This window comes from Euleptes europaea, chromosome 9 (assembly GCF_029931775.1).
Source record: "Euleptes europaea isolate rEulEur1 chromosome 9, rEulEur1.hap1, whole genome shotgun sequence".
NCBI lineage: Eukaryota > Metazoa > Chordata > Lepidosauria > Squamata > Sphaerodactylidae > Euleptes > Euleptes europaea.
In genome coordinates, this window is record NC_079320.1 from 5,037,201 (window position 1) to 5,108,437 (window position 71,237).

General features: G+C 48.4%; 1 protein-coding gene across 1 annotated transcript; it reads left to right on the forward strand.

Moving 5' to 3' along the window:
* The first annotated feature begins 1,650 nt into the window (after positions 1-1,650).
* DDRGK1 (DDRGK domain containing 1) lies at positions 1,651-32,856 on the forward strand. The gene is made up of 9 exons (XM_056855607.1): positions 1,651-1,745; positions 7,149-7,307; positions 13,696-13,802; positions 15,862-15,963; positions 18,713-18,835; positions 19,590-19,628; positions 29,383-29,439; positions 29,587-29,635; positions 32,684-32,856. The coding sequence occupies exons 1-9, from the start codon at positions 1,658-1,660 to the stop codon at positions 32,854-32,856; spliced, it is 897 nt and encodes a 298-aa protein (XP_056711585.1). The 5' UTR covers positions 1,651-1,657.
* Positions 32,857-71,237: the final 38,381 nt, after the last annotated feature.

Sequence of the window (71,237 nt, forward strand, 5' to 3'; positions counted from 1 at the left end):
TTTTGACCAGGGACCACTAGGACTTTTTTGTTCGGTGCAGGGACCCCAAGGTTCAAAATAAAAATTCAGAGAATCTGAAAATAAACTTTAATCATAACTGTCAGTTAAACATTAAACTTAGAATAATCTTTGAATGTATATTTTTATAATAGAGAACTTTTAATTGAAAATATTAATTTATTATGGGTTTATAACTTTGTTTCGCGGACCTTAATTTAGTTCTCGCGGACCCCTGGGGGTCCACGGACCCCTGGTTGGGAACCAGTGGCCTAGACTAATACTTGCTTAGAGTGTTATTGTTAGTGCACCTGGTATTTTATCTAGCTGCCCTCCCTAGCAGTTCCCAGACATCTCGTCTGCTTTGAGTAACTTTTCTGTTTTTCACCTTGGGGAGCTGAATAACAACTTTCTTTCTATCTCTGAATTAAATATATCTTTTTGCCCCCCGCCTCCTTTGGAGTCCAGTAATTTTCCAAAAGGCCTATGTCCTAAAAGCCTGCCACTTCAGTATTATTAAAGATTTGATGTGAATCATAATTAAAATAATAAGTTGCCATTATAAAAGAAGCCACCGAGGAGGCGGGGTCATGCGATCAATAGGTGGGGCTCGGTGGGCCGCCTTTTAGGAGCAGAGGAGCGGCATTCTTAGCAAGCGGAAATGCAAAGCTACGACTTGGATGTGCTCAGGCGCCATTTCCCCCTGCGGGTCCAGGGGGCAAGGTGACCAGGGGCGGCCCCTTGAGATGGGTGGGCTACAATCCGCCAGCACAGAAGAAAACCTCCAGATCCCTAGACATGAACGCCTATGCACATGCAGTTTAAACTTGTTAGATACAATTGACCACATCCTTTTAGATTGCCCCTTCTATGTGACTCTGCGGGATAAACTGCTATCTACTTTGCTCCAGTACAAGACATACAGGGGTAATGAAGTGAAATGCAAATTTCTTTTGAGTGACCATGATCCCAAAATTACTGCTACCGTGGCTGAATTTCTTACAGGAGTTCTTAAAGAACAAGAAAAGTTTTATTAACCCGACTGTAACTTATATGTATTGCCCTTTGGAGGTATTTTGTTGTTGTTTTTTCTATCTCTGTCTTTGGTATGCCGATAAAGGTTAATGAAATGAAATGAAATGAAGAAAACGCGTTTCTTTTTCTCGCATGCAGGTCTGAACAGCGCCTCGTTCTTTCAGGCAACAATGTAGCCACCTCAATTCCCCCCCCCTACACAGTCTCTTTTCTACAGTTACTGGAGAAAGGACCCCCGCACCTTTTTTTAACCAAACGCTCTCAACGTTTCCCCATCAAATCGCTGAGCAACCAACAGCATCCTCTTTATCTGTCAAGCTCCTAATGCCGTTTCGAGGCTGAGGGTGGGAACCACGCAGCTAATCAGTCACTCGCTTAGACAGCTACATCATGCGGAGAAGGGTCCTCGTCGGTTGCTAGGCTACGAGGCAGCGGACCTATCAAGGCTTCCCTTTCTTCTCCCTCGGCGCGGTCAGCCCCAAACGGCCGCTCGCCTTGAGGGAGGGGGTGGGCGGAGGAGTGGGCGTGGCTCGGCTAGGGCTCGGCTCAGGATTGGGTGGGCGCCTCGGAGAGGGGCGTGGCTGAGAGAGGGGACCAATCGGGAGGGGGTCACGTGGGGAGGAAAATGGACCCGGCGCTTTACGTCTTGGCGGCGGCGCTGCTGGCGGCGCTGATCGTCTTCGTCACCCGCCTGAGGGGACCGGCGCGCGCGGGTACGAGTCTTCAGCGCGGTCCGTCCCTCTTGCCCACGGGGCTCAGGGGCCCTAGTTTGAGGGGAGGGGGCCTCGGGCAGGGGGCGTGGCCTGTGGGGCGGCAAGCCTACCTTGCAGGGCTGCTGTGAGGATTGCTGTTTAGGTGAAGTGCCTGGAAAAGCGGGATGGACGGATGGGACTAGTGGTCCAGGAGGTGGCTCTGCCTCCTGGAATAGTCTTTGGGGAGGGGCCGTGGCTCAGTGGCAGAGCCTCTGCTTGGCATGCAGAAGGTCCCAGGTTCAATCCCCGGCATCTCCAGTTAAAGGGACTAGGCAAGTAGGTGATGTGAAAGACCCTTTTCTGCCTGATCTAAGTAGACAATGCTGACTTTGATGGGTCAGTATAAGGCAGCTTTATGTGTTCAAGACTAGATTAATTCATGCCATCGTATTCCCTATTACTATGTATGGGTGTGAAAGCTGGACAGTGAAGAAAGCGGATAGGAAGAAAGTAGATTCCTTTGAAATGTGGTGTTGGAGGAGAGAGTTACGGATACCGTGGACTGCCAAAAAAAACAAATCAGTGGGTTCTAGATCAAATCAAGCCTGAACTGACCCTAGAAGCTAAAATGACTAAACTGAGGCTGTCGTATTTTGGTCATGTCATGAGACGACAAGAGTCACTGGAAAAGACCGTCATGATAGGAAAAGTTGAGGGCAGCAGGAAAAGAGGAAGACCCGACAAGAGATAGATGGACTCGATAAAGGAAGCCACTGCCCTCAATTTGCAAGATCTGAGCAAGGCTGTCAAAGATAGGACATTTTGGAGGACTTTCATTCATAGGGTCGCCACGAGTTGGAAGCGACTTGACGGCACTTAACACACATGCACATGAGAAGACAAGAGTCACTGGAAAAGACAATCATGCTAGGAAAAGTTGAGGGCAGCAGGGAAAGAGGAAGACCCAACAAGAGATGGATGGACTCAATAATGGAAGCCACAGCCTTCAATTTGCAAGATCTGAGCAAGGCTGTCAAAGATAGGACATTTTGGAGGACTTTCATTCATAGGTCGCCATGAGTCGGAAGCGACTTGACGGCACTTAACACACACATGTGTTCAAGGAGACCTTGGAAAGAATAAGGGGGGCTTTTCCAATATCTTGAGTATCATGCCTCCAGAGAACACATAAAATGAGTTCCCCTGAGTGTATGCAGAGTGTATTCGACTTCTAACTCCAGGCTGAGGTGGAATCAGTCTTCTCCCTCCCCAGCCTGTGACAAGGGTAGGATTGCCAACTCTGGGTTAGGAAATTCCTGGAGATTTGGGGGGTGGAGGTTGGGAAGGGGTGGGACCTCAGCATGCAGAATGCCATAGAGCAGGGGTGTCGAATCCATTTGTTAGGAGGGCCGAGTATGACATAAATGTCACTTGGTCGGGCCATGTGTGTGTAAACAAACAAACAACTAATTAATTAAATAAATGGAGGGGAGGAAGGGAGGGAGGGAGAGAAAAAAAGAAACGGAGGCAGAGGGACAGGAGAAAAGAGAAAAAGAGGGAGCGAAAGTGAGAAGAGAGAAAGAAAAAGAGAATGCAAGAGAAGAAGAGGGGCGGCTTACCGGCTGGTGCGTGGGGCCATGGAGAGCGGCCTGCACGCCCTGCCAAAGGACATAGGCGGCTTCGTGGGGCTGCGCTCCCCGCGGAGGACAGGGGTGGCTTCCCGGTTGGGCCTGTGCGCCCCACCAAGGGACGGGGGCTGTTTCCTGGCTGGTGTGCGGGGCTTCGTAGAGCGGCCAGTGCGCCCCGCCAAGGGACGGGGGCGGCTTCCCGCCTGGCGCGCAGGGCTGCAGCAGCTCTGGGAAGCTCACAAAAGTTCAGGGAAGGGGGGAAAGGTCTTCAGGTGCCAGATCCAGCCAGCGGGCTGCATGTTTGACATCCCTGCCATAGAGTCTGAGAGCCGGTGTGATGTAGTGGTTAAAAGTGGCAGACTCTAATCCGGAGAACTAGGTTGGTTTCCCCGCTCCTCCACATGAAGCCAGCTGGGTGACCTTGGGCTAGTCATAGTTCTCTCCGAACTCTCTCAGCCTCACCTACCTCACAAGGTGTCTGTTGTGGGGAGAGGAAGGGAAGAAGATTGTAAGCCCGTTTGATTCTCCTTAAAAGGTAAAGAAAATTGGCATATAAAAACCCAACTCTTCGTCAAAGCAGCCATTTTCTCTAGGGGAACTGATCTCTGTCGTCTGGAGATCTGGTGTAATTCTAGGAAATCTCCAGGCCCCACCTGAAGGTTGGCAGCCCTGAGTGACAGGCATTCTGCATGCGGTTGGGGCACTCTTTTTGTGTGTTTTCAGAGGGGAAGGTGCCTGAGGCTTGCAAGAGAATAAAGTGTGACTCAGGTGGTGGGTTGTACATCCCCATGTCAGCTTCATGCGGCTCACGGTTTGGAACACTCCCCTCTGTTTAAAATTCCCTGCAGCTAGAAAGCTAGCATGGCAAGCAATGAGTGATGATAGAACCTTCCTGCCTGCGTTGCTGGCTTTCTGCCTGTAAGGTGCTTTTGATGTGATGAGGTATTCAAAGGTGATCCATTCAGATCAAAGCAGTGCATTCTGCTCTACCAACCCATGCTCCGGCCTGAATGGAGGTAGACGAGGTCTCTTGGGGTCTATGCATGCAGTGGCACACTTAGGCTGTTCCTTATCAGACTGCAGGTGGTGGGACCTTTGCAGTCTTCAAATATTAAAAGAAAGAAACAACACATTGGGGCGAAACGTTCTAGTGTAGCCCTTTGTGAGTCATGCAAATGTTAGAGGGAAGCAGCTGCTTTATGTTTTCAAGGTCAGTATTGTCCACTCAGACTGGCAGCTGCTCTCCAGGGTCCCAGGCCATGGTCTTTCACTTGCCTACTGCCTGGTCCTTTCAACTGGAGATGCTGGGGGTTGAACCAGAGACCTTTTGCATACAACCCAGAAGCTCATCTGCTGATGGGCTGTGGCTCAATGGTAGAGCATCTGCTTGGCATGCAGAAGGTTCCAGGTTCAATCTTGGCCATCCTGCAGCTCACGCACATACACGCCTGTCCTTGGTGTGTTTCACTGCATCTGTTTTCCCAACCATCCTTTTTCTCAGGTTTTAGATTTCACAAGCTGCGAACGACTAGGCTAGGTGAGCTTTTGCATTTGAGTCCCTGCAGACATGCAACTGTGCAGTGGCTGCTCAATGCAGTCTGTGTGCCTCTCAAAAGTTATGTATCCCCTGCTTCTATACTCAAGATCTTTTGCCCGCAACCCTGCCTCACACCTTTGTAGAGTCTCCCCTTTTTGAAATGCTCTCAAAGATCTTAAGAACATATGAACATAAGAGAGGCCCTGCTGGATCAGACCAAGACCCATCAAGTCCAGCAGTCTGTTCACATAGTAGCCAACCAGGTGCCTCTAGGAAGCCCCCAAACAAGATAAGTGCAGCAGCACCATCCTGCCTGTGCTCCACAGCACCTAATAGAATAGGCCTGCTCATCTGACCCTGGAGAGAATAGGCATGCATCATGACCAATATCCATTTTGACTAGTAGCCATGGATAGCCCTCCATGAACATTTCCACTCCCCTCTTAAAGCCTTCCAGGATTGTATATGATTCCCCCTCCTTTTCCAAAACTTTGAGTCCGAGGAAGAGATTTGTGAAACTCAAAAGCTAGTTCATAGCATTGCAATTCATGTATTTTGTGTCCTAAATAGGGAACTATGGTGTATCCATTTGGGTTTTGTTTTTTTTACTAGTGGCCCAATGTAGCTACATGCATTAATTTTATTAATTGCAGAGAATGCTACTTTTTATTGTCCAGGAGTGGGAGCCCTAAAACTGGATGATGATTATCTCAGGGGTGGGGAATGTACTGCAGTCTGACAGGAATATTGACAAGATCTCCCAGAATTACAATTGGTCTCCAGGTTACAGAGACCCGTTATCCTGGAGAAAATGGCTGCTTTAGGGGGTGGGCTCTATGGCATTATATCCACTGATATCCTGCCCTCTCCAAATCCCGCCCTCCCCAGGCTCCACATCTAAAGTCTCCAGGAATTTCCCAACCCAGAGCTGGCAACCCTACCTTTGGACCGGAGAGGAAGAAAGGCCTGGTTCTCAGAGTGGCAGCACACCTATTGTGCATCTTAGCCTGCAGAGGCCTCCTACGATTGCTCGGTGCTCTGCACGAGAGAGTTCACTCCACGTTGAAAACTAAGGGGAGGAATACCACCCTCAGCCTTCTCCCCAACTGGCTAGTGAGGTGGTGGAGGAATGCATTGCCCATGAATGTGTGAACGCACACCTGAAGCGATACAGTCTAGGTACAGTTTCACTGCATTTATTTATTATTTTGGATTTCTAACCCGCCCTCCCCAGCCAAAGCCGGGCTCGCGGCGAGTGACAACATTAAAATCAACATATACACTACAATACATCCCAAAAGTATTTTTAAAATTTGTAAAACATTTGTAAACCATGCCAGCTCTAGTGGACTGGTATCGTTTGCTTCTCAATCACGCTTAATTCCCTTAACAATGTTGGTGCTAAGAAATATTCAGCAAATTCCTAGCTGTCCAGCGCCAACATTTTTAAAGGAAGGGGAAGCGAATTTCAAATATTTCTCCTAGCTGCTCTTTGTTTATTGTTGGAAGAGATGCTGCTAGAGGGGGAAACGTGGCCCTTGCAGTCTTCCCCACGCTGAATTCGGTTCAGGGTACGCAACAACATTGTCAATTCTGGGTTAGGCAAGGTAGATTAGGCTGAGAGATGGGGGCAGGCCCAAGATCAACCCCCCCACACACACACACACGAGCTTCATGGCAAAGTGGGGTTTTGAACCCGACTCTCACAGGTACAGATGAAGTTGCCTTTTACTGCATCAGATCGTTGGGCCGTCAGAGTCAGTATTGTCTCAGGTTGCTGATGGTTCTCCAGGGTTTCAGGCAAAGGTCTTTCCCACCACCTACTGCCTGGTCCTTTAACTGGAGATGCTGGGGATTGAACTAGGTACCTTGAGCATGCCAAGCAGATGCTCGGCCACTGAGCCACAGTTTCTCTGCCTTTCTTAGGGCATACAAACAATTCCAAGTGGGAACACCTGTTTGCTTTTCAACGCTTTCAGTAATCCAAAGCATTCTCACTTCCCACGTTCGCATCTTAGGTTCCACCGACAGAAGCAGGGAACAATCGGTTGGCAGAGTGAACCATGGCCAAGATGCTCTAAAGCAAGGGTGTCCAACATAAGACCCCTTGAGAACTCTTACCCAGCCAAGGCAGCCACCCTCCCCACCTCCCCAATCTGGGCCGGCATGGCCCAGCCCTACCAAGTGACATGTCATGTCCGGCCCTCGTAACAAATGAGCTTGACACCCCTGTTCTAAAGTCTTTTTTCTTTCCTGCAGCTGATGAGGAGCACCAGCAGAATGTGGCGCCAGCTGCAGTGGGGAGACCTCAGCCCCTCGCCCCTGAGCGGGGGGAAGGGATGCCCAGGCGCCGGCGGAACATGGGGAGCCGAATTCTGGCTCAGAGGCGGTTGCAGCAGGCCGAGGATGCGGCAGAAGGTAATGGAAGGGAATGGATTCTCCTTGTTGGGTTCATTTTGCTTTGCAATCGCCTAAGTTTGTGCCAGCATCATGTAGTGGTAAAGAGCGGTGGACTCTAATCTGGAGAACCAGGTTCAATCCCTCACACCTCCACATGAGGGGTGGACTCTAATCTGGAGAACCGGGTTTGATTCCTCATTTCTCCACATGAGCAGCAGACTCTGACCTGGAAAACTGGGTTTGATTCTTCTCTTCTACACATGAAGCCAGCTGGGTGACCTTGGGGCTAGCCACAGTTCTCTTAGAGTTCTCTCAGCCCCACCTACCTCACAAGGTGTCTGTTGTGGGGAGAGGAAGGGAAGGCGATCATAAGCTGGTTTGATTCTCCTTAAAAGGCAGAGAAAATCGGCATATAAAAACCAACTCTTTTTCTTCTTTTGCACAAACGTAAAGGTTGGTAGTGTTATCCGGTTTGGCTCCATCTGTCGCCCATAAGCTCTGCAGTGTTTTGCAGGTGGGAAAGGAAGTTAGGGTCTGGAAAGGCTGAAATACATCGGAGTAGAGCAGGGGTCTTCAAGCTTTTTGACCTGTGGGCACCTTTAAATTTCTGACACGGGGAGGTGGGTGCTACCACAAAATGGCTGCTATAAAATGGCTGCCCCAAGAGGTGGAGCCAACCAAAAATATCAGGAGTATAGTCATGCTGAACTGTAATAGTAACTCTTCATCATTTCAGGCAGAACCTCTGTTTAATAGGATGCCTTTAAAATGCAGGTATTGTTAAAAATATTTCTTGCTTACACTCTGCATACGTTTGGTCATACAGTGAAAACATAAACACCTGAAGCTGCCTTCTACTGAATCAGACCCTTGGTCCATCAAAGTCAGTATAGTCTACTCAGACTGGCAGCGACTCTCCAGGGTCTCAGGCAGAGGTCTTTCACATCACCTACTTGCCTAGTCCCTTTAACTGGAGATGCCGGGGACTGAACCTGGGACCTTCTGCATGCCAAGCAGAGGCTCTACCACTGAGCTATGGCCTCTTCCCCTTGTGATGTGGTGGTGGCAGCTGACGAAACAACTTTTGAAAAATATGCACAGCCAATCAGTTTTCCAATGGCAAAAGCCCCACTCGGCCCCAGTCACACTTGGCGGGCATCAGCAAAGGTGTTGGCGAGCGCTTGGCATCCACAGTCACTATGTTGGGGAACCCTAGAGTAGACAGTACTGGGGTAAACAGGCCAGTGTTCCAACACAGGTTCACCAGTAGTCTTCTGTATCTGGCTGCTGTCGCTCTAGCCATGATGGCCCACATTTGTGGCATGGATGCAGCATCCTGCAGAGATGGAAAACACCGTAGGAATGCTCTTATGCTGAATAACACTAGATAAGCCCTCAGGCAGTCAGCAGCCCCAGGGGTAGTTTCAGAGGACAGCCAGGTCGGTCTGCAGTAGAAGAGTTTGATCCGAGTCCAGTAGCACCTTAGAGACCGTCCAAATTTTCGGGTATGAGCTTTCAAGAGTCAAAGCTCCCTTTGTCAGCTATAAGCCACAGAGAGGGATGCATCAAAGTCCCCTTCCACGAATGAGTTGGTTATACTACAAGATGCTTTGGCTCTCTCCTTTAGATGTATGTACAGTGGTTTAGAAGCGTGACCATTCCGTCTGAGAAAATATTTCATAGTGTTTTTTTTTTTAATGTTTCCTCCAATTTCCAATGTTTTTAACTTGGAAAGGACTTAGTTAAGGGGAGACATGATAAAAGTCTATAAAATTATGCCTGGTATGGAGAGGGTGGAAAGGGAGAAGCTTTTCTCACTCTCTCAGACTACCAGAACATGAAGTTATCTGTTGATGCTGGAGGTTAAGAGATTCAAAACAGCTTCAATTAATTATTTCTTCATACAATGTATAGTTAAATGGTGGAACTCCCTGCGCCATGATGTGGTGACGGCTGCCAACTTGGAAGGCTATCAGAGGGGAGTGGACATGTTCATGGAGGAGAGGGCTAACCATAGCTACTAGTCATGATGCATATCTATTCTCTCCAGGATCAGAAGAGCCTGCCCATTATATAAGGTGCTGTGGAACACAGGCAGGATAATGCTACTGCAGTCATCTTGTTTGTGGGCTTCCTGGAGGCCCCTGGTTGGCCACTGTGTGAACAGACTGCTGGACTTGATGGGCCTTGGCCAGATCCAGCAGGGCTTTTCTTATGTTCTTATGTGAATAGGTCTATCCATGGCGACTACTAGTCAAAATGGATGTTAGTCATGATGCATAACTATTCTCTTCAGGATCAGAGGAGCATGCCTATTATTTTGGGTGCGGTGGAACACAGGCAGGATGGTGCTGCTGCAGTTTTCTTGTTTGTGGCTTCCTAGAGGCCCCTGGTTTGCCACTGTGTGAACAGACTGCTGGACTTGATGGACCTTGATCTGATCCAGCAGGGCCTTTCTTATGTTCTTATGTTCCATTTAAAACATTGGTGGGGGGGAATCCCCAATGTTTTCTCCAATATTTCCACTCCCCCCCCAGAGTTGCCATCTGCAGGCTGTGAAATTCCTGAAGATTTGGGGGGGGGCAGGTTGGGGAAGGAAAGGAACCTCAGCAGGGCATTTTACAGTAGAGTCCACCCTTCAAGCAGCCATCTTCTCTAAGGAAGCAGATCTCTGATGTCAGGAGGTCAGTTCTAATTCTAGGGGGGTGCCCAGGCCTCACCTGGAGGTTGGCAACCCTACCTGGGCTCTTTGCTTTACTTTCTGCATGCAAAGTGTGTGCTATATCGGTGAGCAAAGCACACACACGTATGCTCACTTACACACTCACACACTGCTTGCTGCTGCTGCAGAACTTTCATCCTATCTGGCACCTTGGAACCCAGATACATTTTTCAACCCTTCCCGTCAGTCAGAATTTTTGTAAGCGCAAAAGCTAAAAATGGCACATGGGGAAGCATGACGCCCCCGATGCCTTCCTTTTTTATGGGGGTGGGGGGTTGTGGCTGTGCTTTTCCACTCTGAATCTTCCTTCTGATTTCCACCCAGGCGCTGCCTTTGTTCTGCCCGGCTGTGCGCCCGCTGAATTCCTGAGCATGTCGAGCAGTGCGCAGATGGCACATTGACAGCTCTGAACTTTTCAACTCTGGGTGTCTCTCTTTGAAGTGTGAAGGCATTTCAAAAAGAATGAAGTCTCGGGCTGGGGGCGAAGGCTTTTGATGTTTCCAAGCTAGGCTGCTCGTAATTTCTGTCGAATTACCGAACTCCCTTGAAGTCATCTCAAAGGCCTGGCCCTGATGGCGTTTAATCTTCCTTTTCGGCAAAGGAGCATGCTGCGGACGCGTGAGATGGGGGCTGCGTTCGGCTTGGGATGATGGTCCGTTGCCCGGTAGCGTTTTACCCATTGCTCACCAATGGTTTGACCCTGTCAAAGAGGGTCAGATTTTCCATGTCTCTAAGTAAGTAGGATCATAGAGTTTGAAGGGGCCATACGGACCATCGAGTCCAACCTCCTTCTTAATGCAGGATCCAGCCTAGAGCATCCCTGACAAGTGTTCCTCCAGCTACTGCTTGAAGTCTGCTAGAGAGGGGGAGCTCACCACCTCCCTAGGCAGAATAACTCTTACTGTAAAAACTTTTTCCCTACCATCTAGCCGGTACCTTTCTGCCTGCAATTTACATCCATTCTTGCGAGTCCTATCCTCTACTGCCAACAGGAGCAGCTCCCTGCCCTCTTGGTGACAACCCTTCAAACACTTAAAGAGAGAACAAGAAGAAGAATTAGAATTGTTTTTTATGTGCTGACTTTCTCTACCAGTTAAGGAAGACTCAAACTGGCTTAAAATCACCTTCCCCTCCCCACAACAGACACCCTGTGAGGTAGGTGGGGCTGAGAGAGCTCTAAGAGAGCTGTGACTAGCCCAAGGTCACCCAGCTGGCTTCATGTGGAGGAGTGGGGAATCAAACCCAGTTCTCCAGATCAGACTCCACCAATCCAAACCACCGCTCTTAACCACTACCCCACGCTGGCTCTCACCCCACGCTGGCCCTCCTGTCCCTCCTCAACTTCCTCTCCTCCAGACTGAACATTCCCAAGTCCCTCAGCCTTTCCTTGCAGGGCTTGCTCTCCAGGCCCCTGGTCATCCTCAGCCTGTCTTTTCAGTTGCATCATGGGGAAATGCGATAGCAACAGCAGGAGTTAGGACCTTGGCTCACTGGCCATGCAACTTACTGGGTGGCTCTGAGCCCACCGTTCTCTTTCAACCTAATCTACCACAACAGTAGTAGTACTGTTTTCTGCCCCCTTTTCTGCCCAGCCGGAACCCTAAGTACCTTACATTGTTCTCCTGGCCTCCATTTTATCCTTACAACAACTGTGTGAGGTAGGTTAGGCTGAGAGCACGTGACTGGCCCAAGGTCACCCAGTGAACTTCCATGGTAGAGTGGGGATTTGAACCTGGGTCTCCCAGATCCTAGTCCAACACTCTAACCACTACACTACGCTGGATAATATGGAAGTGGGGGGGCTGAGCTCCTTAGCAGAAGGGAGAGATCAGAATTGCCTGAGATAAACAGTGGAAGTTCCCAGGGGTGAACAGGTGTAGGATATAATCACACAGTGCATAGTTAAATTGTGGAACTTCCTGCCCCAGGATGTGGGGATGGCTGCCAACTTGTAAGGCTTTAAGAGGGGACCAGACATGTTCACGGAGGATAGGGCTATCCATGGCTTCTAGTCAAAATGGATACTAGTCATGACGCATACCTATTCTCTCCAGGATCATAGTAGCATGCCTATTTTATTAGGTGCCGTGGAACACTGGCAGGATAAGTGCTGCTGCAGTCATCTTTTCTGTGGGCTTCCTAGAGGCACCTGATTGGCCACTGTGTCAACAGACTGGACTTGATGGGCCTTGGTCTGATCCAGCAGGGCCTTTCTTATGTTCTTAGATTCAGACCTGTGAGTATCAGCCCAGTAAAAAAAAAATCTTGTGTGGTTGGGTTTCTCATGTTACTTGTTACAGAGTTGCAGATATTGGGTTTCTGGGCTGCCTACTTCCACTGTGAATCTTCTCTGAAGCAAGTTTCTCATCCTCTTACCTGCACGCTTGATTATTACCAGATAACCCAAAAGGCTCTCGCCTCTGCTTAAAAGCACACAACTTTAAAAATGCAAAGTGCATGAACATCTGTGAACGATGAATAACCATCTTACAAGTATCAGTCTAAAAGCAGATCGGCAGAGTTCGCTTTAACAGCCCCAGGTTCATTTTGATTTAAAAGTTATTCATTATTGATAATATTTTTATCTCTGTTGTTTTTTCCAAATACGGTGGAGTTAATTACAAGCTGAATTATTGCAAAGTAATATTAGTTAATTGATCCTACAGTAGAAATAGAATGTATTATTATATCACAATTATTTACTTAAACCACCTGAGAAGTCATCTACAGGTAGGGATGAACAGAAATAGTCTGGCGACTTGTACAGCTTATTCACTTATTTCATCATATATTGTTTATTCTTGTATTTACCTCTGAATTTCTTAATTTGCACCAAGTAATGGTATGTTTCCTATTATATATTATGTTCACTACGTTACCTTCAAAATAGTATTTAGGCATGAGTCCTTCTATTTCATCTGTAGTTATCTCAGTTCTGTTTATCTTTCATGGTCTGTTTTTATCAATAATAAAAATACATTTTTTAAAAAACAGCCCCAGATTCCACTAGAGCAAGGAGGCTTATCAAACTCCCGAAAAGTTTCCTAAAAGCCATGGGGGTTTCGGCCAGATGGGCCTCCCATGGGGTGATCCCTGTGATAATGGACTCTCACACTTTTCTTTTTTCATCTGCAGGTGCAACGGCCCTATGAGGACCGGTTAAAACTCTTAGGGCTGTTTAGCTTGGAAAGAAGGCGGTTTAAGGGGAGACATGATAGAGGTCTCTAAAATTATGCCTGTTATGGAGAGAGGGGACAGGGAGGAGCTTTTCTCCCTCTCCCATAATACCAGAAAGCGGGGACATCTGCTGAAGCTGGAGGCCAAGAGATTCAAAACAGATAAAGGAAGTATTTCTTCACACAACGCATAGTTAAATTGTGGAACTCCCAGCCATGTGGTGATGGCTGCCAACATGGAAGGCTTTAAGAGGGGAGTGGACATGTTCATGGAGGAGAGTGCTATCCTTGGCTACTAGTCAAAATGGATACTAGTTGTGATGTATCCCTGTTCTCTCCAGATGAGCATGCCTATTCTATTAGGTGCTATGGAACACGGGCAGGATGCTGCTGCAGTTGTCTTGTTTGTGGGCTTCCTAGTGGCCCCTGTGTGAACAGACTGCTGGATTTGATGGACCTTGGTCTGATCCAGCTGGGCTTTTCTTATGTTCTTAATAACCAGATGCAGACGAGAACGATGGAGTTGAAGCTGCCGAGCCCCTCGTTTCTGGGAAGATCGGAGCGAAGAAACAAAGGAAGTTAGAGGAGAAGCAAGCCAGGAAAGCTCAGCGAGAGGTGAGTGTTCCCTGCAGTTTGTGAAGTGTGAAGGCAGAAGAGCCAAAATAATGAAAAGGCAGGAAGTGCCTTTAATTTTTTTAACAAAGTTCACTTATAGCAGAAACAGTTTTAGGAGTAAGATTGAAGAAGAACAATTGGTTTTTACAAGCCGACTTTCTCCACCGCTTAAGGAAGACTCAAACCGGCTTACAGTCACCTTCCCACAACAGATATTCTGTGAGGTAAATGGGGCTAAGAGAGTGTGACTAGCCCAAGGTCACCCAGCAGGCTTCATGTGGAGGAGTGGAAAAACCAACCTGGTTCTCCAGATCAGAGTCCACCTCTCCAAACCACCGCTCTTAACCATTACACCACGCTGGCAGAAGAGCCAAAACAAGGAAAAGGCAGGTAGTTCATTTATTTTATTTTTAAAAAACACAGTTCACTTATAGCAGAAACGGTTTAGGAGTGCGATTGAGAATTAACTGCCCACACAGCAGCCCACCCTCAGGGTTTCTGCATGAGTCACTATGGGATTGCAAGCCCAGAACAGTGACTCATGCAGAGGCACACAGATCAGCTCCCCTGCCAGTGGTTTTGGGACATCTCTGCACGATATGGTTATACTCGATAGAAATTTGTTGGTTGTGACTTGGCAGTGGCTTTTCATGGCGCAGTGATGTGGTGGAGCCTCCCTGATGCGTGGGTCATTTGGTCTGCATCTGCTAGGAAACTTTGGTGATTTAATTGAATGATTTTCACATGGCACACATTTCAAGAATTACAGGATTCTTTAATGTAAAATGGTGGTGTAGACTTGGTGAACTGGGTTTAACTCCCCACTCCTCCTCATGAAGACCTCGGGCTAGTCACAATTCTCTCTGAACTCTCTCAGTCCCACCGACCAAGCAAGATGTCTGTTGTGGGAAGAGGAAGGGAAGGTGACTGTAAGCTGGTTTGAGACTCCTTGTGTGTGTGTTAAGTGCAGTCAAGTTGCTTCTGACTCATGGCGACCCTATGAATCAGTGTCCTCCAAATCGTCCTATCCTTAACAGCCTTGCTTGAGACTCCTTAAAGGTAGAGAAAATCAGGGTATAAAAACCAACCCTTCTTCTTCTTCCCCCGGCACTGTTATCCAGGATCCCCTTTTAACTGGCATTCCAAGGAATCAAACCTGGAACCTTAGTTGTGCGAAGATTGCCCCCTTCTTCTTTGCTATGGGCTCTCTTCTGAGCATGAGGGATTAACGCCAGTTCTCTGTCCTCCTGGGGGAAGTTGAGAAATTGAATATGTATTCTTTCCAGTATCCTCCAATTCTATGAAAAAAGGGAACTAGGACACTTTTACTAGTTGGTGTAAATCCATGAATTGTATCTTGTACTTTATATATCTGTGTGCACAATCATTGTTTTCTAATGGCATAGTTTGGGTTTTTGCTCGTATATTAAAATGTTGTGTGCGTGTATGTGCGCATGTTAGTTAAAGTTACACACATGAACACACATGAAGCTGCCTTGTACTGAATCAGACCATCGGTCCATCAGAGTCAGCGTTGTCTACTCAGACTGTCAGCAGCTCTCCAGGATCTCTGGCTTAGATCTTTCACATCATCTACTGCCTGGTCCTTTTAACTGGAGATGCCGGGGATTGAACCTGGAATCTTCTGCATGCCAAATAGATGCTCTACCTATGAGCCACAGCCCCTCCCCTATAATACATAAACACATGAAGCTGCCTTATACTGAATCAGACCATCAATCCATCAAGGTCAGTGTTGTCTACTCAGACTGGCAGCTGCTCTCCAGGATCTCAGGCTGAGGCCTTTCATGTCACCTACTGCCAGATCCTTTTTAACTGAAGATGCTCCCGATTGAACCTGGGACTTTCTGCATGCCAAGCAGTTGCTCTACCATTGAGCCCTGGACCCTGCAATGGTAGTTAGCAACTTCATGTCTGCTATGAGTGTTGATAAGTTAAACCCACTGGTGTGAGTGATTGGTTTCTTTTCTTTAAAATTATGCTAAAGAATAAAATGTTGGCTTCTGTCCTCTCCACACACACCCCCAAATCCTGAAAGGTTGAGGAAGCCGAACGTGAGGAGCGAAGGAAGCTCGAGCAGAAACGGGAGGAGGATCGGCGCAAAGAGGAAGAGCGTCTTCGCCAGGAAGAGGAACAGAAGGTGGGTGCTTTGGCTTGGGGGGGGTGGTTCGGGCACCATCTGCATTTAGAAACATCCCGGACTTCCAGTGGGGCAGGCAGCTTATTAAGGGGAGGGGATTATTGAACCCTTTTAAAACCCCGTCCTGCTTCAAAAACCTTGAGGCAGCCTGCGTGCCTCTCACACACACCTGTGCTTCTGTCCTCATAATAGCCAGACACATGTACACTTGAAGCTGCCTTATACTGAACCAGACCCTTGGTCCATCAAAGTCAGTATTGTCTGCTCAGACCAGCAGCGGCTCTCCAGGGTCTCAGGCAGAGGTCTACGAGAAACGTAAAATCATGGGTACATAAAGAAATGTTTTGTGCTTCTCGTATCGTCGTGAACATAAATGTCGACTTTCCTTGGAAGGATGGAGCACAGCTCACGCTCTTTCTCACACTCAAAAACACACTCTTCAAAGCACCTCTTCGGCTAATGGGATTTGAAACCCGAAAATACATTTTTAAGAGAGCCGATTTCCTCTGAAAAGCCCCAACAGCCTGATAGACTCTGTTCTGTAAGACGTCTGCGCCCTGCTCATGGCTCTTGGCTTCGGCTTTGCACAGCCCTGGAAATTTCCCTTCTGCCGGTGGAGTTTTTTTTCAGCGGAGGAAGTGGCTTACCGCGGATACCTATCAGCTCAAGCAAACGTTTCATGTTGCAGAGCTGCCGACGTCTTGCTGGCACCCTGGGAGACTGCTGTTTTAAAAAAACACAACAACCTGCCTTTCTTTGCTTGGTATTTCTCAATGTTGCAAAGATTCTTCGTTACAAGCAAACCTGATTTTAAATGGATGCAATTCTGACATTCCAGAATCAAAAGGTGGGGGGCTTTGATTGAAAAGTTCAGGCTCTTACAAATTCAGGTTACAAAATTCTCAGGCATGAGTTACGGCTCCGAGCTTAAGAACGTAGGAGCCATGCTGGATCAGACCCAGGCCCATCAAGTCCAGCAGTCAGTTCGTACAGTGGCGCACCAGCTGCCTCTAGGAAGTCCACAAGCAAGACGACTGCAGCAGCACTGTCCTGCCTGTGTTCCACAGCACTTCATATAATATGCATGCTCCTCTGATCCCAGAGAGAATAGGTATGCATCATGACTAGTATTCATTTTGGCTAGTAGCCACAGATAGCCCTCTCCTCCGTGAACATGTCCACTCCCCTCTTAAAGCCTTCCAAGTTGGCAGCCATCACCACATCATGGGGCAGGGAGTTCCACAGAATAACAGCTCACTTCTTCAGAGCTGTGCCTCATGAAAGCTCACACCCTGCCAGAAAGTTTGTTAGTCTTTAAGGTGCTACTGGATTCTTGCTCTTTTCCACTGCTACAGACAGACTAACCAGGCTACCCATTGTGATCTATCTTGATACAATGTGTTTGCTTGGATTAGGAATCTAATGGAAAATAACATAAGATAACATAAAGGCCAGGCTGGATCAGACCCAGGTCCATCAAGTCCAGCAGTCTGTTCACACAGCGGCCAACCAAGTGCCTCTAGGAAGGCCACAAACAAGAAGACTGCAGCAGCATTATCCTGCCTGTGTTCCACGGCACCTCATAAAATAGGCACGTCACAGAATAGGCATATTCCTCTGATCCTGGAGAGAATAGGCATGCATCATGACCAGTGTTAATTCATTCAGCCTGACCTACCTCACAGGGTTCTTGTGAGGATTAAGTGGAGGAGAGAAGAATGATGTAATCTGCTTTGGATCCCCATTGGAGAGAAATGCAGGGTATAAATGAAGTAAATAAATAAATAACCCCCCCCCCCAAAAAAAAAACTAGAACTCTAAAAACTACAGTAACATCAATAGCTTTAATGGACAAGCACTTGTCGGGGATGCTCTAGGCTGACCCTGCGTTAAGCAGGGGGTTGGACTAGATGGCCTATGTGGCCCCTTCCAACTCTGTGATTCTATGAACATGTGGGCCCCTATCAGTACAGCAGCGGCCACCTTCTGTACAAGCTGAAGTTTCTGAGCTTTTCCCAAAACCGATCACCTTGCAGAGAGCGTGACGCAGCCAGCTTGCTGTGGGTGTAACTCGGCACGAGCGGCTGTGGCCAGATCAAGGCTGGTTGTGCAGCAACGTGAATAGCGCGACCTGTGCAGTTGAGAAATTAGCTCTTGATCTGGCACCCGTCCCTGGTCAGACCCGATAGCTGAGAAAGGATATGCCTGCCGGGATGGGGGAGGAACTTCCTGTTCTCTGCAGAGTGATAAAAACCAGTGTGTGCAAATGGACAAAAAAAAAAAAAAAAATAAGACCATCAGCCTCCGTCATTGCAGGAGGTAGCACAGGCATGTGGTTCAGAGCTTCAGCTTCTGTTCTTGAGTGGGGGAGGATCGCTGAAGATGCAGCTCGCGAAATGAGCAGAGCAAATCAGAATTGCGTCCCCCAGTATTGTCTCCTTGTTTGCGTGAATTTGAACCCCGTTCCTATGGCAAGGTAAACTGAGATTTAGTTGCTGTGAAATAAAAAGCCTGGTTTGCGAGTGAATAAGTTGATGTCTGGATCCTCGTTTTTATTTGTGAACAAATCCTGGCTTTTTAGCGGCCCCCCCTCAGCCGCTGATCAAATTAAAAATGTGCCACTTTTTGAAAATAGCACGTGCACTAATTTTGACCATTTTTGGTGGCAAATTTCGCTTTTGTTTTATTGTGTCCCTGTGGAGCAAGGTAAAATTTAGTAATTTTAAAAAATATACAATTTTGCTTCTAGGAAGAAGAGAAGAAGAAGGCTAAAGAGGAGGAGGAGCAGCGGGAGCACGAGGAATATCTCAAGTTGAAGGAGAGCTTTGTCGTGGAAGAAGAAGGGGTGGATGAAGCCATGTCAGAGGAGGAGGTGAGTTACTCTGGACTGGCTCGTGGGCCAATTGTTCTCGATCGCCTCGGTAGCGTCACTGGAATCCCCCCCCCCAACCAGGGAGGCACCTCAAACTGTGCTTCTGGCTATCAGATAAGTCATTCCCATTGGGCTCTCGGCACCGCCGTTTCCCTTCCAGCTCATCCCGGGGGCAGTTCCCCATTCTACCTCCCTTCTGGCTCGTCCGAGCCTCTGTTGAAGTACACTGGCTCTGCCACAACGCCACCACAGCTTTATAAACTTTGCAGTTGTTCTGGACAACATCAGGTCTGGAAGCTGCCAGTTGTGGCCCTTTAAGGGCCAGGCATCCATAAATGGAAGCAGCGGCGAACCCGGCAGCCTCAAGTGGCAGATTTTAGGGGGTGCCATCCTGGGTCGCAACCCCACCCAGGCGCCAGTAACGACTTACGTTCCTTCTGTCCTTCCCCAGGTGAGCTCAGTTGCAAGAGTTTGGGAACTACCAGCCCGGCAGGGCTTACCAAACTCTCCCAGTTGAACATTCGCAGGGAAGGACGGAGGCTGCCCTGGGTGGAGGTGTGTGGGGTACGAAGTAGGGGTGCCGGTTGCTGCAGGTGGACCTCGGGCCGGAGCCCTTCTCACAGTTGTCTCTTTTGTATCAATTTGCAACTATAATCAGACTTTTGTAACCTGTTACTTTTCATGATCGCGTGGGTTTTGTTTCTCATGTTTCCTACACATCTGAATTAATAACTGTTTTCCTTTCTGTGCTCAGTCCCGTAGCTTCCTCTCAGAACTTCTCAACTACATTAAGGTAAGTGACTGCTCCTCTCTCCCCTCTCCTCTCTTTTCTTTCCTCTCTCCTCCTTCTCTCCTCTTTCCTCTTTCTTCTGTAGGGAGCCAGCGTGGTGTAGTGGTTAATAATGGTGGTTTGGTGCGGTGGACTCTGATCTGGAGAGCAGGGTTTGATTCCCCACATAAGTGGTGGAGGCTAATCTGATGAACTGGATTTGTTCCCCCACTCCTCCACTTGAAGCCAGCTGAGTGACCTTGGGCTAGTCACAGCTCTCTCAGCCCCACCTACCTCACAGGGTGTCTGTTGTGGGGAGGGGAAGGGAAGGCGATTGTAAGTTAGTTTGATTCTTCCCAAAGTGGTAGAGAAAGTCGGCATATAAAAACCAACTCTTCTTCCTTCTTTTTTCTTCTGTTCTTTTCTCTTTTCTCTGTTATTTTGTTTAAATAAACAATCCTCTGCTAGAACAGATCTATGTGGCTTTGACAATCAAACACTATCTAAAGACAGGTGTTGTGCATCGGCTGATACCCGCCATGCATCTGTGCCACAGCTAGCTGATACGCACTGGGGTGCAGTAGTTTTGCTTGAGGGGCCAGGCTTTCACTCCTCCCCTTCTCATGCAACAGGAGAACCAGGATCGAGGCCTGCGGATTGCCCTTCCCTCTGAGCCCAATTTGCATCGAGTGCATTGTGCATCGTGCCTTCTGGCTGCGAAACCTTGCACATAACTGACTAAACAAGCTCTCGCGACTTCATGTACAGACGCGTGCTTGAGTGTAAAGGGGAGGGCGAGAAGGAACAGAGATAGCAGGTCTTTGCAGTCATGGGCCAGGGATAATAGCATTGGGGTAGGTCATATATCAAGACTTGCGGGGGGGGGGGATTGTGGGTGCATCCAGACATACATAATATAGGCAGTGAACCCGCTGTGAAACAGCCCTGCATTTGGTCAGACGTAGAACCTAAGGCATGGAGCTCAGGGAAACCCAGACTTGCTGTCTGCTGATGAGATGTCCAACTTATTGAATTTTTGGCGCCAGGGAAGAGTGGTTTCTTTCCTCAGTTCATTGGCTGTATCCCATTGTTTCATGAACTTCTACATTATTTTGGAATGTATTCTGTTGCTGTTTGATTTGTAAATGTATAAATTTTAATACGGTGCACAGTAAAGTTAAAAACATAAGGCCTTCATTAGGATTGGTCCTTATTTGGTCCTATTTTTGGTCTTTATTTGGTTCTACTTTGGTCATTGTACGACTTCACATCAACTATGTAGGAGTTTCATGTATTTATCGATTGTGAATGATTCGCCTATAATATAGGCCTTATGTTTTTAACTACTGTGCACCATATTAAAATTTATATATTTGTAATTTTAGTGTTTTTTAGCTCAACCTCTTTGGTTTGGATTCAACTTTTTGGTTGAGTTTACTGTCCCCCCCCCTTTTGTTGCTGTTTGATTTGTGCCAGCTGTTCGTTGCCTTTGTTAGTGCCTTGCTGCATTAATTTTGTGACGCTGCCTCTTTCGAATTTTTATTGCTCTTTCGTCTTTGACGCTGCTCCACTGGTATTTATGTATTTTTTAATTCTGCAGTTAAGTCATAGAATCAGAGTTGGAAGGGACCACCAGGGTCATCTAGTCCAACCCCCTGCACAATGCAGGAAATTCACCACTACCTCCCACCCCCACTCCCAGTGACCCCTACTCCATGCCCCGAAGATGGCCAAGATGCCCTCCCTCTCATGATCTGCCTAAGGTCTCAGAATCAGCATTGCTGAGAGATGGCCATGTAACCTCTGCTTAAAAACCTCCAGAGAAGGAGAGCTCACCACCTCCCGAGGAAGCCTGTTCCACTGAGGAATTGCTCCAACTGTTAGAAACTGTTAGTCCAAGAGTAACTAATCGGTCATTTGAGATCAGTAACTGAATTTGGTTTGCGATTATATTATATTATTTATTTATTTATATTTTTATTTATAACCTGCCCTCAAAGCCCTGCCAAAGCTGGGCTTCAGGCAGCTAACGTCATCTGGTAATGTACAATATAATAAAAGCATACATACTTTAAAGTTTGTTAAAACTAATTTCAGCTAAAAATCCATCAGATAATTATACTGTAGGATGAGTAAAACAGATGGCGCCCATCGTAAAAGCATAAGGCCGTCGTGGCCTGAAGAAGCAATTAGGGCCCCCAAATATAAATTAATAATAGCATAAAAAGGGGGGGTAGGGAGGCCAGCTGTGATGATAAACCATTGCTGTCCTCAACTATATTAGGCTGTTATCCCTCCCCATCCCCATGAGCCCACACTGAGAGGCTGTGGGCTGAAAGGCAGGACAGAAATATTTAAAATAAAGTTTATCATAAATAAATAAGGCCACTGTTGCCTCCGCCCATCCCATGAATTCCTGGAGTCTCTAACATTGGCGCATGTGTAGGGTGGTCCCACTGGCTGGGGCAGATTTTTAAAAAGCCGCTTTGGCAGCCGCCGCCATCACCGCACCAAGATCTTCACTGTGTGACTGAAAGCAAGCTGCGTGTGTATGAGAGCATCCTGTTAAACAAAGCTTCTGCTTGAAATGCTGAAGAGCTGCCGGTAAGAGTTATTATGCACGACCTCACTCCCTGACATTCTGTGTTTGGCTCCTCCTCCTGTGGCTGCCATTTTATAGTTGGTTCCGACTCTGGCGGCAGCCATTATGCGGCTGCGCCTGCCACCTTGCGTCAGAATCCCAAAGGTGCCCGCAGGCTCTGAAAGGTTGGGGATTCCTGGACTAGACAGAGAGAGACATTCCAGTTGTGTGGAAATACGCACATTTTATTCTTTGCACATTTGGAAAAAAAAAATCAGGAGATACTACCCTGCCTTAAAATAAAGTAGAACGGAGGTGAACTGCCAGTTTGCAGAATTTGCGGCTCTTCAAACGCGTCCTCTTACCCAAGGCTGAGTTCTGCCGTATGTGGCCAGAATGTAAATCTATTAAACAATAGCGGAGATTAGAAAAAAGAAAGAATAATTCACATAATGACAAGGCAGAGACCAGCATGATACCTTAATTCTTTTTGGTACCCAGGAATTCTCTTAAAAGCACCCAAGAGAGATCTATTGTAGCAAATCTTTGAATGGCTGCTGGTGTTGTGATTGTAGAAACGCGGAACTCTGCTAAACTCCCCAGAGCAGCTTGAAAGTCCCTGGAAAGAGCTGAAAAAGGGAAGAAATTAGCGGCTGGCTGCCAGTTGTATAGCTGCTGGTTTAAGGTTGTTTTAAACTTTTGATTGTTGTATGTTAATATTTTGTAAGCTTTTGCGAAAGCCTTTTTCCCCCCTCCCGGCTGCGCACATGGGACATAAATTTAATAACAGTAATAAATTAGGGAGGGCATCAGACCGAGAAGGCGACTGCTCAGATACGTGGTCTCCGTTTTTCTTAATTATGGGAGTAATTTTTGCCGCCGGATTCCCGTTGAACGTAGCAATTATTTTCTCTGTGCTGCGAATTTCCAGTGGTTAAATATGAATATTTACAATGGGCCAGTGGGATGACCTGCGGTGTGCCCCAGCAGACGGATTATTGCCCTCGATCTGAAAAGTTAGTTTGAAATCCACGCTCAGCTGCAATCTCAGGGTTACCGTGAACAAAACTATGCAGTCCCAGCCTTTGCCACTACTATGTAAACCAGGGGTCCCCAACATGGTTAGACCATCACGAGACAGGTTAGTTTTACCTTACTGATAATGTGTTGTTGCCATAGTAATCCCGCTCAGTACGAGAGGAACCATAGGTTCATATATTAGGTGTATGTGCTTGGCTGAGGAGTCAATGGGACGAAGCTACCATCTGTGGGATTATGACTGAACGCCTCTAAGTCAGAATCCCCCCTAAGCGTAACGATACCGCAGCGCCAAGGAGCCTCGGTTGGCCTTGGACAGCCGGGCCGCATAGCGCACTGCACATTTGTGGGGAACCATCATTCGTAGACCTGATTCTAGGTCGGGGTTTCATACATAGCAGAGCATCTTCCTCGCTGCGATCTGTTGAAAGTCAGCCCTCAACACAAGCTTTTGCTGAGGGGCTGTGGCTCAGTGGTAGAGCATCTGCTTGGCATGCAGAAGGTCCCAGGTTCAATCCCTAGTATTGTTGCGCCTGGAAACCAGTTAAAGGGAATAGGCAAGTAGGTGATGTGAAAGACCCCTTCCTGAGACCCTGGAGAGCCATGGGAAGGGGCAGTGGCTCAGTGGTAGGGCATCTGCTTGGCATGCAGAAGGTCCCAGGTTTAATCCCCGGCATCTCCAGTTAAAGGGATTAGGCAAGTAGGTGATGTGAGACCCCTGCCTGAGACCCTGGAGAGCCACTGCCTGTCTGAGTAGACAGTACTGACCTTGATGGACCACTGGGGAGGGGCTGTGGCTCAGTGGTAGAGCGTCTGCTTGGCATGCAGAAGGTCCCAGGTTCAATCCCCGGCATCTCCAATTAAAAGGACTAGGCAGGTGATGTGAAAGACCTCGGCCTGAGACCCTGGAGAGCCGCTGCCAGTCTGAGTAGACAATACTGACTTTGATGGACCGAGGGTCTGAGTCAGTATAAGGCAGCTTCATGTGTTCATGTGGTGCCTGTGGGCGCCATGGCCCCCTCTGACACCTTTCCTGGCGCCCGTCAAGTGTTTTTAGAAAGCGGGCAGGGCCAGGTGGGGCTTTTTGCCCAGCAAAGCTTCCGATGGGCCATTGGTGATTAGATTGACCATGCGGACTTTTTAAAAAATGTCGTTGTGGCGGCTGCTGCCACCACAGCACGAAGATCTTCCCTGTGTGACTGAAGGTAAGCTCTGTTGGCCATTTTGTGGCTGGCTCTGCCTCCCCCGGCCGCCATTTTGTGGCTGCGCCCACCACGCTGTGTCAGAACTCCAAAGTTGCCTGCAGGTTCAAAAAGGTTGGCTTCATCTTGCTGGCACTTTCCACCACCACCACCACCACCACCACCAAGCCCAGATGCTTTCAACTGGAAGATTAACCGGGGACCGTCTCCATTGGGTTGTTTTCCCCTGTGGGGAGAACCTTTATCTCAGCAAATGTGTGGGTAGGGGTGAATGAATGGGCCACAGAGAAAGGGGTGCTTCCACCTCTTCGTAGTACTTTGTAAACTGTGATTTAAGTAATTTATTGTTACGGCCATTGGCCAGCATAAAATAACAAAGCAGTACAAGTACCTATATAACGTTAATTAAAAAGAAAAAGAAAAATGGAAAGCAAAGCCACATGGCCTAAAATAAACTAATTAAACACATTATCAGCATAATAGAGTACCAAATAAACATTGCACGTTATACATTATACATTACTTCACCGTCACTCATCATCTGATGTATCACTAATAATATAACCCTTTTTATTTTGAACATTCCTTTTAGTAATGGCCTTCCAGCAAAATTTGGCTACACTGTAGGAAATAGCGAGGTTTTTTATCTTCAAGCAGAAATTGGATAATTGAGCTTTCTTCAATTATAGATTGATGCAAATGACCAAATCGTTGTAACCAAGGATCAGTAAACTGTGATTTTAATTTGTGGCTTTTCATGTATCTTCCTGTGTGGGGTTTTTTTTTTTTTATTTGCTCTGTTTTTATTGCTTCGAGTTCTGTAAGGTAGAAAGGTGGCTAGCCAATACTTTAAATAAATAAAAATCAGAACGCCCTTTTGAAAAGAAGATGTGCAGAACCCTGGCAGTTCCAGGCTCTGAGAACTGGTTTTCATGGACTGGTTCTAGTTCCCTACGTTCAGTCCATAATACTCAGTTCTCTAGCTTGGCTGTATCTGACTTCATAACTAGGGGGCTTGTAAGGCTGGGGTTTTATGTAATGTATGATCTTATTTCCTTGTACTGTCTTTTTTTTCCCTTTTTTAAAACTACTATTCCCCCCCCCCCGCCCCCGCCGCTATAGAAGCCAGAAATAGAATATTAGGGATAAATATTTTATAAGTCAGAATTTGAGCCAAGAATTCAGGATGATTGGTCGGGTGTTCCCGCCTGCCTCCCCACAGATATATAAGAATAATAATCACAAAAGCTGAAATAAAAAGCACAGGGTTAATTTGTGGAGCTCCCTGTCACGGGGTGGAATGAATAGGTGTTAGCTTAGATAACTTTAACAAAGAACCAAACTAATTCATGGAGGATGAGTACATCAGGGTCCTGTGTTTGCAAAATAAAACCTCTTTATGCATATTAGAAGAAGAAGAGTTGCTTTTTATATGCAGACTTTCTCTACCATTTAAGTATCAAACCAGCTTACAATCTCCTTCCCTTCCCCTCCCCACAACAGACACTCTGTGAGGAAGGGGGGCTGAGAAAGCTGTGACTAGCCCAAGGTCACGCAGCAGGCTTCATGTGTAGGAGTGGGGAAACAAATCCAGTTCACCAGATTAGCCTCCGCCGCTCGTGTGGAGTGGGGAATCAAGCCCGGTTCTCCAGATCAGACTCCACCACTCCAAACCACCACTCTTAACCACTACAACATGCTGGCTCTCAGCGTATAGGCATAAATAATAGGGTTGCAGAGTAGGCAAGGACTTTGTGTCTTGCTTTCCCAAAGCATCCGCTTGGCCCCTGGTGGAAACCGAATACTGGGTTAGGTGGGACTTCGGTGTTCTTACATTCTTAGAAAACTATCTGCTCTTTCAGGCAATATTAAAACGTGAGAATGTCACTCTGTGCTGTGCCAATACAAAGAGGCTAAAGTCTCAAACTACTTAGAAGGAATAGCTGAGAAAATGAGCTGAGGACCTTTGTCTGCAGCTTTACCTCTCGAGCATCCCTGAATGTCCGAGGTGTCTCCGATCTTCTGCCTCGTGTTTTACACTTGCAACGCCTCCAGAGCTTTGTATGAGCCAGGGCTGAGTTCCCTTATCCCATCTTGAGCGGCAGGCCCTCAGCCGTAGGAAATGTGTAGTAGTAATCAGCTTCTGAGCATGACAAGCATTTTTCTTATGCTTATGTCCCCCCACCCCACCCCCAGATATAAGGGCAGGACTCTTAAGTGCGAGAACAATACAGGTTGAGTATTCCTTATCCGGACAGCTTGGGACCAGAAGCGGTCCGTATTTCAGATCTTTCTGCATTTTGGAATATTTTGGAATTTTGCATATACATGATGGGGATGGAACCCAAATTCATTTATGTTTTATATATGTTTTATGTACACTTTTGCCCTGACCTGGATAGTCCAGGCTAGCCTGATCTCATCAGATCTCAGAAACTAAGCAGGGTCAGCCCTGGTTAGTATTTGGATGAGAGACCACCAAGGAAGACCAGGGTTGCTGTGCAGAGGAAGGCACTGGCAAACCACCTCTGTTAGTCTCTTGCCATGAAAACCCCAAAGGGGGTTGCCATAAGTCGGCTGCGACTTGACGGCACTTTACACACACATATATACACTTTTTAAAAAAGGGGGGGAGAGAAAAAGAAAGGGGAGAAACCTCTGATAGGAGACAGAAAAAAAATGTGCAAAGCACCAGAGGTTACAAGGTGTTTATCTAATAACTTGTAGCTACTCCAAAATTTTACAAAATAGTAGTAACAACAAAAGTTCAAAAAAAATTGCCAAACATGTATTACAGTATATAAATAATGAGCAAATGCAATAAGCAAAAGTGTTTTGGTTCTGTGTTATATTATCAACACTTTTGCTTATTGCATTTGCTCATTATTTATATACTGTAATACATGTTTTGCTATTTATTTAAACGGGATACTAGCCAGCAGACCAGTCACTGTTTTGGTTCTGTGTTATCAACACTTCTGTTTTTTGCGTTTGCTCATCATTTGTATGTTGTAATGTATGTTTTGCAATTTATTTGAACCTTTGTTGTTACTCCTATTTTGTAACATTTTGGAGTAGCTACAAGTTATTAGATAAATGCCTTACATACATTTTATACGCATAGCCTGAATGTGATTTTAAACAATATTTTTAATAATTGTGTGTACGTGGAACCACCGATGGCGCGGCTGAGGGCCTGTGAACTGCCTGCATGCCAGCTCAAAAGGTCCGGTTTTCGAATCAGTCCGGATATTGGATGTCCGGATAAGGGATCCTCAACCTGTAGTAGTATCTCTGTAGCACATGCGCAAACTGATCAAAGTGATTACCGAGGATCCACACATCAGCCCTGCAAGGCAGGTGTGGTATTATTATCCCCATATTTCAGAAGTGGGACTAAGGCTGAGGTAGGGCGGCCTTGACGAAAGGAACTTGTTGGGAATTAGACAGCGAGTTTTTGTCTATGTCAGCGCAACAAAGATAGTTAACTGTATATATTTGTTTGCATCTTATTGTGGAACAGTGCTGGCCACTTCGCCTGTGTTAATTGGTCAGTTAAGCTGGCACCCTCTCTATAATATTGTAGACATTTCTTTTGTTAAAAGAAAGCTACATGTTCAGAGTCCTTTGTTTGTGTGTGTGAACCATAATCCACAAGATCACGATCTTTTCGCATTTAAAGTCAACAAAACTCCTGGTATATGGGTGGCGGAAGTCCAGTTTGACTTGGGGCCCTTCCCAGCTCATTTTTTACCCCAGTTCTCCGGCATCGTGAGTCGCCTTCCTGAAGCTGTTGGGTTTCCAGGTGGTGTGAATTAGATGCCCACTTACAGCACATTTGAGAAATCCCACACAGATATGCCAGCGTGGTGTAGTGGTTAACAGCAGTGGTTAGGAGTGGTGGACGCTAATCTGGAGAACCGGGTTTGAATCCTCACTCCTCCACATGAACGGCAGACTCTATGGAACCAGGTTTGATTCCCCACTCCTACACATGAAGCCAGCTGGGTGACCTTGGGCTAGTCGCAGTGCTCTCCGAACTCTCTCAGCCCCACCTACCTCACAAGGTATGTGTTGTGGGGAGAGGAAGGGAAGGAGATTGTAAGCCGCTTTGCAACTCCTTAAGATAGAGAAAAGTGGGGTAGAAAAACCAACTCTTCTTATTATTCAGTATGGTGTAGTGTAAGGATGTGTCACTGGCCACCAAGATTAGGTTAATTCATGCCATCGTATTCCCTATTACTATGTATGGGTGTAAAAGCTGGACAATGAAGAAAGCTGACAGGAAGAAAGTAGACTCCTTTGAAATGTGGTGTTGGAAGAGAGTGTTATAGATTAAATCAAGCCTGAACTGACCCTAGAAGCTAAAATGACTAAACTGAGGCCATTGTATTTTGAAAAGGCAAGAGTCACTACAAAAGACAGTCATGCTAGGAAACGTTGAGGGCAGCAGGAAAAGAGGAAGACCCAACAAGAGATGGATTGACTCAATAAAGGAAGCCACAGCCCTCAATTTGCAAGACTTGAGCAAGGCTGTCAAAGACAGGACATTTTGGAGGACATTGATTCCTAGGGTCGCCATGAGTTGGAAGCGACTTGACGGCACTTAACACACATACACATGGTGTAGTGGTTAATGTGTCAGACTAGGATCTGAGAGATTCATGTTCTACTCTGCTATGGAAGCTCACTGGTGACCTTTGGCCAGTGACTCACTCTCAGGCTAATCTACCTCGCAGGGTTGTTTTGAGGATAAAACCAAGGCAAGGAGAGCGATGTAAGTTGCTTTGGGGTCCCCATTGGGAAGAAAGGCGGGGTATAAAGTAAGTAAAATAAAATACCAATGCACTTTAGGGACGGACAGTTGTATTGATAATTTCGACATGTCAGGGTGTTTCAGCGCAGCAAAATCCGACATTTTTGGCTAGCTGATTTCAGATCCTGTCTCTTTCTACAGAGCATGAAAGTGGTTCTTCTGGAAGACTTGGCTTCTCATATGGGATTAAGGACACAGGTATGCGTTTGCATGAGAGACTATAGCAGAATTACACACTTTGTAAGCAGTACAAGGATGCCACCAAAAATGGCTCCATTGTCAAAGCATTCTGGTGCACCCGCAAGCGTGAGACATGCCACTTACAGGATTGTTTTCTCTCAACAGGAAGCGATTAGTAGAGTACAAGATCTGATGGCAGATGGAACGCTGACAGGTACCAGTAAAAACATTCTGGGGGGTTGGGGTGTCTGGTTTGGCGGAAGCAGATGTCTGCCTCACCAATGCTGCACACCTGAACGTCTTCTGTCGATTTAGTCTCCAGTTTTATTTAGCTGCCTTTCCAGCTTGCAGCCTTCTAGGGCTGAAATTTCAGCTGTTCACATTTTAAAAATATGTATCTTTCTGAATGGAATGAAAATAACAAATGGGAAGGGGAAGAGCCGCTTTTGAGAAGACTCAAACGTCGTTGGCCACTGGCTGGTAAAAGTTGCAAACCTCAGAAAGATTAAGAGGGATGGTCAGGGCATGGTGGGAAACATTGGTCGTTTAAGCATGGGAGTTTTACCTGAGGTTCGTTGCTCACTGGACCCACACTTTCCTGTTGGGAGTCTCTGCACCAGCAGTCTCCAAGCTCCAATCAAGAAGCATTTGAGTCTCTGCCCCCTTAAATGCTGCTTCGTAGAGCTTACTGTGAGAGAAATCCCCCCCAAAACCCAATTGCTGCATAAAAAAGCGTTTTAAGAACAAAAAACAAAAAGCAGAGCAATCTGGAAGGAGGGGGGGAGGAATCCAAGCCTCGGTTTTAAAAAACCTTTCTTCTGCTCTGAAAGAGCTCCCAGGAAGCATTTGAAACTCCACCTCTTTATGTGGTGCTTTGTAATTGGCTGGGAGAAAAACCAAGCTTGCGTGTCCCGCGCTTTGCCTTATGCATGGGGATTTCACCTTGGACTGAGCTCAGTGGAGAGGGAAGAATTGGGTTAACAGAGGAACGGGAAGTCCCCGGATTTGTGAGGGCTGGCAGCAAGGTCATCTCTAATGAACGGAAAACTCATGCATAATAACTGCAAGGAACAACCGAGACAGACTGGGGGCGAACGTGAGTGAAAAGAGTGCCCATGCATAAATGACCAACGAAGTGTGGCAGAAGGCAACGGGAACAAAGAGGGTTCTGATATTGTTATCAACATGGCCAGTGGGGACAACTGGTCCTTTTGCCAATTTACCCAGGAAGCAGATGGAGCTGGAAAAGGAAGAAAATATGCTTCGGACATCAGTCGCTGGTGGTCAGACCGCAATGGGAGGTCACGCCTACAAGAAAGGCTGACTAGGAATGAAGTAAATAAATAATTCAATGTCCTGCCGGGCACTGGGCCTGATGGGTGGATTTTCAGCCGATCCAGCAGTGCTGCTCTTGTGGGCCTTTTATGCCTGGCTGTTTCCCTCGCGGTCACCCCTCCAATGACTTCGGGTCTTCGTTCTGATTATGCATGCCATTTCCGACCATCAGAGGCTGCCTCGCTCTACCCCCCCCGCTCCAGCTTGTCTGCACAATTTGCCCGTGTTTTCAGATTTGTGATAAAACATGTCCCTGTTTTAAAAACGCGGAAATGAGCGGGGAGAGCGAGGCGACCTCTGACAGTTGGAAATGGCATGCATAATCAACGCAAAGACCCAAAGTCATCAGAGGGCTGACTGCGAGGGAAACAGCCAGGCATAAGAGGCCATGTTCTTATAGAGTGCTTCGTTTCCTGGCTTCCCCTATGGGCATGCCTGTGGATATTTGCACATCTGGGTTAACCAGCTTTCCAGATGAATTGTAGTCACACTCCTTACAACTGATAGATATGTGGAGCTAGATTTGAGCCGGTAACACCTTAAAAGGAGCCCTTTGGCGCAGTGTGGTAAGCTGCAGTACTGCAGTCAAAGTTTGGCTCATGACCTGAGTTCCATCCCGTCAGAAGTCAGTTTCAGGTCGCCGGCTCAATGTTGACAGCCTTCCGTCCTTCCAAGGTCAGTAAAATGAGGACCCAGTTTGCTTGGGATAAAGCATAGACGACTGGGGAAGGCAGTGGCAAACCACCCCATAAACAGTCTGCCTATTAAACGTTGGGATGTGACGTCACCCCAAGGGTCAGGATTGGCCCAGTGCTTGCACGGGGGGTGGGGGGGCTACCTTTACCTAACACCTTAAAGACCACCAAGATTTCCAGGATATAAGCTTTTGAGAGCTGAAGCTCCCTTTGTCAGATACCATTTGTGTAGCAGAATCTTGGTGCTGATATTTTAAAAAGACTGTATAGTTCCGGTTCGAAATGGAAGCAGTCATATTTGCTCCCCCTTCCCCAACAGACTGCCATGTGCATAAGACCCAGGTTATTTAGGTTCTGGGACATGGGGTCTGTTTTTGTTTTAAACCATGGTGAACACTGGAACACACAAAGCTGCCTTGTACTGAATCAGACCATCGGTCCATCAAGGTCAGTATTGCCTACTCAGACTGGCAGTGGCTCTCCAGGGTCTCAGCAGGAGAGGTTTTTCACATCACCTACTACTTGGTCCTTTTCACTGGAGATACTGGGGATAGAACCTAGGCCCTTCTGCATGCCAAGCTCATGCTCTGCCACTGAGCCAAAGCCCCTCCCAAAATAAAGTTGCCTTATACTGAATCAGACCCTTGGTCCATCAAGGTCAGTCTTGTCTACCCAGACTGGCAGCGGCTCTCCAGGGTCTCAGCAGGAGAGGTTTTTCACATCACCTACTGCCTGGTCCTTTTCAGTGGAGATGCCAGGGATTGAACCGAGGACCTTCTACATGCTAAGCAAATGCTCTGCCACTGAGCCATGGCCGCTCCCCTAAACATTCATCGCAATCTCATCCTGGAAATGCCTGTCTTATGATTCTGCCACACGCGTCGTTCAGTTTTTTAATTAATTAGCTTACATTTGGGGGTCCGTTAGCTCTCCCCCTGGGCATTCTTTGAACAGTGCCTTACAAACATGTGCCAGAAAGTATCCTGACCCACAGTGATAGAGTGATACGGGGAAACCTGCAAGGTAAGATCCTCATCAATTAATTTAGTAGACTTCTCAAATACCTTTTCACACCTTAATGGTGCCAGTTAATCAACCAAAGGTTGCAACCCAGGAATTTATATTTTGTAAACTTACCCCAGACTTTAGGGAGGCCAATGCGAAGGCCCGGTTCACTAATTAAAACAAACACAGACTGTGCCATTTAATCCCGTGTCTGGCCTTATCTGTAGGCGTCATCGACGACCGCGGCAAGTTCATCTACATCACGCCAGAGGAGATGACGGCAGTGGCCGAATTCATCCGCCGGAGGGGCCGCGTCTCCATTACCGAACTCGCTCAGCAAAGCAATTCTCTCATCAACCTGGAGCCCGAGGCCAGAGCGATCACTAAGGGCATGGCCTGAAAAACCCGGCGTGCAAAAATAAACCGTGATCAGAAACACCGTGAAGTCCCCATGTGGTTTTTTATAGCTTTCCAAAACATTTGGATTTTTATTTTATTTTTAGTTGCAAGGGACCGTTCACTGTTAGAAAATCTTTTTAGTGGATATTTATTCATCCATTTATTTATGCATATACAAAATTTATGTCTCTCCTTTCTGCCCTCATGAGGGTCACCAAAGTGGTTAAGAAAATTAATGATAAAATTTTAAAACCGACCCAAAATAACCCCCATTAAAATCAGAGCTAAAATACATTTAAAAACATAAAACAATTAAAAAATTGAGCAGGAAGGAGGGATCACTGAGGGAACACCAAATGGAACAAAAAAACTCTTTGCCTTCTGGCAGACGATGACCAATGGCAGCTGAAAATGGTGCATTCTGTTTTAGCCCAATTAGGCCTACCCCATTCTTATTACATTTATATCCTGCTTTTCATCCAGCGTGGAATTCAAAATGGCATACAGGAAAGGGGGGAGTTAGTTTCAGAGTCTACAGTACGCACAAACACATGGAGCTGCCGTATACTGAATCAAACCCTTGGTCCATCAGTCAGTACTGTCTACTCAGACCGGCAGTGGCTCTCCAGGGTCTCAGGCAGAGGTCTTTTCACATCCCCCACTTGCCTAGTCCCTTTAACTGGAGATTCTGGGGATTGAACCTGGGACCTTCTGCACGCTAAGCAGATGCTCTGCCACTGAGCCACGACCCCTCTGCAGGAGAGGAGCTTGATTAGAGTCTAGCAACACCTTTGCAACAAGATTTTCAGGGTATGAGCTTTCAAGAGTCAAAGCTCCCTTTGTCAGATTCAAGTCAGAATGGAGTTCTCTGAGTCTTTATAGCCCAGTCATAAGTTGGAGGGGGGAACGTTGTAAAGAATGTTTGTAAAGGATGCAACGGTACAATTCATATAATAATCAGCTTGATTAGAGCATGGGAGAAGAAGAAGAGTTGGTTTTTATATGCCAATTTTCTCTACCTTTTTAAGGAGAATCAAACCGCTTGCACCTACCTCACAAGGGGAGGGGAAGGTGATTGTAAATGGGAGACCCCCCCCCCAGGAATACCAGGGTTGTGCTGCAGAGGCAGGCAATGGCAAACCACCTCTGAACATCCCTTGCCTTCTCAAAAACCTATGGGTGTCGCCATAAGTCGTTACAGCTTGACAGCACTTTCCACCACCAGAAGCACATCTAACTGACCCGCGCATGTAATCGCATGAGCCATCCTCAGTTCCCCTCTCTCCAGGGGAAAGAGTGATTCCTATTTAGCACCCAGCCAGGTGTTTCTGCTCGTGGATAGCCAGATTCTGTGCCTCTGGGAAGATCACTATAAAGGGTATGTCAGGGTGCCACCAAAGACATCTCTAACTGAGACAGTCTTTGAATTCTGCACTCGGAGAACTTCAAGGGTGTTGTTTCTTTCACGGATGTTTGATCTCTTGTGTTCTGCTTCTGGTTTGAGAGCTCAAAATAATCTAATTGTAGTCTTCGTTCTAAAGCTGCGCTGCCATCTAATAGAGCGCTGGCTGTTTAATTCAGAGGGGCACAACAGCCCTGTCTGGTTTTCATTATGAAAAATGGGACAACCCAACCTTCCTCATGTTAAAACTACTAAAACTCAGCTTGTTCTTTTGGTTTTGGGGGTTTTCCGCTTAAAATTGGAACTGGAGTTCATACACCCAAGTCTGAATGTGTGGACTTGGGTCTGTGGATGGCAACCCTTCAGGCGAACTTGCTTTGGACTTGTGTCATTCGACAAGTCGACAACAGGAGGGATTTTCATTCACTATCTAGGGTTGCCCAGGCTGCCTTAGCAAATGCCAGAAGATTTTGAGTGTGAAGTTTGGGGAGGATTTTCGGGGTATGAGCTTTCTTTTTAAAAAATTTTTATTATTATTTTTTCATACATTCCATACAATCAATTAACATTGCCCTTCAATCTTTTCTAATTCTAAGTTAAATCTAACACATATATAACAATCATCTTCCCCTACTTTAACTTCCCCTCTTCCTTCTTCTATCTCTAACTTATCTTCGTAATCCTCTTAGCAATTATTTTCTAATTCTTTATAAAAAATTTTTTTATAAAACCTTCTACAGTTATTAAAAAAGGAAAAGGGGTATGAGCTTTCGAGGGTCAAAGCTCCCTTCATCAAATAGGGATGAAGGGAGTGTTGACTTTTGAAAGCTCATAACCTGAAAATCTTGTTGGTCTCGAAGGTCTACTGGACTCCAGTCGAGCTGTTCTACTGCCGACCAACGTAGCTACCTTCAGAAACTATCCTTAAGTCCCGGCCACACGGAACGATGTACACCAATCCGCACCACATTCCTTAATTGCCACTTCTACCTCCAAATGCCTCAACAAGATGGCCTGGTGCACAGTATCAAAGGCAGAAGAAGAAGAAGAGTTGGTTTTTATATGCTGACTTTCTCTACCACATAAGGAAGAATCAAATCGGTTTACAATCACCTTCCCTTCCCCTCCCCACAACAGACACCCTGTGAGGTAGGTGGGGCTGAGAGACTGTGACTGGCCCAAGGTCACCCAGCTGGCTTCATGTGGAAGAGTGGGGAAACCAACCCGGTTCACCAGATTAGCATCCGCCATTCATGTGGAGGAGTGGGGAATAAAACCCCATTCTCCAGATTAAGAGTCCACCTCTCCAAACCAACCTCTCTTAACCATGCTCTTAACCATGCTGGCTGATGTTACATCCCATTAAAGTAACAAATTCAAATGGAAATAATTAGCTTGATCATTAGCAATGCAGCCTGTTCTATAGCAGGGACAGAAGCTTTGAAAAATATCCAAATGCCCCCTTGTATGACACATCTGGGAATAGATCATGATGGGTAGCCGTGTTCTTCTGTCTGTAGCTGTACAAAAGAGCAAGAGTCCAGTCATTAAGGTGCTACTGGACTCTGCAGTTTTCGACTGCATCTGGGAATGGTTTCCAGACCACCATGTGAGCTAACTACAAGCCCCGTGGCACAGAGTGGTAAGCTGCAGTACTGCAGTCCAAGCTCTGCTGAGTTCGATCCCGACAGAAGTCGGTTTCAGGTTGCCGGCTCAAGGTTGACTCAGCCTTCCGTCCTTCCAAGGTTTCCAGCTTGCTCGGAGGAAAGTGTAGATGACTGGTGAAGGCACTGGCAAACCACCCCGTAAACATAGTCTGCCTAGTAAACGTCGGGATGTGACGTCACCCCATGGGTCAGTAATGACCTGGTGCTTGCACAGGGGACAGCCTTTACTTTTAGGAGCCCCGTGGCACAGAGTGTTAAGCTGCACTACTGCAGTCAAAAGTTCTGCTCACGACCTGAGTTTGATCCCGACGGAAGTCGGTTTCAGGTCGCCGGCTCAAGGTTGACTCAGCCTTCCATCCTTCCGAGGTTGGTAAAATGAGGACCCAGCTTGCTTGGGGTAAAGCATAAATGACTGGGGAAGGTAGTGGCAAACCACCCCATAAACAGAGTCTGCCTAGTAAGCGTCATGACGTGACGTCACCTCCATGGAGCGCCAGCGTCGTGTAGTGGTTAAGAGCAATAGTTTGGAGCTGTGGACTCTGATCTGGAGAACCAGGTTTGATTCCCCACTCCTCCACATGAGCAGAGGCCACTAATCTGCTGAACCGGGTTGGTTTCCCCACTCCCACACATGAAGCCAGCTGGGTGACCTTGGGCTAGTCACAGCTTTCTCAGCCCCACCTACCTCTCTTGTGGGGATGGGAAGATGATTGTAAGCTGGTTTGATTCTTCCTTAAATGGTCGGCATATAAAAACAAACCTTCTTCTTCTCATGACCTGGTGCTTGCACAGGGGACTACCTTTGCCTTTATGTGAGCAAAAGCAGGGATTGCCAATCTAAGGGGAGCTGCCCTGGGTTCCCTTGACCGCAGGGTCCAAAGGGCAATCCATGGCTTGCCCTGCAGATGGCAGTAGCGTCCGTCGAATTCCTGTGTGACATCCCTATTGGCAACCGGACACAATCAGAACCGAGAACGCCGAGTCAGCAAAAATCAAGGCCGAAAGGAGATCCACGCGTGGTTTGCTCTCCTGCAGTTGCCCGGCTTACCAGTTTTCATTACATATTCGTCTCTACTAAATCTTTCTTTTTCCTTTTATTTACGAGCATACCAGCCTCCGGCAAGGCTCCACAGGTCTGAGTGCTCCGGTGGACTCGGTAGCCATTAAAGGTTATTCATTCACTTTTAGGGGTTGTCGTTTTCATGCCAAGCAAACAGTTCCCATGAATAGAAGCATTGTGTGATGGGAAAGCGAGGCCCGGCTCCGAACAAAGAACCACGGGAAAGCTGTAAAGTGGAAAGACGAGATATTGAACAAGAGCTTCTGCCAAGAATTCTGCCACTACTAAGTGGAGTAAATGGCATACTCAGTTCCTAGCCTCTGGAATCACATGTAACTGATTCACAATGCTCATAAGATCATCAGAAAACCCCTGCTGGATCAGACCAAGGCCCTTCAAGTCCACAGTCTCTTCACACAGTGGCCAACCAGGTGCCTCTAGGAAGCCCACAAGCAAGACGACTGCAGCAGCATTATCCTGCCCATGTTCCACAGCACCTAATATAACACACATGTCCCTCTGATCCTGGAGAGAAGAGGTATGCATCATGACTAGCATCCATTTTGACTAATATCCATGGATAGCCCTCTCCTCCATGAACATGTCCACTCCCCTCTTCAAGCCTTCCAAGTTGGCAGCCATCACCACATCCTGGGGCAGGAAGGTCCACAATTTAACTATTGTGTTGTGTGAAAAATTTCTTCCTTTTGTCTGTTTTGAACATAAGGAAAGCCATGCTGGATAGAGTTGCCAACCTCCAGGTACTAGCTGGAGATCTACTATTACAGCTTATATCCAGCTGATAGAGATCAGTTCACCTGGAGAAAATGGCCGCTTTGGCAATTGGAGTCTATGGCATTGAAGTCCCTCCTCTCCCCAAACCCCACCCGCCCCAAAAACCTCCCGCTGGTGGCAAAGAGCAACTTGGCAACCCTAATGCTGGATCATACCAAGACCCATCAAGCCAAGTCATCTGTTCACACAGTGGCCAACCAGGTGCCCCTAGGAAGCCCACAAGGCGGCTGCAGCAGCATTATCCTGCCTGTGTTCCACCGCACCTAATATAATAGGCATGCTCCTCTGATACTGGAGGGAATAGGTATGCATCATTACTAGTAGCCATGGATAGCCCTGTCCTCCATGAACATGTCCCCTCTTAAAGCCTTCCAAGTTGGCAGCCATCACCACATCTTGGGGCAACTTAACTATCTATTAAATTCTGGGGGAACCCCAGGTCCCACCTGGAGGGTGGCATCCCTAGTTCTACGAGAGCCTACACGGTGTTAGTTTTGCAGTTTGCTAGTCTGGTTTCCCTCCTTAGATTTGAATATTTGCAGAAATTAAGCTCTGCTTGGAGTGGGTTTTGGCAGGGGGTGGAAGCCAACCGGAGAGCTGTGAGTGTTTTGTTTAATCTCCTGAAGGGGAGTTGTCCTTGTTGCCTGTTGGGATGGGAAAGGCTACGAAACCCCTGTTGGCAAAATAAACTGCCACCCGAACATGACCCAGCTCACCTGACCCTGCGAGGTAAGCAAGCCTTCAGTTCACAAGGAAGGGTTGCTATGGCAATCGATCCCCCCCCCCTTTTTATTCTGCAGCTCCCTTGCTTGAATGGGAATCTAGTAGGGAAGAGCTGCATGCAGCTGAATCCTTTGCAGAATTGCTCCCTTCTAAGCCTGTTGACATCAATGGATTTAAACTGAAGTAATGCTGCATAAGATTGCACAGTTCATTGAGCGTTACTTCCTGACCTAAGAAAGTAGTGTAATGTAGTGGGTTTTCCCACTCCTGCACATGAAGCCTGCTGTGCGACCTTGGGCTAGCCACAGTTCTCTCCGAACTCTCTCAGCCCCACCTACTTCGCAAGGTGTCTGCTGCGGGGAGAGGAAGGGAAGGCGATTGTGACCCAGTTTGATTCTCCTTAAAAGTGGGGGGAAATTGGGGTATAAAACCCAACTCTTCTTCTAGATACAAAACTTAATGTTGATTGTGGAGGGACTTATACAATTATACCATGATTGGAGCTTGCTAATGTGCAAGTTTTTATCCCTGGAATCCTGCGTGCATGTCCTGAATAAAGTAAGTCCGGGAAAAGTCACTGGAAAAGACAGTCATGCTAGGAAAAGTTGAGGGCAGCAGGAAAACAGGAAGACCCGACAAGAGATGGATTGACTCGATAAAGGAAGCCACAGCCTTCAATTTGCAAGATCTGAGCAAGGCGGTCAAAGATAGGACATTTTGGAGGACTTTCATTCATAGGGTTGCCATGAGTCGGAAGCGACTTGACGGCACTTAACACACACATGCGCACACACACACAGGAAATAAATATAGGGCGGGAGGGAGAGCCAGTTGCCCAATGTTAAAGTTCATCCTCCTTATATTTATCTCTCGGACGGAGCATTGATTGGCTTCTTCCCCATTCGCATCTGACCCTGTTGGAGCGAACACAATGGCTCGGGAGGGGGTCCTCAGCATTAACAGAATGGGCTAATTGAATTGTGCCGTTAGCGATGGCAGGCATTATTTCGCGGCGGCTTCCTACGGCCCGGGCTGCCATTCAGAGCTCCGCCACCTCCTCGTGGCACCTTTTGTGCGCTGTTTACCCTTCTGGATCCCATTGCTGTGCGAAATGGACGGGTAGATGCCACTCTGGGACCACGGAAATCTGTAATCAAAGTCCGGCGCTTTGGGTCTTTTTATGTGTGGGTTACGGGGCACCAACAAGAAATGAAAAGGGGGGGAAAGGAAAACCCCTATGGTTGGTTTAGCTTTGGCTAGCACCGAACATCTCCGTGAAGATCCTTGAAGCGTGAAACAGGGATAAACCAGACGCGAAGAAAGAAGTCCCCAAAGAGGCAGCGCTCTCTGTCCACTCCAAAGAGCTGAACTGTTCAGGCTTGCACAGGTTTTGGAATGGTATCCTCTCAGAGGTCTTCTTGACATGCTCAGAAAAGCTGTTCCACAGGGTAGGGGCCATCACTGAGAAGGCGTAGGAGGCTGTAGGGGTCCCCAACCTTCTTGGACCGTTGGAATTTGGACACGGTGTGGTGGGCCCAGCCACAAAATGGCCGCTGTAGGAGGTGGAGCCATCCACAACATGGCCGCTGTAGGAGGTGGAGCCAGCCACAAAATGGCTGCTGTAGGAGGTGGAGCCAGCCACAACATGGCCGCTGTAGGAGGTGGAGCCAGCCACAACATGGCCGCTGTAGGAGGTGGAGCCAGCCACAAAATGGCTGCTGTAGGAGGTGGAGCCAGCCACAACATGGCCGCTGTAGGAGGTGGAGCCAGCCACAAGATGGCTGCTGTAGGAGGTGGAGCCAGCCACAAAATGGCCGCTGTAGGAGGTGGAGCCAGCCACAACATGGCCGCTGTAGGAGGTGGAGCCAGCCACAAAATGGCTGCTGTAGGAGGTGGAGCCAGCCACAAAATGGCCGCTGTAGGAGGTGGAGCCAGCCACAACATGGCCGCTGTAGGAGGTGGAGCCAGCCACAAAATGGCTGCTGTAGGAGGTGGAGCCAGCCACAAAATGGCTGCTGTAGGAGGTGGAGCCAGCCACAAAATGGCCGCTGTAGGAGGTGGAGCCAGCCACAAAATGGCCGCTGTAGGAGGTGGAGCCAGCCACAACATGGCTGCTTCTGCTGACTTTCAGTTACACAGCAAAGATCCTTGTGCTGTGGTGAAAGCAGTTTTTAAAAATTCTGTACTGCCAAAAGCCTAGGGTGGCCACTGTGTTAAGTCCGCGGCCGGGTCCTTCTTCGCCACCAGCGGGAGGTTTTTGGGGCAGAGCCTGAGGGGGACGGGGTTTGGAGAAGGGAGGGATTTCAATGCCATAGAGTCCAATTGCCAAAGTGGCCATTTTCTCCGGGTGAACTGATCTCTATCGGCTGGAGATCCGTTGTAATAGCAGGAGATCTCCAGCTAGTACCTGGAGGTTGGCAACCCTGCAAAAGCCCCACCTGGTCCTGCCCTAGGGTAGAAAAGAGCAACCAAAATGATCAGGGGGCTACAGCACCTGCCCTGTGAGGAGCAGTTAAAACTATTAGGGCTGTTCAGCTTGGAAAGAAGGTGGTTAAGGGGAGACATGATAGAGGTCTATCAAATTATGCCTGGTATGGAGAGAGGGGACAGGGAGAAGCTTCTCTCCCTCTCTCATAATACCAGAACGTGGGGTCATCTGCTGAAGCTGGAGGGTGAGAGATTCAAAACAGACAAAAGATGAAGTATTTCTTCACACGACGCATAGTTAAATTGTGGGACTCCCTGCCCCAGGATGTGGTTATGGCTTACAACTTGGAAGGCTTTCAGAGGGGAGTGGATATGTTCATGGAGGAGAGGTATTCATGGCTGCTAGTAAAAATGGATGCTAGTAATGATGCATACCTATTCTCTCTAGTATCAGAGGAGCAGGCCTATTGTATGATGGGTCATGGAGCACAGGCAGGATAAATGCTGCTGCAGTTGTCTTGCTTGGGGGCTTCCTGGGGGCACCTGGTTGGCCACTGTGTGAGCAGACTGCTGGACTTGATAGACCTTGGTCTGATCCAGCGTGACCTTTCTTATGTTCTTATTTCAAAAGCCAAAGAGCGGTCTGTTTCCCTTGACCTTGCCTAGGTTCGAACAGTGTGTGCTGTCAGAATTCGATGTCATTTCATTTGAGCTGTGCACCAGCGGAAAGGGAAAACGCAAGAGCTTCCTAGTATTTCCAGGGGCATTTTGCTGCGGGAAGAAGCATATGTTTCCTGGATGGGCTTGCTGGATAAACCGAGCTAAAAATATCACTGCATACGAGATGTATTCTTTTTTTTCTTTAATGTGATTATGCAACCAAATTTAGCAGATACATCAGGGAAACATCTGGGATTTCTGGGGAGTGGAAAACAACGTTCTCTCGCCCCCGCCGGAATGGCAATACTCTTGTGCCGATAGTTCTCGAATATAGGCTGGCGAGGCTTAAACCGCATCATATGAAACACCATCATGTTTCCTTACGTCACAGTCGCCACATGCAAGGATGCGGCTGAATTAACACCCCAGTGCAGCTGTGCTGTGCGCACCGGCCAAAAGAAGAAATGTGTGGGATGAACGGGAAGGAAGATTGTTGCTATGTCACAGGTAGGCACAGGTTTCTAAACATCCACCAACATTTCACAGGGCTATTCTTTTCACACCTTGACTCCTGCACCAAGAATCCCAACCTGAGAAAGGGCTGTGGCTCAGTGGCAGAGCATCTGCTTGGCATGCAGAAGGTCCCAGGTTCAATCCCCGGCGTCTCCAGTTAAAGGGACTAGGCAAGTAGGTGATGGGAAAGACCTCTGCTTGGACCGATGATCTGATTCTGGACATGGCAGCTTCATATGAGGGGCTGTGGCTCAGTGGTACAGTATCTGCTTGCCATACAGAATGTCCCAGGTTCGATCTCCAGTGAAAGGGACCAGGCAAGTAGGTGATGTGAAAGATTTCTGCCTGAGACCCTGGAGAGCCGCTGCCAGTCTGAGAAGACAATACCAACTTTGATGGACCAAGGGTCTGATTCAGTATCAGGCCGCTTCACGTGTTCAAGAAGAAGACGAGTTGGTTTTTATACCCCCATTTTCTCTGCCACTTACAGGTGGTAAGTTACGTGAAAGACCTCTTCCTGAGACCCTGGAGAGCGGCAGCCAGCCAGAGTAGGCAATGCTGACCTTGATGGACCAATGGTCTGATTCTGTATAGGGCAACTTCATGTGTTCGCTTGAGGGAGTTCCTCTCAGTCCATTCGGGAAGGCTCTACTCTGCCTTTCCGTACAGTGAATTAGTATACTACATAATTATTATACTACACAATTACCAGTTTAGGAGTGTTGAAAAGGTATATTGGAAGACCATAATATTCTGACACTAGACATGTACACGCACATGATCATAGACACACACACACTGCCTCTGTGTCTCTAAATGACAGCCCTTCAAATCCTTAAAAAAAGAGTAATCCTATCCCCCCTCCTCATAAATTTCTTCTCCAGGTGGAACATTCCCAATTCTCTAGACGTTAGGAAGAACTTTCTAACAGTTGGAGCGGTTCCTCGGTGGAACAGGCTTCCTCGGTGGAACAGGCTTCCTCGGGAGGTGATAAGCTCTCCTTCCCTGGAGGGTTTTAAGCAGAGGCTAGATGGCCATCTGTTAGCAATGCTGATTCTGCAAACTTAGGCAGATGATGAGAGGGAGGGCACCTTGGCCATCTTCTGGTCTCTAAGGGTGTGTGGGGTGGGGAGGCAGTTGTGAATTTCCTGCGTTGTGCAGGGGGTTGGACTAGATGACCCTGGTGGTCCCTTCCAACTCTATGATACTATGATTCAGCCTTTCTTCGTAAGGCCTTCATAAGGCATGGTGTAGTGGTTAAGAGCAGTGGTTTGGAGCAGTCGACTCTAATCTGGAGAACCGGGTTCGATTCCCCCCTCCTCCACATGAGTGGCGGACTAATCTGGTGAACTGGATTTGTTTCCCCACTCCTCCACATGAAGCCAGCTGGGTGACCCTGGGCTAGTCTCAGCTCTCTCAGCCCCACCTACCTCACAGGGTGTCTGTTTTGGGGAGGGGAAGGGTAGGAGATTGTAAGCCCATTTGATTCTTCCTTAAGTGGTAGGGAAAGTTGGCATATAAAAACCAACTCTTCTTATTTCTTCTCTCCAACCCCCTACTCATCCCTGTTGGTTTCTCGTCTGTCCTTTTCCTTTCACGCTGTTCCCAAGATCTTTGGGACCAGGCGGATCTCTGTCCGCTTTCCCATTTGGTTTTGCGACGTTCCCTCAACCTCTTTCCACTCTCCCGATTCGCGGAGGGCAGGGAAACATCTGTTCACAGATGGTACCGGTGACTCACTTCTTCGGAAATAACAGGAGGCAGATTCAGAATTCTCCCCAGGGCCAGCTCTTGCTTGAGAGGTCATCAAGGCTAGAGGAATCAATCCAAAAGTTGCTTAGGTCTTTAGGGCGGGGGAACCCTCCCATAATTATGCTATACAGTGCTGGCCAGCATGGTGTAGTGGTTAGGAGCGGTGGACTCTAATCTGGAGAACCGGGTTTGATTCCCCACTCCTCCACATGAGTGGTGGACTCTAATCTGGTGAACTGGGTTTGATTCCCCACTCCTCCACACGAAGCCAGCTGGGTGACCTTGGGCTAGTCACAGTTCTCTCTGAACTCTCTCAGCCCCACCTGCCTCACAAGGTGTCTGTGGTGGGGAGAGGAAGGGAGGGTGATTGTAAGTGGCTGTGGGGGGTGGGAAGTAGTTATTAATTTCCTGCATTGTGTAGGGGGTTGGACTAGATGACCCTGGTGGTCCCTTCCAACTCTAGGATTCTATGAATCAGGTGGAGGAAGAGCTGTGTTGGTGCAAGAACAAGGCAGAAATGGGTTTGCCTGCTCCTCTCTCCTCACTGCACCCTCCCCCATTTGATGGCTTTGGATTCATGGGGGTCTCATGAAGGGTTGCCAACTGTGGGTTGAGAAATTTCTGGAGGAATTCCTAGGCAGGGTCTAGGGAGGGTGGGATTTGGGGAGCGGATGGACCTCAGTGGGGTACAGGGCTCTAGAGTCCACCCTCCAAAGCAGCCGTTTCCTCCAGGGTAACTGATCTCTATAGCCTGGAGATCAGTTGTAATTCCAGGAGGTCGCCAGGACCCAGCTGGAGGTTGGCAACCCGAGTCTCATGTCGCTTGGCATTGTGTTTTTGCAGGGTGTAGTGGGAAGGGGAAGATCTGCCCCCACAAGTATCTTCCACACACCCAAGCATAGGATCCAACCCTTTATTTATGTATTCAACTACAAGATGGTTATCCGCTTCTCTGCCATTAAAATAACACTTAAGGCAACATACAACACTCAATCAAAATGTAATTATTAGCACACAAAATTAGATCGCTTAAAGTAAACTGCTGCAAAATGAAAAACTCTAATTAGTTATCCAAAGTAAAAAACTTAACAACCACTATCTGATAGCGGGGTGAAACGTACTCCTATCCTACAGCTTTGCTGAGCAAAGTTTATATATTTATTAAACAGTTTATACCCCACTTTCCCTAAAATGACTAAACGGAGGCTGTTGTACTTTGGTCACATTATGAGAAGGCAGGAGTCATAGGAAAAGAGAATAATGCTAGGAAAAGTCGAAGGCAGCAGGAAAAGAGGAAGACCCGAAAAGGGAAGGATCAACTCTATAAAGGAAGCCACGGCCCTCAGTGGCAAGACCTGAGCAAGGCTGTTAACATATGGTCGCCAACCTCCAGGTGATGGCTGGCGATCTCCTGCTATTACAACTGATCTCCAGCCGATAGAGATCAGTTCACCAGAAGAAAATGGCCGCTTTGGCCATTGGACTCTCTGGCATTGAAGTCCCTCCCCTCCCCAAACCCCACCCTCCTCAGGCTCCGCCCCCCAAATTTCCAGGTATTTCCAAACCCAGAGCTGGCAACCCTATGTTAACAAGAGGAAGTTTGGGCAGACGAAGAAGAGTTGGTTTTTATATGCTGACTTTTTGTACCTTTTAAGGAGAATCAAACCGCCTTCCCTTCCTCTCCCCACAACAGACACCTTGTGAGGTAGGTGGGGCTGAGTTCAGAGAGAACCGAGACTAGCCCAATGTCACCCAGCTGGCTTCATGTTGAGGAGCAGGGAAACAAATCCAGTTCTCCATGTTCAAGTCCACCACTCATGTGGAGGAGTGAGGAATCGAACCCGGTTCTCCAGATTCGAGTCCACTGCTCTTAACCACTACACCACACTGGATATTGATTCATAGGGTCACCATGAGTCAGAAGCTACTTGACGGCTCTTTCCTCAAATCTAAGGAGCCATCCTACAATTTAAGTGGCTCTTCCATTGGAGGAATAACAGGAGGAAGGAGAGCTAGAATAGAAAGTCATGAACAAGGAATAGAAAGTCTTGAACAATTTCAATTTCCTCATTATCAACCTTAAAGTTGAGTAATTCTCCTGTAAGCATTACTTATGTCTTCTTGATGTTCAGCTGTAGTTCCTGCTTTGGCACTTTCTCCTTTAACTTTCAGCTCCTACTCATCTAGCGCCAACTGATTTTTAAAAAGGCAGGTTTGCTTACTGGTCTCCCTTAGTAGGGTCAAGCAAAGCTCCTAGTATCATTCCTTTTAATATTCTGTTATGTTTTTTTCAAGAAATTTGGCTCTCTGCTTTTTGTGGAGCATGTATGTACTTTTCTCTCCTGTACTTTCCCCCCCTCCTGGATGAATTTTAGTCCTGGAAAATCTGCCCATGAGATTTCCCCCTGGGGCTGGGAATCTCCTTATATGAGGATATGAGCATCTGGTGAGACATAGATAAAATGGATACCGGTCTCTAAAGAAGCCAGAGACTGAAATAGCATCTCTATGCTTGCAAGCAGCCAGCTCCAAACACAAGACTTGCCAGGGATGTTGAACCGTGGAACTGATGGGGCCAAGAAGGGCTTTGAAGAGCATCTCGGCCGCCTGCTCCAGTTGAAACTGTGTAGAACGGACCCCAGCCTAGCCAGAAAAACCAAAGGCGGTCCTGATTTATTTTCCCCCTCTCTGTTTTTTTTAAAGTGCCAAATTGTACATTAGGTGGGAGATCCATTTTCTTTAGCAATTGGGGGAGAGTCTGATTTCAACCAAGGCTGTGGCGATGGGAGATGAAGGAGTTAAAGAGGAAACCAATTCACCCCTGGGCTTCTCTGAGGAATTTGGACAAATGCATTTCTTCTCCTCCTGAAAGTGCATTAATCTAACCCAGGAGAAACAGGATGGATTAGACAATAGATCTACAACAGACTCTGACTCACTTCGGACATCACACAAGACTATGATTTAATTAAATTAACTGTGGTTAAGGTATATGAATTCACTGTGTGCCTGTAGTAGTAGAAGAAGAAGAGTTGGTTTTTATACCCTGCTTTTCTCTACCGTTAAGGGAGTCTCAAAGCGGCTTACAATCAAAATCCCTTCCTCGCGCCACAACAGGCACCTTGTCAGGTAGGTGGGGCTGAGAGAGTTTGGACAGAACTGTGACTAGGGCCGGGTCACCCAGCAGGCTGCATGTGGAGGAGTGGGGAACTGAGCCTGGTTCTCCAGATTAGAGTCCGCTGCTCGTGTGGAGGAGTGGGGAATCGAACCCGGTTCTCCAGGTTAGAGTCCGCCGCTCGTGTGGAGAAGTGGGGAATCGAACCCGGTTCTCCAGATGAGAGTCTGCCGCTCGTGTGGAGGAGTGGGGAATCGAACCCGGTTCTCCCCGTTAGAGTCCGCCGCTCTTAACCACCGCACCACATAGTTGTTGCCGGAAGGATATTTCTGTAAAGCAAACTTGTGATGGTCACAAAGAGCTTAGTTTAGCTTGGAGACGGACTGGCACGCTTCCTGAGCAAAACCGGTCCTTTCCCATTCCCCTTCTCCCCGCCCCACCAGTGCATTCTGTCCCCTCGCTTAACCTCTGAGAATCTGTGGTGTTGTTTGGAGGCCAACGTTGTATTGAAACGACTGAGCAGCTGCTTTGCAATGCAAGCACTTGGCGTTCAGCCCCCCGGCGGAAAAGCCCCTGAGTGTGTGTCATGGTTTAGTGCAGAAAATTCGCGTGAGAGGCGATCCGTACTACAATCCATTAGAAGAAGAAGAAGAGTTGGTTTTTATATGCCGAGTTTCTCTACCACTTAAGGAAGAATCAAACCGGCTTACAATCACCTTCCCTCCCCCTCCCCGCAACAGGCACCCTGCGAGGTAGGTGGGGCTGAGAGAGCTCTACGAGAGCTGTGACTAGCCCAAGGTCACCCAGCTAGAGCGGCCTGGAGATGACAAGGGTAGACCTAGCCATTGCCAGAAACTCCATGGTATCTCACTCTATGGTATGATAACTCTACAGTTTCTCTATGGAGCCTTCCAGGACATCTCCAGGCCCCACCTGGAGAGTGGCAAACGTACATTATTGCCTTCTTGTAAAACTACTTGTTGATCAGAGGAATAGACCCCCTGGTGTCGTGGTTAAGAGCAGTGGGCTAATCTGGAGAACTGGGTTTGATTCCCCCCTCCTCTACATGGAGCCTACTGGGTGACCTTGGGTCAGCATGGTGTAGAGGTTAAGAGCGGTGGACTCTAATCTGGAGAACCGGGTTGGTTTCCCCTCCTGCGCATGAGCAGCGGAGGCTAATCTAGTGAACCGGGTTGGTTTCCCCTCTCCTACACATGAAGCCTGCTGGGTGACCTTGGGCCAGTCACAGTTCTCTCTGAACTCTCTCAGCCCCACCTACCTCACAAGGTGTCTGTTGTGGGGAGAGGAAGGAAAGGAGATTGTAAGCCGGTTTGATTCTCCTTAAAAGGTAGAGAAAGTCAGCATATAAAAATCAACCTTCTTCTGGTATAGCTGGTATGGCTATATTTTACAAAGCTTCTATACTCCTTGGTTCTTGTAGGTTATCCGGGCTGTGTAACCGTGGTCTTGGAATTTTCTTTCCTGACGTTTCGCCAGCAACTGTGGCAGGCATCTTCAGAGTAGTAACACCGGAGGTGTCCTCCGGTGTTACTCCTCTGAAGATGCCTGCCACAGCTGCTGGCGAAACGTCAGGAAAGAAAATTCCAAGACCACGGTTACACAGCCCGGATAACCTACAAGAACAAATGAACTCTGACCGTGAAAGCCTTCGACATTACTTCTATACTCCCTTGCCCAAAATCTACCAATGACTAGGATACTTAAGCCAAATCTCCAAAAGCAGTATACATCTGAATACCCCAAACCCAGCATGAAATCCAGGTTGCAGAAGCAGCATACATCTGAATATCTGATGCTGTGGACTAGCAAATGCTCGGCCCATCTTCTCCCAGAGCAGGGTTGCCGGCCTCCAGGTGGTGGCTGGAAATTTCCCAGGATTATAAGTGGTCTCCAGGCAACAGAGCTCAGTTCACTTGGAGAAAAATTGGCTGAGTTGGAAGGTGGACTCTATGGCATTATACCCAGCTGAGGTCCCTCCTCCCCGAGCCCGCCCTCCTCAGGCTGCACCCCCAAAATCCCCAGGTATCTCTCAACCCAGAGCTAGCAACCCTATCCCAGTGGCACCTGGTTGGCTGTCACCGAACTAGGTGGATCTGTGGTCAGAGTCAGCAAGGCAACTGTTAACGTTGGTGTAGTGTTGAATTGGGACTGTTAACTGGAGGTATTCACTTCAAAAAGGATGTGGACAGAATGGAGCGGGTGCAGAGGAGAGCGACGAGGATGATCGCGGCCTGGAGACCGATCCCTACGAGGAAAGGCTGAGGGTCTTGGGAATGTTTAGTGTGGAGAAGAGGAATTTGAGTGGGGACAGGATTGCTCTCTTGAAGTATCTGAAGGGCTGTCACTGAGAGGAGGGCAGGGAGCTGTTCCTGTTGGCAGCAGAGGATAGGACTCACAATAATGGGTTTAAATTGCAGGCTGAATGGTACCGGCTGGATATCAGGGAATTCTTTTTTGCAGTTAAGAGTTGTTCGACAGAGGGATCAGCAACTTCGTGAGTTGGTGAGCTCCCCCTCTCTGGAAGTCCTCAAGCAGCAGCTGGACAATTACTTGTCAGGGATGCTGTGGGCTGATCCTGCATTAAGCAGTGGTTGGACTAGATGGTCTATATGGCCCCTTCCAACTCTATGATTCTATGGTTGGTCCAGCCCTTGATGGGAGAAGCCAAAGAGCGTGTCTGAGGACAGAGAGATTTTCTCATCCTGGAAGTTCATCCTTGATGACGTCTCAGTTCTGCACCTCCAGCCTCAATGGAATGGAAGATATCTGTTGTTTATGCACGGGGGTTTTACCTGAGGTTCGTTGCTCGCTGGACCCACATTTTCCTGTTGGGAATCTATGCACCAGCAGTCTCCAAACTCAAATCAGGGAGTATTTGAATCCCCGTCCCTTGAAATTCTGCTTTGTAATTGGTTGCCTGCTTGCTGTGAGAGAAACCAAGCTTCTGTGTCCTTTGCTTTGCCTTATGCATGGGGATTTGAAGCAAGCTGAGCTCAGGGGAGAGGGAAGAAGCAGGTTAACAGAGGAACGAGAAGTCCTGGGATTTTTGAGGGCTGGCAGCGAGGTCATCTCTAATGGAGGGAAAACTCATGCATAACTCCAAGGAACAACTGAGGTGGGGGGTCGGTAACATGAGTGAAAGTACCCATGCATAAGCAACCTTAGAGATGTTTTCTTTCCTCGCTCTTTACAAGGTACCAGTCAGCTGATTTTTTCAAGCACTGGATTAAAAGGATGGGAAGAGAGAGCTTGACATTTTAATTAAGCCCACCCAAGTGCCTTGTTTGGCACATGGAGTGATCACTCCGTATACTTCACAGGGTCTCTCTGGCTGCCCTTGACAACCCTGAAGTGAGTCCAAGCACCCAGGGAAGGGAAGGACGGATTTAAATTAACACATGAATGTACAAATATTACCTACCAGACCTCGGTATGAACATAAGAACATATGAAAGGTCATGCTGGATCAGACCCAGGCCCATCAAGTCCAGCAGTCTGTTCCCACTGTGGCCAACCAGGTGCCTCTAGGAAGCCCACAAGCAAGACGACTGCAGCAGCACCATCCTGCCTGTGTTCCACAGCACCTAATATATGCAGCATGCTCCTCTGATTCTGGAGAGAATAGGTATGCATCATGACTAGCATCCATTTTTACTAATAGCCATGAAATAGCCCTTTTCAGTGGTCAAAACAATCACAATTCCAGATTAAAAATGTACATAATTTTCTAAAACGCTTGATGACTGTAGGTACCGTACGTTGTGTTGCAGGATAACAATATATATAAAACTGCAAGACATCCTCATCTGTTTTAGGCTTCCATACAAATGGGAAACTAATCGCCGTGTAAGGTTGCCAGGTCCCTCTTTGCCACCAGCAGGAGGTTTTTTGGGGCGGAGCCTGAGGAGGGCAGGATTTGAGGAGGGGAGGGACTTCAATACCATAGAGTCCAATGGCCAAAGTGTCCATTTTCCCCAGGTGAACTGATCTCTATTGGCTGAAGATCACATATAATAGCAGGAGGTCTCCAGCTACTACCTGGAGGCTGGCAACCCTGTCCCTATGTGTATTTCCCTCTTAAATGAGGAGATGTTATATTTCAGCCATAAATAAAATTATCAACATCTTATAGTCATAAAGCAGTCTTAAAGTCTGGAGTAGTAATAAAGTATTAAGGTGCCTTCTATATGTTATTGCTTTTAGCCTGTAATAAATATATACATATTTTGCATTGACATAACCTTTCTATTGTATAACTTTTGGCCTTGAATGGTGATTTATTTTTCTTGACCTTTGGGTACTTAATTCAGTTGTTTTTAGGGTTATGTCTGTGTCCCCTTTGTTGTTGGAATTCCAGGAGATCTCTAGGCCCCACCTGGAGGTTGGCAACCCTACAATGAACACTTCATCCCTGAAGGACACCCCAGGGTTGCACATGGAATTACGACCTTAGAGAGTACGGGAGGAGAAAATCTTTACGGGGCTGGCGCAAGCCAGCAGATCTGACGGCTGCTGGGTTGTGCTATTGAGTTGTTTAGCCTGTCAAGTATATTGATTGCTATGGGCATAAAAAATTAAAACGGCCCTCTCAGCCTGGGCCAAACCTGCCAGCTAAGCAAAGGAAAATCGGTGCCAGTAAGGGGCATGACCCCTCAGGCCTCAGCTGTGAAAAAAACCCTTAGGAATTCTGGAATCGGGACTTTTGCAGACATTTCACTTCGCCCCCATTTTGGCAGGAAGGGAGGTTCACGCTTTAGGGTTGCCAACCTCCGGGTCGGGGCCTGGGGATCTGCCAGAATTACAACTGGTCTCCAGATACCAGAGATCAGTTCCCTTGGGGGAAACGGCTGCTTGTGGGGGTAGAGTCTATCACATTATACCATGCTGGGGGTATTTCCGGCTATGTCATCCGGTCATTTGCAAGACTCAGAATGAGCATCTCAGGAGGTAGCCGGGAAAGACAATATAGTTCCAGCCTCACAGGAGACCCAGATTTGAATCCCCACACTGCTAGGGGAGCTGAAGAAGAAGAGCTGGTTTTTATATGCCGACTTTCTCAACCACGTAAGGAAGAATCAAACCCGCTTACAATCACCTTCCCTTCCCCTCCCCACAACAGACACCCTGCGAGGTAGGTGGGGCTGAGAGAGCTCTCAATAGAACTGTAACTTGCCCAAGGTGACCCAGCTGGCTTCATGTGTAGGAGTGGGGAATCAAATCCAGCTCACCAGATTAGCGCCCGCCGCTCTTGTGGAGGAGTGGGGAGTCAAACTCAGTTTTCCAGATCAGACTCCACCACTCCAAGCCGCCGCTCTTAACCACTACTCCACGTAGCACCCACGAAGCTGCCTTCTGCTGAATCAGACTACCAGTCCATCAAAGTCAGACTGCCAACTCATCAAAGTCAGACTGCCAAAGTCAGACTTGCCAACTCAGACTGGCAGCGGCTCTCCAGGGTCTCAGGCGGAGATCTTTCACATCACCTACTGTCTGGTCCTTTTAAGTGGCGATGCTGGGGATCGAACCCTGGGACCTTCTGCATGCCAAGCAGAGGCTCTGCCCCTCAACCACAGTCCTCCCCGCCCCCGGTTTCTTTATCCCTCTGAAACTTTTTGGCTGACCTTCAATCTGTCACCTTTCTCTCGGCTTTGCCTACCTCACAGGGTTGTTGTGGTGAGGATAAAACGGAGGATGAGAGAACAATGTTTTAAGCTTACTTTGGGTCCCCACTGGGGAGACTATATGCTTCGACAAATCTATTCAGTCTTTGGGGGAGCCTGCCTTTAGCATCTCTGTATGAGTCACCCCTCTGGGATTCCATTTTTAAAATCAGAAGGCCTGCCCGAATTGGTGACTCATGCAGTGGGCTCCTCTGATGGCTGGGAACAGGGACTCTTGTCCATATTTAAAGTAAAGTTTTGTGTCTGGGTGCGGAGGGGGAGGATGATGAACTTCCTCGGACACGGGGAAGCGCTGCATGTCGTTTGAGGAGGTTCATGATCAACAGCTGACGATCCCACCAAATGCTTTCCTTAAGAAAACGCTACTCTGCCACCCAAGCAAGGATCCCGGCAGAAATAGCGAGTGAGATCCAGCCCTCGGCGGGTGGGGGGGACCCCGACTGCACAATCAAGTTATTGCTATCAAAGGCACTTTTAGTATTATCTTTTAATAGCACCCACGTTGAACTAGGTTATAATTACTCACAGCAGCTTAACTCTGGGAAGCAGTCTCAATTCCCTCCACTCTTTGTGTTATTATTATGAGAATAATCTTTTATTACTCCGTCTTTAGAGCTTTGGCTCATTGCTTTTGCGAAAGAAAGAGAAAGGCCATTCCAGGATCACTACGGGTCAAAGGCTGCCAACTTCAGGTTGAGAAATTCCTGGAGATCTGAGGGTGAACACATGGACACATGCAGCTGCCTTCTACTGAATCAGACCCTTGGTCCATCAAAGTCAGTATTTGTCTACTCCACTGGTTCCCAACCAGGGGTCCGTGGACCCCCAGGGGTCCGCAAGAACTAAATTAAGGTCCGCGAAACAAAGTTATAAACCCATAATAAATTAATATTTTTAATTTAAAGTTCTCTATTATAAAAATATATATATTCAAATATTATTCTAAGTTTAATGTTTAACTAACAGTTATGATTAAAGTTTATTTTCAAATTCTCGGAATTTTTATTTTGAACCTTGGGGTCCCTGCACCGAACAAAAAAGTCCTAGTGGTCCCCGGTCAAAAAAAGGTTGGGAACCACTGGTACTGAGACTGGCAGCGGCTCTCCAGGGTTTCAGGCAGGGGTCTTTCGCATCACCTCCCTCCCTAGTCCCTTTAAGTGGAGATGCCAGGGATTGAGCCTGGGACCTTCTGCATGCCAAGCTGATGCTCTACCACTGAGCCACAGCCTCTCCCCAGGGTTGAGCCTGGGGAGGGCAGAGATTGTGGAGGGGAGGGGCCTCAGCAGGGCGAATGCTATAGAGTCCACCCTCTGAAGCGGCCGTTTCCTCCAGGGGGACTGGTGCCTGTAGCCTGAAGATCACTTGTAATCCCAAAACATGTCCAGGACCCACCTGGAGGCTGGCAGGCCTAGTCCAACCCAATGAGCTGCTACTGGAAGATTTCTGATCGGGTTTTTCCTGTGTAAGCAGATGCTGTCAGAGGCACTGATTTGGAGAGGGACCATGGTGTATATCGGCGGTTCCCAACGTTTTTGAGTCACGGAGCACTAATTTTCACCTAGCAGTGCACCTATAGTACTAAACTGAATGACAGTCGTATTTTTCTTTCCAATCTTCACAGGAGATGTTTCACAGTTTGGGAACCGCTGATGTAGATCGTGTTTCTTCATCACTTCCCCGCGTTTGGTCCATGTTTTCAGGGACCAGTTTTATCTCAAATTTTAAAAAGCAGCAGAACGCGGGAAAACGCAGGGGGAGAGCAAGGCGACCTCTTGACGGTCGGAAACGGCACACATAATCACAACAGAGACCGGATGTTGTCGGAGGGGTGACAGCGAGGGAAACAGCCATGCATAAAAGGCCTATGGTTCTATGGTAGGTATGGTTGCCAAGTCCCCCCTCTCTACCGATGGGGGGGGGTTGGGGAGGGGAGGGACTTCAATGCCATAAAGTCCAATTGCCAAAGCAGCCATTTCCTCCAGGTGAACTGATCTCTGTCACCTTGAGATCAGTGGTAATAGCAGGAGACCTCCAGCTAGTACCTGGAGGTTACTCCAATTCTAACACAGATCAACCATACAAAGTATAGCTAAACAACAGACTGTATTATACAATAACATTGACAAGCACATACAAAAAGTCCTATTTCTTAAGCATAAAGACACAAAGTCACAATATTCCAAGGTTTCCAAACTTCACTAGCCTAAAGACAGACAAAAAGTCCAACAGGTACCAACTCCAGGTTTTCTTCTTCTTTCAGGTGTCGATTCCAGGTAAGTATTGCTCAGTCTCAAAGCGGGATCAAAAGTGAAGAGGAAGACAGCCGTTTCAGTTCTTCATCAGTTCCACTTCACCAACCTTATATATCCCGTCTCTTATTTCATATTAAAAAATCCATATCCAAGAATCCTTCATAAGGTTCCTTCCCAGGATACCAACCATTTTATTTCTTAACAGTCTTGCAACAGGGTCCTTCTCAGGATACCATTAAAGCATCACCTTGAGATCAGTGGTAATAGCTGGAAATCTCCAGCTAGTACCTGGAGGTTGGCAACCCTAATGGTAGGTGGGGCTGCATTTTGAGAGAGCTGTGACTGAGCCCAGCCTTGGCTGGGGAGGGTGGGGTAGAAGAAGAAGAGTTGGTTTTTATATGCTGACTTTCTCTACCACTTAAGGGAGACTCAAACCGGCTTACAATCACCTCCCCCTCCCCATAACAGACACTTGTGGTGAGTGAGTGAGTGAGGTGAGTGAGGCTGAGAGAGCTGTGACTAGCCCAGTGTCACCCAGCAGGCTTTGTGTGTTGGAGTGGGGAAACAAATCCAGTTCACCAGATTAGCCTCCGCCGCTCATGTGGAAGAGAGGGGAATCGAACCCGGTTCTCCAGATCAGACTCCACCGCTCCAAACCACCGCTCTTAACCACTACACCACGCTGATGTTGATTGAATAAATAAATAAATAAATAAGACCACCCAGCAGGCTTCGTGCGGAGGAGTGAGGAATCGAACTCGGTTCTCCAGATTACAGTCTGCCGCTCTTAACCGTTATACCACGCTTTTGGAGGTCTTCTCCAAAGGGTGCCATCCCCACTGCCCCTTCGCCTCTCCCACAAACCCGCACACTCAGCCTGTGCAACCCAAACGCTGCAACCCTCTCCATGCAACCCAAACGCTGCTGAAACTTGAGATCTGGTTGTAAGCGCTGACGGATGCTGGAGGAGGATGGAAGATTTTTGGGCAGAAAAGAAGCTGCGTAGGAAACCGTTCTGCTTCCCAGGCTAGGTGTGTAGGAGCTGGGTGACACTGTGTGCGAGGGTGGCAAATCTGTGTAGCGGTAGCTGCAGGCAAAGGGGAGAAAGCATGTGTGACCTCAGAGGTGCGCATCGGACGGAGAATTCTCACTGAACTGCACAGCTAGGCAGAGAACATAAGAAAGGCCCTGCTGGATCAGACCCAGGCCCATCAAATCCAGCAGTCTGTTGCCACAGTGGCCAACCAGGTGCCTCTAGGAAGCCCACAAGCAAGACGACTGCAGCAGCACCATCCTGCCTGTGTTCCACGGCACCTCATACAATGGCCATGCTCCTCTGATCCTGGAGAGAATAGGTATGCATCATGGCTAGTATCCATTTTGACTAGTAGCCCTCTCCTCCATGAACACGTCCACTCCCCTCTGAAAGCCATCCAAGTTGGCAGCCATCGCCACATCCTGGGGCAGGGAGTTCCACAATTTAACTATGCGTTGTGTGAAGAAATACTTCCTTTTCTCAGAGCTTGAGGTTCATGTGACAGCTTGGCTCCCTGTTATAACGAAGCAATCGACTTTCCGAAACCGGCATCGCTGCGCCAGGGGAGGGAGGGTTTGTATGGCCATTTCCTCACCCCTACAGATGACCAGGAGATTGCTCAGAAGCAGGGGTTGGGGCTGACGTGACACTCTGGCTAGGATTGCCAGTAGGGTTGCCAACCTCCAGGTACTAGCTGGAGATCTCCAGCCGAGAGAGAGCAGTTCACCTGGAGAAAAGGGCCACTTTGGCAATTGGACTCTATGGCATTGAAGTCCCTCCCCAAACCCTCCCTCCTCAGGCTCCACCCCCAAAATCTCTAGGTATTTCCCAACCTGGAGCTGGCAACCCTAACTCTCGCTCTCCCTACCTGCACATTCAGTGATTGTATTGTAACCTGCCAGTACCTTTCCTGGTGTCCACCAATTGGAGAGGCAGCGTGGTGTAGGGGTTAAGAGCATTGGTTGTGAGCGGTGGACTCTTAAATCTGGAGAACCGGGTTTCATTCCCCACTCCTCCACATGAAGCCAGCTGGGTGACCTTGGGCTAGTCACAGCTCTCTCAGCCCCACCTACCTCGCAGGGTGTCTGTTGTGGGGAGGGGAAGGGAAGGTGATTGTAAGCAGGTTTGATTCTTCCTTAAGTGGTAGAGAAAGTTGGCATATAAAAACCCACTCTTCTTCTTTTTAGAAAGTAGGTGGTCCCAGGTAGGGCTTTTGCTCGGCTTCTATGTGGCCATTGGAGATTAGATGGGTTCTGCAGGTTTTAAAAAATGTTGCTTTGGCAGCAGCTGCCTCCACAGCACCAGGATGCTCACTGTGTAACTGCGGGTCAGCAGTGGCACCCATTTTGTAGCTGACTACCTCATATGGCAGCTATTTTGTGCCTTTGCCCACCACCATGTGTCAGAACTAAGGTTGCCAGCTCTGGGTTGGGAAATACCTGGAGGTATTTTCCGGGTTGGGAAATACCTGGAGGTTTTTGGGGCGGAGCCTGAGGAGGGCAGGATTTGGAGAGGGGAGAACCTTCAGTGTCATAGAGTCCAATGGCCAAAGCAGCCACAAGTTCAGTGCGTGATTTAATGGGACTTACTCCCAGGTAAAGGTGCATAAAATTGCAACCTTACTTGATGGCTCATCAGCCCTGTCCAGTTAATAAATCAATTTTATTTCAGTAGATGTAAAAAATTTTCCCCAACCTGGGCCATGCCAGGGCATTTACCCACCACCGCTCCAATAATCTCATTCGAGGCAGCTGTCATTCGACGTCCCTTTCGGTTAGCAACCTCTGATGGAAATCGCCACCAGCCTGCTCAAGCCATCTGCTCCAGTTTCTTCCTTCTCCTTGGGTCCCTGCTAGGAGGAGGAGGCTTGAAGCCGAGAAGGAGTCGGTGCGCCCACGCGCTCTGAGTAACCACAATCAGATTGGATCCTGCTGAGACAATAAATAATGCATCTACAGCGTGGTGTAGTGGTTAAGAGCGGTGGGCTCTGATCTGGTGGACTGGGTTTGATTCCCCACTCCTACACATGAGTGACAGACTCTAATATGGAGGACCGGGTTTGTTTCCCCACTCCTCCACATGAAACCAGCTGGGTGACTTTGGGCTAGTCACAGCTCTCTCTGAACTCTCTTAGCCCACCCTACCTGACAGGGCGTCGGTTGTGTTGAGGCAGGATAATGCTGCTGCAGTTGTCTTGTTTGAGCCCCTCCTCTGCCAGTTGGATGCGACAGTTGTGTGCAATTCTGTCCCTTGTACCTAGGGTTGCCAACCTCCAGGTAGTTGAGCAAACCAAACCAGCAACAATTGCAAAAAAATTAAATAGATAAACTTTCCTTTCCTTTCAATATGAAAAAAGGACATTGTACCTATGTTTTTGCGTTCTGTGCAACTTATGGTTAAGATTGTTAACCAAGTTCATTGTATATAGTGTATATGAAATTTGAATAACACTATTGAAAGGAAAGTTTATCTATTTAATTTTTTTGCTGGTTTGGTTTGCTCAATTAACTTTACAGCACGCTAACGTTTGTTTGCTAAACCTCCAGGTAGTAGCTGGAGATCTCCTGCTATTACAACTGATCTCCAGCCGGTTGAGATCAGTTCACCTGGTGAAAATGGCCACCTTGGCAATTGGACTCTATGGCATTGAAGTCCCTCCACAAACCCCACCCTCCTCAGGCTCCGCCCCAAAAACCTCCTGCCGATGGCAAAGAGGGACCTGGCAACCCTACTCGTACCCGATGAACAGCCCGGCAGGTAGGGTTGCCAGCTCTGGGTTAGCAACCCTACTCCCCTTTCCAAACCCTGCTGTCCCTAGGCTCTGCCCCCAAAATCTCCAGGAATTTCCCAACCCTACGTTGCCAGCCCAACACACTGCAGTTCAGTTTCCCTGGAGGAAGACATGTTTGGAGGGTGGAAAATCTATGTCATCATATATCTGCTGAGATCCCACCCCAAACTGTACCCGCTCAAGGATTCCATCCCCAAATCTCCAGGAATTTCAGAGCTGGCCCCCCTAATTGCAGGAAGCCGTTACTACATTTACTAGTACAAACCTCATATAGGATTACAGTGTAAATAGACCAGTTTCCCCTAGCAACTCCCAATTTCAGTTCAGTCCTACTCGGAAACTCACTTGATAATCTGGTAAATGGGCCCATGCCAGCTCCGGGTTGGGACATACCTGGAGATTTTGGGGCTGGAGCCTGAGGAGGGCAGGGCTTGGGAAGGGGAGGGTTGCCAACCACCAGGTGGTAGCTGGAGATCTCCTGCTATTACAACTGATCTCCGGCTGATAAAGTTCAGTTCACCTGGACTCTATGGCATTGGAGTCCCTCCCCAAACCCCACCTTCCTCAGGCTCTGCTGAGACCTTTGAAAGATTTTTTGCTCCTTTATTGTATATTTTGTGTTGGTTATAGTGTGGTTACTTGTATTTGTACATTGTATGTTTATAGGAATCTCAGTAGCTTATATAAAAATTGCACCTTGTTTGTAAATGTTTTTCGCTCCTATGCTGTTTTCCTAACCTTTGGTATTAGTATAGAGGTGCCTGTTTCTCCACCACCACCTGGAGGTTGGCAACCCTACTGGCAGGCCCCACGAAACCTAGTTAGATAGACAGCCATTTCTCTGCTTCGCACAGCAGAATGGAATGACTCATAAGACAATTAAGTTTAACACTTACATAATATTTTAAAAAATCACTCACTGAGACAAACATTTCAAAAGCCTCCTCCTCACCCCTAGGTATTAACTGCTCGCCTCAGATGGGTGGCCAACTAGCTGGTGGTTCCAGATTGGGGGGGGGGGGTTGGTCAGACAGTGCCCACCTCCAGGCCCCCTTCACATCTCCCTCCCCCCCACCTGTGTGCCCCCTACTCAGTGTGTGTAGTGGTTAGGAGCGGTGGACTCTAATCTGGTGAACCGGGTTCGATTCCCCACTCCTCCACATAAAGCCAGCTGGGTGACTTTGGGCTAGTCACAGTTGTCTCCAAACTCTCGGCCCCACCTACCTCACAAGGTGTCTATTGTGGGGAGGGGAAGGAGATTGTAAACCGGTCTGATTCTCCTTAAAAGGTAGAGAAAGTCGGCATATAAACACCAACTCTTCTTCTGCTGTCACTGTGCTGCTGTCACTGTCGTCCCAGGGTTGCTAGCTCCAGGTTGGGGAAATACCTGGAGATTTTGGGGGGAAGCTATGAGGAGGGCAGAGCTTGGGGAAGGGCTGGACCTCAGCGGGGTATAATGGCATCGAGGCCACCTTCCAAGGCAGTCGTTTTTTTCCAGGTGATCGGTCTCCTGGAGATCAGTTGAAATAGCGGAAGATCTCCACGTGCCACCTGGAGGTTGGCAACATTACTTCTGGGGTCTATTTAGTCCTCAACATGTCAGGATTTCTTCTTTTTCTTGTGGTCCACTTACAACGGCCATACATTGCATATCTTGGAGGTCTGCTGAGTAAGTAGAGACACCATATCTGGTCTGTGGGTGGACCAACTCATAGTAGATGGATTGTTAATAATACTTTATGACCTGCAGGGAGCTTGTAACAAGGAGGAGGCAGTGTTCATAAACAGGAGGGCTTCCTTTAGTCTGAATTGGTCCACTCCAAGGAATATTCCACTTCGTTCTGTGTGTAATGTGGCTTCCCGTGGCAACTGAGAGGTGAGCGAGACTTCTGGCCCTTTTGTACTATTGCCTTATGTCTAGTTGTGTTATGCAGAATTCCTAAGCTTGCAACGTGTCCTGCATTGGGGAGATAAGATTTTGCAAACACCCACCCATATTTGTGTGCTTAATGAAAAGCAGAAAACATTTTTAAAACCACATTTGGCAAAATTGCACCAACAAACAGATTCTTGGCTCGGGCACCATTCCAAGGGGTAGGCCATGAGATTAAAGTGAACATCTTTCGATCTGGGGGCCTGCTTGTATCAGACAGCTGGAACAAAGCGTTCGGTGGCGCAAAGCATCCACCCTTGGTACTTTCTGACGTGGGAGTGCTACAGTCTGTGTAAGAAAAGCCCTGCTGGATCAGACCGAGGCCCATCAAGTCCAGCAGTCTGTTCACACAGTGGCCAACCAGGGGCCTCTAAGAAGCCCAAAAGCAAGATGACTGCAGCAGCATTGTCCTGCCTGTGTTCCACGGCACCTATTAGAATAGGCATGCTCCTCTGATCCTGCAGAGAACTGGTATGCATCATGACTAGTATCCATTTTGACTAGTAGCCATGAATAGCCCTCTCCTCCATGAACACGTCCACTCCCCTCTTCAAGCCTTCCAAGTTGGCAGCCATCACCACATCCTGGGGCAGGGAGTTCCACAATTTAACTATTGTGTTGTGTGAAAAAAATACTTCCTTTTATCTGTTTTGAATCTCTCACCCTCCAGCTTCAGCAGATGACCCCATGTTCTAGTCTTATGAGAGAGGGAGAAAAGCTTCTCCCTGTCCACTCTCTCCATACCATGCATAATTTTATAGGCCTCTATCACGTCTCCCTTTAACTACCTTCTTTCCAAGCTAAACAGCCCTAAGTGTTTTAACTGCTCCTCCTAGGGCAGTTGCTCTATCCCCCTGATCATGTTGGTTGCTCAACCTGTCCCTTTGCAAATTAACAATGCCTGGTGAAATCTTGTTGGGAGGACCGGCTGAGGTCAGGAACAGGGGACGGCTTCAGTATCCTGTATCCACATAATCAGAGCAGCAGATAAAAAATGCATGCAAGCAAAAGAGTATTCTTCATGCATAATTTGGGGGAATCTTAGTGCAGAATAACTAGATTTAAGTCCAGTAGCACTGTAGAGACTTTCAGAGATTTTCAGAGTAGACGCTTTTGACAATCAAAAAGCTCCTTTTGTCAGTAGAAAAGAGCAAGAGTCCGGTAGCACCTTAAAGACTGACAACATTTCTGGCAGGGTATGAGCTTTTTGTGAGCCACAGCTCACTTCTTCAGAAAGCTCAGACCCTGCCAGGAATGTTGTTAGTCTTTAAGGTGCTACTGGACTCGAATCCAGCCGTTCTACTGCAGACCGACATGGCTACCCTCTGAAACTATCTTGGTGCAGAATATCGCCTTAAGAAAAAAAGCATGAAGCTTCCTTATACGGAATCAGACCCTCAGTCCATCAAGGTCAGTATTGTCTACTCAAGCTGGCAGCGGCTCACCAGGGTCTCAGGCAGGGGTCTTTCACGTCACCTGTTTGCCTGGTCCCATTAACTGTCAGGGGAGGGGCTGTAGCTCAGTGGTAGAGCCTCTGCTTGGCATGCAGAAGGTCCCCGGTTCAATCCCCGGCATCTCCAGTTAAAGGAATAGGCAAGTAGTTGATGTGAAAGACCTCTGCCTAAGACCATGTCCTCTGCCTGAGCCACTGCCGGTCTGAGTAGACAATACTGACTTTGATGGACCAAGGGTCTAGGCAGCTTCATGCGTTCCTGTTCATGTGTTTAACTGGAGATGCTGGGGATTTAACCTGGGACCTTCTGCATGCCAAGCAGATGTTCTACCACTGAGCCACAGCCCCTCCCCAAAATGGAAGAGTCAGAGTGGATGTTATCTGGTAAATGCAGGATCCCCATACTGAATCAGACCGTTGGTCCATCAAGGACAATATTGACTGCTCAAACTGTCAGCAGGGTCTCAGGCAGAGGTCTTTCACGTCACCACCTACCTGACCCTTTAACCTGGAGATGCTGGGGATTGAACTTGGGACCTTCTGCATGCCAAGCAGATGTTCTACCATGGAGCCATGCCGTGTCTTCTTGTTAAGGTATATGCTTAAAACCTCTGGGGGGGGAAATAAGACACATGAAATAGCTTTTACTATAATGCTGGATGATAATTTTTGCAGTTCTGGCACGCATAAACGTTCAGGGAGAGCTGCATTGGGAGAATCGGAATTCTGATCTGCCTGCCTGTGTGTGTGTGTGTGTGTGGGGTGTGTGTGTGTATGTCATTACGTAAGAGGTAATTGTGTACCTACTGGTGAGTAACATGGATCCTGCAGATCCAGGCTTCTTTCGTGTTTCTCGTGCCCAAAGATGCATGCAGAGCCACGCCAGCTAATGCACATCTAGAACATCTGTATCCCCATGTCATAGGGACAGGTGGGATGGCACTGCCTAGCCCTCTGCAGGTCAAAGATAAGGATCAAGGAGGATGGTATCCTAGCAACCACCAAAGGTGCTTCTTAACCTGGGAATGGCTGAATATCTGACAGCAACTGATGGTGATGGGGAAGGGCAGAGATTTAGAAGAAGAGTTGGTTTTTATACCCTGCTTTTCTCTGCCTTTAAGGAGTCTCAAAGCAGCTTACAGTCACCTTCCCTTCCTCTTCCCGCAACAGACACCTTGTGAGGTAGGTGGGGCTGAGAGAGTTCGGAGAGAACTGCGACTGGACCAGGGTCACCCAGCAGGCTTCATATGGAGGAGGGGGGAATCGAATAGGGTTGCCTGGTCCCTCTTCGCAACCGGCGGGAGGCTTTTGGGGCGGAGCCGGAGGGAGGGTGGGGTTTGGGGAGGGGAGGGACTTCAATGCCATAGAGTCCAATTGCCCAAGCGGCCGTTTTCTCCAGGGAAACTGATCTCTGTCGGCTGGAGATCAGTTGTAATAGCGGGAGATTGCCAGTACCTGGCTGGCAACCCTAGAATCAAATCTGGTCTTCCAGGTTAGAGTCCACTGCTCTTAACCACTATACAACTGGGGTGGGAGGTCCTACAGAGGACTGGTGCAGAGTAGAAGCTGTGAGCCAGGAAGCTGCAGATTCAGCTGAAGTAAACTATTCTTCCTTCCTTCAGCCTCAGTTCTTCCTCTGCAATACTGGGATAATAATTCTGGCCTGCCATATAGGATTGTTTTAAAGGGAGGTGGTGGCTCAGTGGTAGAGCATCTGCTTGTCATGCAGACGGTCCTGGGTTCAATCCCTGCCGTCTCCAGGGAAAAGGACCCGGCACTAGGTGATGTGAAATACCTCCGTCTGAGACCCTGGAGAGCTGCTGCCAGTCTGAGTAGACAATACTGACCTTGATGGAGCGATGGTCTCATTTAGTATGAGGAAGCATCATGTGTTCATCACTGGGGACCAGGGCTGGTGTATCATTACCCAAGGTCAAAGATTGGCTGGAGGGCTGCAGGGGGATTCACATTCAAGAGGGCGAGGGGCCATGGATCAGGGGTAAAGCCTCTGCTTGGCGTGCAGAAGGTCCCAGGTTCAGTCCCCGGCATCTCCGGTTCAAAGGACCAGGCAGGAGGTGATGTGAAAGACCTCTGCCTGAGTCCCTGGAGAGCCGCTGCCAGTCTGAGTAGACAATACTGACCTTGATGGACCAAGGGTCTGATTTGGTATAAGGCAGCTTCATGGGTTCATGTGGTGTCCTTTGGAGGGAGGGGCCGTGACTCAGTGGTACAGCATCTGCTTGGCATGCAGAAGGGCCCCGGTTCAATCCCTGGCAGCTCTAGCTAAAAGGACCAGTAGGATATGATGTGAAAGACCCTCTGCCTGAGACCCCCGGAGAGCGGCTGCCAGTCTGAGCAGGCCAAATTGACCTTGATGGACAGATGGTCTGATTCAGTATAAGGCAGCTTCATGTGTGTTTAGGTGTGTTCACGTTTAAAGGTTGGTGTAAGAATTTATGTATGCAAAGAACTGATTCAGTATAAATCAGTATAAGACAAGAATGACTTTGATGGACCAATGGTCTTACTCAGTATAAGGCAGTTTTGTGTGTGTTGCGTGTGTGACCTGAAGCATTGTGAACGCTTGCCCTGTAAGCACATAAGAACATAAGAAAGGCCCTACTGGATCAGACTGAGGCCCATCAAGTCCAGCAGTCTGTTCACACAGTGGCCAACCAGGGGCCCCTAGGAAGCCCACAAACAAGTACTATATAGCTGTACTATATAGCTGCCCCTTCTCTCGTTCCCTCTTTGGCTTGTCCTCTTAATCCTCACTGCCAAAAATAACTGCATCCAAATATGTTCAAAGAAGAGGAAAGGAGATGATACTCAGGCCTTTATTTTGAATTTTTTGTCTGGCAACCCTACTAGAGTTGCCAACTCCAGGTTGGGAAATTCCTGAGGATTTGGATTCTGAGAAGGATGGGGTTTAGGGAGGGGAGGGACCTCAGAGGGGTACAATGCCATAGAGTCCAGCCCCCAAGGCTGCCATTTTATCCAGGGGAACTGAGCCAGTGTGGTGTAGTGGTTAAGAGCAGTGGTTTGGAGCGGTGGACTCAGATCTGAAGAACCGGGTTTGATTCCCAGCTCCTCCACACGAGTGGCAGAGGCTAATCTGGTGAACCGGGTTGGTTTCCCACTCCTACGCATGAAGCCAGCTGGGTGACCTTGGCCTAGTCACAGCTCTCTCCGCCTCACCTACCTCACCGGGTGTCTGTTTTGGGGAGGGGAAGGGAAGGGGTTTGTAAGCTAGTTTGATTCTTCCTTAAGTGGTAGAGAAAGTCGGCATATAAAAACCAACTCTTCTTCCCCTCGCCATCACCCCTCTGATGACTTCGAGTCATTGTTTGGGATATCCAACCATCAGAGGTCGTCTCGCTCTCCCCCTGCCTTTCCCCACGTTTTCAAATTCGAGATAAATCAGGTCTCTGGAAATGGGGGCAAAACGCGGGGAAAGGCAGGGGGAGAGCGGGGCGACCTCTGACGGTCGGAAACGGCGTGCATAACCCAAACAAAGACCCGAAATCGCTGGAGGGGTGATGGCGAGGGAAACAGCCAGGCATAAAAAGACCTAGGATTACAGAATGAGAAAAGAATGCAAACAGAAAACAGTCTAAGCCAAGTATATCGATGGATGTCCCTTCTATGAATGTCTTTATTTTAAAAAAATAAAATTTAGGCTGAAAGCCACCGCTGTGTGGTGTGGTAACGAAGTCCAAAAGTTATCACTTATGACTGCTGTGAATAAATCCTTCTGTCGGTCTTCAGTTACCCCAGTTGTCCCCAGTTGACCGCCACGTTCTAGAGCTGTGAGGGAAAGGGAGAATGAAATATTTCCTATATACTCCATCCATACATGGAACCATGCATTATCTCTTACTCTTCCATTACAGCTCACCAAGCGCACCATCCTATGCTCATTTATTTAGAAGTCCCCTCAATTTGAAGGGGTTTACTACAAAGTAAGTGCACATCGGACTGCGTAGGGATGCCAGGTTGGGAAATACCTGGAGATTTTGGGGATGGGGCCAGAGGAGGGTGGGGTTTGGGGGGAAGGGAGGGAACCTCAGTGGGGCATAATGCCATACAGCCCACCTTCCAAAGCAGCCATTTTCTCCAGGGGAACTGATCTCTGTCATCTAGGGATCACTTGTAATTTCGGGAGAACTCCAGGCGCCGCTGGGTGGGTGGCAACCGTAGGTTTAGCCCAGCCTTCTCTGTATTCGAGAGGTATGGAGGACTTTTTTGTAGGGAGGAGCATTCAGTCCTTCGACTCATCTTCCACCCTCCAACCTGAAGTGGTCCAATGAGTACCCTGAGCTGGTAGAGTGGATTGCATCCATCAAGGCCAAGTTCCCTGTGGAGCTAATCTTCTGCTTGCAGAGAAGTTTCTAGCTTTTTTTGCAAGGGTCAAACACGTGATTCGCTCAGCCACAGCCAACCATTCTCAACTGTACCCTGAGCTGCTTGATTGGATTGCATCTCTCAAGGCCAAAGCTCCTGTAGTGCTAATTTTCTGCTTGCAGGGAGGTTTCTAGCTTTTTTTTTTGCAAGCGTGCAAAAACGTGATTTGCTCAGCTGCACCAGACATTCTCAATAGCACCCTGAGCTGCAAGAGTGTATTGCACCCCTCAAGGACAAAGTTCCTGTCGTGCTACTTTTCTGCTTGCAGGGGTTCCTTCTTTTTTTGGTAAGCATGCAAAAAATGTGATTCACTCAGCTGCAGCCAGCCATTCTGAACAGTAGCCTGAGCTGCTAGCGTGGATTGCATCCCTCAAGGCCAAAGCTCCCATAGTGCTAATTTTCTGCTTGCAGGGAGGTTTCTAGCTCTTTTGGCAAGCCTGCAAAAATATGATTCACGCAGTTAGCCTGCAGCCAGCCATTCTCAACAACACCCTGAGCTGCTAACGTGGATTGCATCCCTCAAGGCCAAGTTCCCTGTGGTGCTAATCTTCTGCTTGCAGGGAGGTTTCTAGTCTTGGAGAGTTTTTTTTGTTTTTTTTTTGGGCAAGCCTTCCAAAACGCCCGGCCGAAGCCAGCTCCCCCCCCCCCAGCTCTCCTTGCACGCGCAGCCCTCCTCCCCCAAGACCCTCCCGGGGCCGGCGGGGGGTGGGCATCCCCCCCTCCCGCCACGCTGCAGCAGGGGAAGAGTTAAACGGCCGGGCTGGGGCGGGGGGGGGCGTGGCCGCTCTTTGCCGCAAGAAACGGGGGCCGCGGCGCGCGTGCGGAGCGGCGGCGGCGGAGTCGATGCGCCCCCCCGGCTGGCTGGGAGCCGCCGAGCCCCGCCGCTCGTGAGCGCGCCTCGCCCGCAGCGTGGGGAGGTTGCCTGCCCTTTGCTTGCTTTTTTGCAAAGGGGGCTGCTAAGCCCGCGCGCTGCAGAGGGTTTTTCCTCCCCCCCCCCAAAAAAAGAGGATTACCCGGGACGCCGGCCGAAGCTGCACCCGACGCGTGCCTGCAAAGAGTAAGGGGTCGCGGGGGCTTCCTCTCCTCCTCGCATCGCTCTCCCTGGAGGGGTTGGGGCGGCGATGCGGCCACACGTACTCTTGGGGGGGGGAGAGGAGATGGCCCGGGGAAGGCGGTGTGTGTGGGGGGGGGGCGACGTTGCATTGCTGTTGCATTGCTTCGGAACATTGCACCGGATTTCTTATTGGGGGGGTGGGTGGCTATACATGGGAGAGAAATGCGGCGCGTGGAAGGGGTCGGGGGAAAGAGCGTCTTCTTGCAATTGCAATTTTGTGCACGGGGGAGAAGCCGTGCCGGCCCCCCCCCCCTGGCACCCTTCATGTTCAATATGCACGCACGGGGTAGCAGCCTTATGCCCGCAGGGGTGTGGGTATGAGTTGCAATCGGTTTATTTCTTTTTTTTTTAATGCTTTACTTTGTAGCAGGGGAGGGGGGGAGCTTATCCCCCCCCCCCGTCTTATGCAATATTGTGTTCTGCAAAGCAAAAACAGCCAGGTATTGAAAAAAGCAGGATTTTGTGTGTGTTTGTGTGTGTGCAAAACCGTCCATTTCTTGCAGGTACCGGGGGTGGTTTGTTGGTGTCAGGGTGGTGGGCGATTTTTTTTGGGGGGGGCGATGATGTCATCAGGAGGGTGTCATCCGTAGAGCGAGGTGAGGTGCTGGCATTCGGGCGCCTGGGCAGGGCACTGCCAGTTATGTCATCTGCTCCTCTGGCCGAGCGGAGGGACAGCGGCGGCCACTCTCCTCCCAGCATGAGCCCGGGTACCAAACCCAGAGAGGAGAAACGTGCTCGAGAGCGCACCGCCGAATCCCCACATCCTTTCGATGCTGCACCATGCCTCTCCTACCTTGTGGCGATGTCTCCAGCTGTGGAAACGGGAGCTTCTCTCCCCCTCCCTTGCCCATGCTCCAAAAAAAGTGCAGTCTCTAGATTCCCGAAATGCCCTTCATCCACCCCGCGCATAGAGCATTTCCCATGTGCCGTGGGACCGGGTGCCGTGGGGTGCTGATTCGCCCTCGTTTTGCAGACTATTTTTAAGGGCTCGTCCCTCGTTTTGGAGCATGGCTGCGCTGTGGAGGCTGGCCCTGCTGGTTCCCACCCTGGGGGCTCTTTGGGGGGGAAACCAAGCAGCCGGGTTGGTGTCCCCCTAACCTCCCCTTCTGCCTCCCTTGCTGTCTGCCAAGGCTTCCTGCGACCGAGAACACTCTTCCGCAAACCCCGTGGGCTCCCTGCGCATCGCTTCCATCCTCCGCCAGACATAGCTGGAGCAGCAGCGTACCCGGTCAGCTGGCATCCATTCCCGTCACAATATCGGGGAGGGGGTTGGGGTGGGAGAAGCAGAAGCTGCCCTCGAACCAGAGCTTTTCGATTGGCTTGGGGGTCAGCCACGACGGTGCATGAGACGAAATAAGGCCTATGGGGAGGGGTTGGCAGGATAAGACTGGCTTTCCAAGGAGCGCAGCTGACCGGCTTTGGCATGGCGCTCTCGCCCGCTGGCTCCCCAGGAGAGAGCCATGAACGGCAGCAGTGTCTCCTTCCTTTCCGCTGCCCCTTTCTATGGGGCACTCTGGCGCCAATGTCCGCCTTGGCTCCTCCGTGGGGCATGATGTCAGCACGTCGTCGCTGGAGCGGCTGGTCAGCGGCATGCACATGCAGCCTCCGACGCTCGTTCTCTCGCATGCACGCTTGTTCTGCTTCCCTCTCGGGGAGAGAAAGCGTGGTGCTCAGAATAAATGTCAAGCTTCTCGGTTCTGGTTTGCTGACATCCGGGAGAGAAGATCCCCCTCCGCTGGTGCTGGACATTCTTGTATGTCTCTGACCCTTGCAGTGCCACTGGGTTGTATTAAGGACTTCGGAAAGAGCCTCTGAGCATGCACAGAGTGTTTGGTGCTGAATTACCTCTGCAAGCTCATCTCTGGGGTTACGAGTCAGGTTTGGATCTTCGCATCCTCCAGTTCGGATATTAAGCCCTGAAGGGGGGGGGGCTAGGGGGGACGCTGTGGCTTCACATTGCATAGAAATCACTGCTCGGTTAGGAGGGGGTTGTTGTGTGCCTCCCTTGGAAGGTCATTTCTACATAGTGGGGATGAGTACCTGGGAATTGCACGGATGAAACACAGCGGTAAGGTGTCCAAGCCAGACTGATGCCAGGGGGCGGGGGGAGGGCACAGATCTGTGAACACATGAAGCTGCCTTCTACTGAATCAGACCCTTGGTCCATCAAAGTCAGCATTGCCTGCTCAGACTGGCAGCGGCTCTCCGGGGTTTCAGGTGGAGGTCTTTCCCATCACCTGCTTGCCTGGTCCCTTTAACTGGAGATGCCGGGGATTGAACCTGGGACCTTCTGCCTGCCAAGCAGATGCTCTACCACCGAGCCACTGAGCATGGTAAGTGGACACAGCCATAGCCAACCGCTTTTCATCTCCAGTGTTAAATAAGATCAGGTAGTGGAGAACCACACTCAAGGAGTAGTTGTCAGTGGCATTTTATCTGAATGGAGAGAGGGGTCCAGTGGGGTGCCACAGGTCTCGGTTCGGGGCCCAGCACTTTCCAGTATTTTTTTTATAAATTATCTGGATGAGGGTGTGGAGGGACTACTCATAATATATAATATAATACTGTATAATAAAATAATAGACATGCCCCTCTGATCCTGGAGAGAATAGGTATGCATCATGACTAGTATCCTTTTTGACTAGTAGCCATGGATACCCCTCTCCTCCATGAACATGTCCTCTTCATGCCTTCCAAGTTGGCAGCCATCACCATATCCTGGGGCAGGGAGTTCCACAGTGTAACTGTGCGTTGTGTGAAGAAATACTTCCTTTTGTCTGATTTTCTGTTTTGTCGGTATCCCTGGTGCCCAGTCTGTATATTGTCGACCTTCGTGGTACACTCTAGAACTGGTACACATCTGCTTGGTCTTTTGAAGGAAGAGAGAAAGATTGGGGAGGGGGTTAAATGGAGTCTGGTTTGGCGATGACGTCTGGGGGAGGGGGATGCCTTTGCAATTCAGCTGTTGGTGTCGTTCATAAGAACGCCTTCTGTTGGTTACATCTTGTTAGGAAGCTCTCTTCCTTTCTTGAATCGGCTATGTGCGACCTGGCCACCCTGATCCATGGCTCTGTGTAATGTCCAGATTAGACTACTGTAATGTGCTGTGGCAGGGGGCTGCCCTTGATGGTAGTTCAGATGCTTCCGACATGTATAAAATGCAATGGGCAAACTTCTGGGTGGGATTGGGTGGTGCCGGGTAACTTCCAGATTAGACTACTGTAATGTGCTGTAGTGGGGGGCTGCTCTTGATGGTAGTTCAGATGCTTCCCACTTGTATAAAATGCAGCGGGCAAACTTCTGAGTGGGTTTGGGTGGACCTCTAACCCATTTTTAGTTGCCGTTGCTGCTGACTTGTTTCTGGACTCGACTTAAGGTGCTATTTTTGACCTTCCAAAGGCCCTTTTAAAAAGGAGAGGAGGATTGTGTTTGAAGGATCGTCTCATCCCATATTGATTTGCTCACCAACCCGACAGAACTCGCCAGGAAGGTCTGTTTCAGTGGGCTTTTTCCAGCTGAATTCCGACAACTGCTTGGCAGTTCCTGCAAAAATGGGGTTTTTTGGGAGGGTGATGTGTCTGAG

Excerpts from the sequence above, each read along its gene's own strand:
- DDRGK1 (XM_056855607.1), top strand. The coding sequence starts at position 1,658 with ATGGACCCGGCGCTTTACGTCTTGGCGGCGGCGCTGCTGGCGGCGCTG. Across the intron at positions 1,746-7,148 it reads GAGGGGACCGGCGCGCGCGG|CTGATGAGGAGCACCAGCAG; the intron begins GTACGAGTCTTC and ends TCTTTCCTGCAG. Across the intron at positions 7,308-13,695 it reads GGCCGAGGATGCGGCAGAAG|ACGAGAACGATGGAGTTGAA; the intron begins GTAATGGAAGGG and ends AACCAGATGCAG.